General features: G+C 44.8%; 3 protein-coding genes across 9 annotated transcripts in view; 2 read left to right on the forward strand and 1 right to left on the reverse strand.

Moving 5' to 3' along the window:
• Positions 1-3,542: 3,542 nt before the first annotated feature.
• fam193a (family with sequence similarity 193 member A) lies at positions 3,543-27,457 on the reverse strand. 2 transcript variants are annotated; one of them, XM_086157507.1, is made up of 23 exons: positions 27,100-27,457; positions 25,656-25,730; positions 24,078-24,320; positions 20,677-20,849; positions 20,395-20,562; positions 19,638-19,884; positions 18,169-18,293; positions 17,938-18,085; positions 17,772-17,846; positions 17,619-17,693; positions 16,699-16,811; positions 16,377-16,619; positions 14,856-15,012; positions 14,603-14,749; positions 13,270-13,548; positions 11,913-12,135; positions 11,517-11,813; positions 9,064-9,346; positions 8,763-8,949; positions 7,007-7,246; positions 6,014-6,929; positions 4,860-4,941; positions 3,543-4,676 (listed from the first exon to the last, which is right to left on the reverse strand). In XM_086157507.1, exons 1-23 carry the CDS (start codon positions 27,319-27,321, stop codon positions 4,583-4,585), a joined length of 4,812 nt encoding a protein of 1,603 aa, XP_086013633.1. In that variant the 5' UTR covers positions 27,322-27,457; the 3' UTR covers positions 3,543-4,582. The 2 variants fall into 2 exon arrangements, with proteins under 2 accessions (XP_086013633.1, XP_086013632.1); XM_086157506.1 differs by having other exon boundaries at positions 20,662-20,849.
• A 142-nt stretch (positions 27,458-27,599) lies between these two features.
• Positions 27,600-43,546, forward strand: arfip1 (ADP-ribosylation factor interacting protein 1 (arfaptin 1)). 6 transcript variants are annotated; one of them, XM_086157501.1, is made up of 10 exons: positions 27,600-27,659; positions 29,122-29,507; positions 32,695-32,796; positions 34,783-34,891; positions 35,313-35,414; positions 37,458-37,570; positions 37,798-38,019; positions 39,912-40,069; positions 40,166-40,340; positions 41,390-43,546. In XM_086157501.1, exons 2-10 carry the CDS (start codon positions 29,124-29,126, stop codon positions 41,543-41,545), a joined length of 1,521 nt encoding a protein of 506 aa, XP_086013627.1. In that variant the 5' UTR covers positions 27,600-27,659; positions 29,122-29,123; the 3' UTR covers positions 41,546-43,546. The 6 variants fall into 6 exon arrangements, with proteins under 6 accessions (XP_086013627.1, XP_086013631.1, XP_086013626.1 ...); XM_086157500.1 differs by lacking the exon at positions 27,600-27,659 and adding an exon at positions 27,716-28,044; XM_086157505.1 differs by lacking the exon at positions 29,122-29,507 and having other exon boundaries at positions 27,607-27,659.
• A 2,017-nt stretch (positions 43,547-45,563) lies between these two features.
• The window catches only part of fhdc1 (FH2 domain containing 1), a 35,464-nt gene continuing 10,119 nt past the window's right edge, over positions 45,564-70,908 (forward strand). The window contains exons 1-3 of the mRNA XM_086157513.1: positions 45,564-45,692; positions 67,186-67,972; positions 69,978-70,039. Coding sequence (XP_086013639.1) covers positions 67,472-67,972; positions 69,978-70,039 — 563 coding nt within the window. The 5' untranslated portion in view covers positions 45,564-45,692; positions 67,186-67,471. The remainder of the gene's footprint in view (positions 45,693-67,185; positions 67,973-69,977; positions 70,040-70,908) is intronic.

Consider the following 70,908-nt stretch of genomic DNA (forward strand, 5'->3'; position numbering starts at 1 on the left):
GGGGTGCAGGACATGTATGACTAAGATGGTTTGGACATGAGCACTCCTGCTCATGTCTAAACCATGGTGAAGATCTGGGTAGAAGATTGTTGAAGGTGGAGCTGCCAGACAGGAGGCCTAGAGGAAGACCAAATAGGAGATTTACGGACGTCATGAGAGAGGATATGAAGTTAGTTGGCGTGACAGAGGAAGATCCAGAGAATAGGGTTAGATTGAAAAGGTAGAATCACTCTGGCAACCCCCGAAGGGAAAAGCCCAAAGGAAAAGAAGAATTTGTCACAGGGGTGCAGGACATGTATGACTAAGATGGTTTGGACATGAGCACTCCTGCTCATGTCTAAACCATGGTGAAGATCTGGGTAGAAGGTTGTTGAAGGTGGAGCTGCCAGACAGGAGGCCTAGAGGAAGACCAAATAGGAGATTTACGGACGTCATGAGAGAGGATATGAAGTTAGTTGGCGTGACAGAGGAGGATCCAGAGAATAGGGTTAGATGGAAAAGGTAGAATCACTCTGGCAACCCCCGAAGGGAAAAGCCCAAAGAAAAAGAAGAATTTGTCACAGGGGTGCAGGACATGTATGACTGAGGCAAAGGTATGACTGAGTTGGTTTGGACATGAACACTCCTGCTCATGTCTAAACCATGGTGAAGATCTGGGTAGAAGGTTGTTGAAGGTGGAGCTGCCAGACAGGAGGCCTAGAGGAAAACCAAATAGGAGTTTTACGGACGTCATGAGAGAGGATATGAAGTTAGTTGGCGTGACAGAGGAGGATCCAGAGAATAGGGTTAGATGGAAAAGGTAGAATCACTCTGGCAACTCCCGAAGGGAAAAGCCCAAAGGAAAAGAAGAATTTGTCACAGGGGTGCAGGACATGTATGACTAAGTTGGTTTGGACATGAACACTCCTGCTCATGTCTAAACCATGGTGAAGATCTGGGTAGAAGGTTGTTGAAGGTGGAGCTGCCAGACAGGAGGCCTAGAGGAAGACCAAAAAGGAGATTTACGGACGTCATGAGAGAGGATATGAAGTTAGTTGGCGTGACAGAGGAGGATCCAGAGAATAGGGTTAGATGGAAAATGTGGAATCACTCTGGCGACCCCCGAAGGGAAAAGCCCAAAGGAGAAGAAGAAGATATACATATATTGATATCAATTCATTAATTAGTTAAGTATACCAGTTATCCTGCACTCAGGATTTGTAAGGGTGCCGCATCCTTTCCCAGCTTTGATTGGCCGAGACCTGTCAATCACAGGAACGTAAATACACTCACCCTCTCATTCACAAGACATACAGCCATTCACGCACTCATTCGCATTTTGCAGACTTCCTTTTCACCCTCTCATTCACAAATCACATGGAGACATACGACCTTTCACCCTTACGGCCATTCACCCGCTCATCATATAGATAAAACAACCATTCACTCCAGAAAATGGAGACGCCACATATATGTAAATAAAGAGCACATGGGATTTTAAAGGAACTATCTTGCCAAAGTTGGGTCTCTCGTGGCGATAAGTGTGTTTTCCGGGAGCCGAAACTTGCAAGGCTGACCTTCAAACCGTCATCGCTGTTGGGTTTTTTGCCGCGGGGAAAATATTTGAATACATTCTACCGACATAGCGATGACACACCGGTGGGCAACGGCCAGACGCGTGGAAGCGCGGCGCCGATGCTGCATTCAGATGAAGGCCCACGTCCTCCTCACCTGACATTTACCGGCGTCCGACCTGCCCGCATTTGCATACGCTTTGTGAGCGACGCCTCCAAAAAAACGACCTAATTCAGAGCAGAAGTAAAATGAGTCACATTTGCGAGTGGTAGCTGTCAATCAACACTGTGATTGACAGCTACTACTCCCATCCGAATCTACAATAAAGTATACAAACACTACACATCCAACTAACATCATGGATTTAAATGAACAAAAAAAAAAAAAAAAGATGAATATTAGTTTATGTAGCGGGACCGCCGGCAGTCATTACGTGACACGTGAAGCTCATCTGTATCTCTTTCACATCACGTCAGCTTCTCTGACGAGAAGCCAAGACGGATTCTTTTCTCCAAGCGTCTCGGTGAACACATGAACGGGTCGAGAGCAGACGCAAGCCTCGGGATCGGCATGAGTCAATTTGCTCGAGCGTCCGAGAACTCCGATGACTGTGGCGGTTTCCCATAACGAGGTCGCCACCCAGCCCCGCCCCCGCCACGGCGTGCCCGAACCCTGCTGAAATTCCATTGACTGCTCAGCGCCGGTTAATTCGGAGCGGCCTAGAGGTGGGGGGGCCCGCGAGAAGGCTGAACTTTAAGATAGGGGTTTCACACACACACACACACACACAGGCTTCGAAAGGAAATTGTTTTACAAAAAAAAAAAAAAAAAAAATACATGGTTTTTCTTCAAAGAGGAGACGGTTTCACTATAAATCGTGAAGCGCTCGAAAGACTTCTGCTTTCAGAATGTCTGTGGCACTTTTACATTATTACTTGTTAATTTGCAGGGACAAAAATAACTTTTTCTTTAAATTAATTTTTTTTTTTTTTTACAAATAATACAACAAAACTCCTTTTTGATCTCCCTTTCACATCTTGCTGAATTTTGCTGATTTCAGTTGCTATTGTCACTGTTCATGTCGCTATCGATGGCTGGAATACAAAACCTCCTATCTGGAAAAAAAAACACTTTTTTCAGGAAATTTAAAAAAACATTTCATTTGATTATAGTACGGTCTTTGTTAAAGATATTCAAGAACATTCTATTGTTCAGACTTTATTTCTATGTTGTAATTTAAAAATACATAGCCTGTATTTTTACCACAAAGCAGATAAGTGTTTTTTACTAATATTTTCTGCTTCATTGTGCACATCAGTTTTTTCCAAAAAAAAAAAAAAAAAGGCAGGATTATCTTGCAGATAGACTGAAAATGTGGAGACGTCCCGTTTCTCACCATTCAATGCAAAAACCCCAAATTGAAAAATTTGCAGATAGGAGGTTTTGCATTCCAGCCATCGCTATCCTTGTTGTCGTTTTGGTTGCTGTTTTTTTTTTCCCCCCAATTCTGTTATCCATTCTTATCCTTGATGTTGTTATTGTTGTTTTCTCTGCTGTGTATTTATTGGTGGATGTCCTTTGTTAATTGTCTCTATTTATATTCATATTTATTGATATTATAGGGGGGCTGGACACCCTCCCTGGCTTCAAATCAATGTTTTTGACAAAGCTAATGGTTAGCGCTAGCCTAGCCACTCGCTATGCTGCTCTGCTGACTGTTATTATCCCGACGCACCTCCGTCCTTCCTATCCTTTATCAGCGCATGATGGGTGTCTTCTCCCGAATTCCCGGGCTTGAATTATTTCAATTATGTGAAAATTAAACCGTTATCGTACCACTCAAGTTGTTAGCGTATGAGTGTTAGCGCTACTGGTATTAGCCTCTGAAACCCCCCCTCCTGTTTGAACGTCGCCTTCCCCGTGGCCTTTTTTTCTCGACGGCTTGTCGGGAAATAAGATGTGACACAAGACACATAATCCTGCCATACTACTGTATTCCATCTTTCAAAAAGAAAGACAAGATTTTAATATTACTTAACAATATGTTAAAAGTAGCCAGTTTGGCTTCAGTGTTAATACAATATACACTCTATGACAGACTGATAGTGTGAGTATTGTTCTTTTTCAGTTTCCGTCCTGAAAGAATTCTGATACAAGCTGGCTACAGGTCAAAAGGAAAGAAAACAAAAAAAACTGTAACTGGTACACTTTTTACTCAACAGTTTGTTAAACAGAACCTAAAACCCCAAAAAAGAACATTTGTCAAGTATTTTGCCTTCCTTCTTGTCCGTGAAATGGGGAGGTGTGTGTGTGTGTGCGTATGTGTGTGTGTGTGTGTGTGTGTGTGTGTGTGTGTGGAGGGGAGTAGGGGGAGGTGGGGTGCGGTGTGAAGAGGTGGTGGGGAAGCAGGGAGTGGAGACCAGCTGACCAAGCCCCGTGGATGCCGTGCTAGGAGGACGGGAAACGATGGGATAGTAAGCCACAATATCTCAAATACATCTTTTAATTCCATAACAGTTTTTTTTTTTTGTTTCCATTGTGTCTTTTTTTTTCTGTGTGTGTGTGTGTGTGTGTGTGCGCGCGTGAAGGTAACCATCCAGACATTAGAAGCATCTTTTGACCACAGGTGAGCCAATAGGAGAAAGTAATTCCAGACCATGGCTTTTGGTTTCAGTCAAGAGAAATGCCCAACTCAGACTAAAAAGCACACAAGCACGCCAGGAGAACTAATCAGAAGAAACAGAGATTCATTTTTTCCTTTTTTTTTTTTTTCGTTTTGTTTTCCTTTTTTTTTCTCCCCCTCTCTCTATCTCTTTTTCTCTTTCTTGCTATTTTTCGAGTTCTGCGGGTCCGGATGGGTTTGTGTCGGAAACCGCGCGGCGACGAGAACAAAGCAAGGCAGCGTGGGTGTGATTTGGGCACGGCGGGTCGGGGACGGGGCGGAGGTGACGGGGAAGGGAGGGCGGTGTGGGTGTCGGGTGTAGCTGTTAAGGTACTGATTTGTGTCCTGACGGTCTCGCTAACGGCTTCAATGTGCAGCGAACGTAGCTTTCTTCAAGCTAAAGTTTGACCAGTTGATAGAAAGCCGCTGACGCGTCTGCCGGGCGGAATCCAAGCAGAACCTGCGCGGAGAAAAAAACAAAACAAAACACAACGCCGTTAGAAGAAAGCCTTCATTTGAAGCCGTTTCTATTTAACAGGTGGAAATGTAATCCCCGGATTTAGCTCTTCCACGGATTACTTGGGAACTCGTGCTCGATGATAGCGAATAAAAATGTGTGGAAAAGGTGATAAAATACTCTGACCTTTTGAAATATTCCACCTCCCGCTCGGTCTCGTCCATTTCAGTGCTATCCAGGTCGATGTCTTTGGGCAGGAATACGTCATCTGGGGAGGAACGAGGCCGACATGTGTTGATGCGGTTTCTCACAAAGGCGCCGAGCCGTGAAAATGAGGGGAGACGTTTCAAAATATAAAAATTCGGACCAGCGGAGCTGCAGTTTTAGCGCGACGTGAAGTCAAATGAGTCAGTCAGAAAATGTGTAACTGATATTTTGATATCTGGAGATAGAGCAACGAATGTCTACGACAGGGGCGTCCAAAGTACGGCCCACGGGCCGGTACTGGCCCGCCAGGGGGTCCAATCCGGGCCATTGCATAAATCTACAATTTGAAAAAAAAAAAAAAAAAAAATCATACACTACTTTTAAAAAAAAAAAAAAATGCAGTTCCTATATTGTCAGTGTTAGCAAAACGGCACAACATTATATGACTCCGAACTTACAGCAGATGGCAGCCATGCGGCTTCCGGGTCTGTAAATAACATTTTTACTTATTGTTAGAAATATAGCTGCTATTCCGTTGACCCCGACACCCTCATCAGCAAGATGGCGTTGTCAAAAAAAACAAGAGAAACGTGGACATGGAGTGTAGGGTTTTCCAAGAAAAATGAACTACTTAATAAGAAACTCGTATGCTTGACGTGGACGCAGCAAGTTTCGGTGCCACGATGAGACTCGTGATGGTCTAAAATACAACAAAATGCACAGAGAACTGAGAAGACAGAAGTGGAGCAAAGTGTTGTTGAAATTGCACTGAAGGAACGGTTTACTACATATAAAGATTTTTATCATTTACCCGTTCTCCTTTACACTAAAACAGAGGGAAATTTTGGAGTCAAGTTTTACTTCGTAATTATGATTTTACAGGTGCAACTCCCTTGACATCAAATTAGACCAATTGTGGCCAAAGTGAGTTTGACACCCCTGAATTAGGATGCTTGGAAAACCTGACCTGTCTAAGTACCCTAAGTAGTACCTAAGTTGTAGTAGCTAAGTAGACGTTGCAAGCGTTTATTTCTTTATTTTGTTAATTATACGCCGCCTCCCTGCCCGGGGGGTCTCAGACACCGCGACCGGCACATTTTCGTCGATGCGTTTTTACGTCAGAGGATACCAACCTATAGAGCAGTTCGTCTTGTCGCCCTTCTTCTTCTTGCTCTTCTTAGTTTTGCCTTTGGGCTGCGGGGACTCGGCGCTCGGAGGTTTGCCGTTCTGCTCCGTCTGCTCGGTCTGAGCGCTCGGAGGCGGGGACGGGGACGGGTTGGAGAGAGGCGGACTCCTCCTGTCTTCCTTCGTCTGAGTCGCCGTCGGCTGCTGCTGCTGCTGCTGCTGCCTTTTCCCGCTGGCGCTCCTGTTGTTGTTCCTCTCCTCCCTCCTGGGTTCGGCGGTCGGGGGAGGAGCCGGGGCCTCGGCGGGCCTGAGCCGCGTCGCTTTGGTCTCTGCGGCGTTGGCGGCGGAATTGGGGGCGACGCCGTTCGCTAGCTTCGCCGCGGCCTCCGAGCTCTTGGGCGACTCCAGGTCTTTCTTTACGGGAGCTTCGGGCACTTTGGCGGGCTGCCTGGCCTTGGCTTTGCCGCCGCCGCCGCCCTCGGGCGGGGGTGTGGAGCTGTGCCGCAGAGCCGCTGGAGTGTTGGGGACGTTGACGTCGGGAGAAAAGCCCTTTTCGCCCGTGCGTTTGGGGCTGTGCTGCGCGTCGGGCCGGGGTACGGGGTCAAACTTGGGTTCCTTCTGATCCGGGAGGCAGATGAGGGTTTGAAGCAGCTGCGACTTTCCGTTCTGCAGGTGATCTAGGACGTTCTGAGCTGTCTGTTTGAGGGGCTGCGGGTTGTTCTGGGTGGGAGCCGTGTTTTCCTTTGCTTTCTCTTTCTTTTTCTTCTTGGCGGCGCGGTGCTGCTGCAGCTCCTGCAGCCTCAGCAGTTCCTTTTGAAGCGCGGCTTCTTCCTCTTCCTGCCGCTGTCGCCGCTGCTGCTCCTCCAACAGGTGCTGCGCCTCTCGATAGCGAGCCTCCGCCTCCAAACGGGCCTTCTCCTCCATCTGAGCGACAAAAACAAGCTTTCAATACCGTCTCCGGTGCGATGTGCTGCGCTCCGAGCCGCGCCGAGGACGGTTACCTTCTTCTGTTTATGCCTCGCCCGTTTGGCCGCTTTGGAACTGGAAGTAGGTTTGCTGTCGGCGCTGTTGATGAACTGCAGAAGGTCCTCCACGCGCCGGTGGTCCTCCACCCCTCCGTCCCGCTCTATCACCGGCTGCTGCTCCTCGCGCTTCGGCTGCTCCTCCTTGCGCTTCGTCAGACGCAGGCGCAGCTTCTCCCGCATCTCTGCATAGTTTCGACTGGTCGGAGCTGCGGGCGGCTGGGAAGACAGCGCGCCGTGCGGACCTCAGTACAGCAGACCCAGTTTTGACCAAAACACAGAATATAGACATTTTCTAATGCAAGCCGGGATACGTATTGTTGCAGCCAATGTGCAGATAGTGATTATTACTGCGCGGCTACTTTGCTTTTTGCCGATGCTTCTTTACAGAGACTTTGGAACACCTGGTCTACGGATGGAGATCAGCGGGCAGGTTCTGAACCCTCCGCACAACATAACATAGCGGACATCTTTTGAGTTTCATTTCGATTCCCCCCCCCTGTAAATGAAACAATTTGTGTTTAATATAAGACCTTATGCTCCCGGCAGAGAGCTGCGTTCCTCTAATACAAACCTACCAGCAGTACCTTTTGCTCGCTCTAAGCGATCTCAGGCAAAACTGTTCTCAGTTCTACTACCTCAGCGGAGGAACAAACTTCCAGAAGCAACAAGACTAGCATCATCTATCTCTACCTTCAAGAAACAGGTAAAAACTGTTCTCTTTCAGGACTTTTTACTGCGCTGATGCCCCAGATCAGGTTAGGCAGCAAGTTAGGCTATGCAGTGTGTGTGTGTGTATGTTTGTGCATGTCTTTGTATAAAAAAAAAAAATAAAAATAAAAAAAAAAACTCACTAACCCAAGCTTACTGTTCTGTATATTTCCTGTGCATCGTATATTTGCAGTCCCTATGTCCTCTATTGTAAGTCGCTTTGGATAAAAGCATCTGCCAAATGCAATGTAATGTAATATTTCAACAAGGTTTACAGGGCTATTTCTGCCTATTCATTTTATTCATCGCTATTGATTTTGGTCGCTCTATTGATATTGTTGGTTGGATGGAGAAGGTTGATTCCCTGTGGCGACCCCTGAAGGGAAAAGTCGAAAGGGGAAGAAGACTCTATTTATATTGTTGTTTAGTTATAATTGTGTATTTTTCACCCTCACTGTTCCTTGATGTTGCCCATTGTCATTCCTGATGTTGTTGTTGTTGTTGTTGTCTGCTGTCTATTTATTCTTTAATTTATTCTTTTTTTTTTGTCTTATCTATTTACCGTAATTTTCTGCCGTTGCGGAGCGACTTTTTCACTAAAACAATGATGTGGCTAATATATGAATTTTTTTTGGGGATGAATTCTAAAATATTCTTTATTATATATTTAAATATTAAATATATTGATATATGTAATATTAAATATTTTTATTTTTATTTTTATGAATTCTAAAATATTCATCCTCGTCACGTCAGACCGATGAAATGACCGGAAAATTCTGAGTCCGTTCAACTCCGACACCAAATAAGACGACTTTGACGGTTTTATTGCGCAGGAGGAAGCCCGAGATAGCGATCGGCCAGCCGGTGCGGCTTATATTGACCTACGTTCAATAGTCTGGAAATTACGGTATATTTATTATCATATTTATTTCCTTTTTTTTGACATAACGGTTATGCTGCATTGACAGGGGATCAATAAAGTTTATCTGATCTCATCCCGTTCAGAGTGTGTGTCTCTTACGCCGCCGTGGCCGAAGAACTCGCAGTAGCAGCAGTCACAGTACTTTCCCTCTTTCTGGTTGGTGGACGTGGAGGTGGAGGAGCTGTGTTCGGAGCAGCTGTCCTCGTCCTGGCTCTCCTCGCCGTCGTACGGCTGGTGCTCGTAGGTCCCGTTCCCCTCGCAGCGATGGCCTTCGCAGTCGGGGTCACTGAGAAAAGGGCGGTGGGTGTGGGAAAAAAAAAAAAAAAAAAAAAAAAATGCACGTTTTTTTTTTTTTTTTTTAACCTCGTGTTTTATTTCTACTGTCTGCTGGTTGCGTTACCTGCAGACGCTGGGCGGGGCGCTGATGGGACCGTCTGCGGAGGAGGCCGGGGGCTCGGCGGGCGGCAGGCAGAGACTCTGGTGGGCCTCCGCGAAGTCCGGGGCCGGGGCGGCCATCTTTGGAAAGGGCTGCGATGCCATCGTGGGGAGGTGCGCCGTGGGCGCCGGGGGAAGGGAGGGGCCGGAGAGCGGAGGGAGGGAGGTCAGGCCCGCGGAGCTGCCTCGCGGGGCGGCCGCAGCCGGCTGCCGGTGGTCCTCTTTACCCAGACTGTGGAACACCTCATCTATGGAAAGAGATGATTAGCTCGGAGGTTCTGAACCAGCCGTACAACACAACATCGCGGACATCTTGAGTTTTATTTATCCCCCCCCCCCATGTAAATGAGACTATATGTTTTACGGGGCAAGCCGCCCCTGGAGGGGGAGGGGACGACCCTCCCCCTCCAGGGTGAAATGGCGGCGCAGTGATGTCACACAGGGGAAGCTCGCCGTCTGTCACACAAGCTTGAACGGCGGCCGTTTTTACTCTTGTGACATCACAGCTTCCCCCATAGGGGCTTCCCCTAGTGATGTCATACACACACACACACACACACACACACATACACACACACACACCGGTCCAGACGAATTGTGCAACTTATGCCATGTGTTTATAGGTAACCATAGTTACAGCAATTACTCTGATAGTAACTTTATGACTGGGATGAATTATTTTGTTTACTCTTGCGGTCACTAGTAAAGTATAGCAACAAAAATAGTAGTTGCTAATCTTGGGGGAAATGTTTTATGAATCAGCGTTTGATTTGAGTTTATTTTCACTAAATGATGTGTAAATGAGTTTTTTGAATAGACGTCTCTTTTAAGACACTGCAGTGAATATAGTAGCTCATGGAGTCGTGCACGGCGTTCCCTTCTAGATATTTAAAAGAACAGCCCGCTCTGGCTTTGCGACGTCGTCGACTTACGCCGTTCTGTGCTTACGTCACCATCTGCCATAAATCCATGAAGAAAGTCTCGTTCTGCGTTTGTTACATTTAAACAAATTTCGCGTTGGGAACTGGTTGTCGAGCGCAGCGGATGAAAATGTCGCCACGCGGCGCTTTGCGAGGAAGACAGCCTTGCTTACATTTGTAATACATTCGCTCTCGTTTGTGTTGTGGTTCATTAGAGTCTTCATTAATGCTCCAGAGCGTAAGTGTACTTTTTATTTTTACCGTCTATTGTTTATTATGTCCTGAATCAGGGGTGTCAAACGTACGGCCCGTGGGCTGGTACCGGCCTGCCAGAGGGTCCAATCCAGCCCACTGAATGCGTTTAAAATTTGAAAAAATGCATAAAAATCTGTAAATAAAAATTTTTTTTTTTTTATATAAAAAAATAAAAATAAAAAATAAAAATGCAGTTTCTATATTGTCTATATTGTGACGTAAGGGGCATCAGTTTTAGTCAGTGTTAGCAACATGGCTAAACACTATGTAACACAGACCTTAGCGCAGATGTTAGCAATGTAGCTTCTGGGTCTGTAAATAGCAGTTTTACTCATTGTGAGAAATGGACCTGCTTTCTGTCAGACCCGACACTCTCATCAGCAAGATGGCGTTGTCAAAAAGAGAAGAGTAGACGTGGAGTGTGGGGTTTTCCAAGAAAAATGAACCACTTCTAATTTGATGGTTAAGGTTAATACACTGCTCAAAAAAATAAAGGGAACACTTAAAAAACACATCCTGGATCTAAATGAATGAAATATTCTTATGAAATATTTTGCTCTTTACACAGTTGAATGTGCTGACAACAAAATCACACAAAAATGATCCATGGAAATCAATTGTATCAACCCATGGAGGTCTGGATTAGGAATCCCACTCAAAATTAAAGTGTAAAAACAAACTCCAGGCTGATCCAACTTTGATGTAATGTCCTTCAAACAAGTCAAAATGAATCTGTGTTGCTTCCTGAGTGGACACTATGATTTCACACAAGTGTGATTGACTTGGAGTTACATTGTGTTGTTCAAGTGTTCCCTTTATTTTTTTGAGCAGTATATAAAACTTGTATCCTTGGTGTGGATGCGGAAAGTTTTGTTGCCATTATGAGACTCGCCGTGGCGGAAAATACAACAAAATGCACGGAGAAGTGAGAAGACAGAACTGAGGCATTGTGTTGTTGAAATAGCACTAATTTTTCTTCACGAATCTCGGGTTGTTCGTCATGTATTTTTTAAAGGAACAGATCATTACATATAAAGATTTTTATCATTTCCCTGTTCTGAAAAATTTGGACTAAGTGTTACTTCTAGGTAATTACGTTATGATTTTACCGCTCCGACCAAAAATGCCCCGGACCAAAATGAGTTTGACACCCCTGGTCTAGATGATGTTTTGCTCATACTAGTATTTTCTAAATACTGTTGTGACGTGGAGATGCTCGGACGGCGGGGAACGGGATATTTACTAGACTGGACAGTGGTGGCGGTGCAGGACATGGAGGACATGGAGGCGGACGTCGCCATCACCACCCGGTTGGTCTCCATGAAGGCATCCTGGAAATTGTAGAGACACTTCTTCTTGGCGCTGCTCTTCTTCTGCTCTTTGGCTTCCGAAGAGGAGCACGAAGACGAGGAGGAGGAGGAGCACAGCGACGAGGAAGATGAGGGGGGTACGGAGGGGGGTAGCGTGGGGTGTTCCCCTTGGGGCCCAACGGACGACGGGGGGAGCGAGACGTCAGCCATGGGTGGTCCGAGCATGTCGCCTGCCGGTCATTTGAAAGGAGATGTGAGATTTTCCTTCGTTTTTCTTTTTTTTTTTTTTTAACGTCGTAAGATTCTCATCTTGCTTTCGGCCGTCTCACCTGACAGCGAATCGGGCAGCAGCACCGAGGAGTTCCAGCTCTTCATCACTGCCGCGTCCCACAGGTTCTCAAACTTGAGCGACAGGCACTGCAGTGAGCTGTTCCAGTCTCCGGTGCTGCCGGCGCCGCCGAAGCAGTTCTGGTAGACGTGCTCCGGCAGCGACGGGCTGAACGCCAGCTGCTTGGCCACCGAGTGGTTGGATGCTGGATTCGGGGGCAGGGGCTTGACGACAAACACCACGGAAACGGGTTATTATGTTGTTTTCAAGGTTCGAGCAACACCCGGGAGACTTTGCGTCCCCGGTGAATGAATTCATTCGGGGAAATTACCGTTATAGAAAAAATAAAGACCGAGATTAGTTTGACGATTAGCGACATCTTTGCGTTGTTCGATTGACTGGTTTGTAAATAAACAACAAAGAACTAGATGTTGATGATAGCCAAGTCTTGATCGTGTTGTCACCAGACATTTTGCACATCTATGATGTACCGTAATTTTCCGGACTATAAGCCGCTACTTTTTTCCCCACTATTTGAACACTGCGGCTTAAACAACGATGCGGCTAATTTATGGATTTTTCGGGAGCTAACGGGCTTTCCATTTTTTGTGTGGCCCCTTGGGGAAAGAGATTTGGCATGAAGCGGACTATGGATTTATACCCGCACACGATGACCCCGTGCGTTGGCACAACATGCTTCAGGCAACGAGGCTTACAAAACTCATGAATAAAAACAAACAATATTTCTTCTTTTGAATCACCCTAATTTCCGGACTACAAGCCGCTGCTTTTTTCCCACGCTTTGAACACTGCGGCTTAAACAACCATGCGGCTAATTTACGGATTTTTTTTTTTTTTGTGCTAATGATCTTCACGCCGCCAAAACATTTCGCCTTGTCACATCGGACCGATTAAATTACAGTGAAATGCAGACATTGAAGAAGACGACTTTAGTGGTTTTAGTGCGCAGGAGGAAGACCAAGATAGCGATCGGCTGGAGTGGGACGAAGCGGGGATAGAAAACGGATGGACTTTTGGCTTATTCATTATTAATCTTTACCTTACTGGTATGTATTTAATTTGAAGTAAAACGTGGAATGTGTGTATGTATATGTACACATAGATTCATTTGGGTATTTTTCACCGGTGCGGCTTATATTCAGGTGCGCTCAATAGTCCGGAAATGGCGGTGGATCCCTTCTGAAAGAACATCCTGATAGCGTACAACTCGGTTGCAGTTTCCCCCCGTTCCAAACGTTAACGCTGAAGCCGAGCACGACTTGAGAAAACGAAATCGACCCCCCCACCCCGCGGTGAAGGAGCTTCACATTAGCGCTCGGCTGGAGGACGGTCCTCACCTTGTTGTGTGTGAGCGGAGGGCTGGGAGGGTAGAGCGTGGGGTGCAGTAAGGGCCGGGAGAAGTTGTGCAGGGGTAGGTGGCCGTGGATGTGGGGGTAGGGGTGCGGGGTGGGCTGGGCGGGGGAGGTCTTGCTGTCGGTGAAGAACTGGTGTCCAACAGCGGAGGGGGGCGCGGCGTGGAGTCGACTAGGGGGGAGGCATGTGGCGGGGCCCAGGGTGGAGGAGCCGGGGTCCTGGTTGCACACGTGGCACTCGCAGGCATGCTGGGCTTGTTCTACCTTCAGTGGTAACACAAAGGTCAAATTACGGCGCCCGCTTTCATTTTTGCAAATTTCTCTGTGTTTCTTCTTTTTTTTCGTCGATATCACAGGATATGAACGAACGATCAGCCTTCACGATATTTGTTAAGTACAGAGGAGCCCCGACTTAGGAGTGAAACCGGTTCCGTGTCCGAGCTCGTAACTCAATTTGCCGGAATATCAAATTAAATTTCCACGTTGAGCTGAAACGCATCAATCCTTTTCCAGTCCCCTGGTTTTGTTACGTATTTCTAAAAATAAAAATGATTCTTTAAGAATAACAAATAATGTGAGAAAGTGTGTATGGATGTATTCGCTTTGCAGGCGGTTTGGGTTGAGTTTTTCATTTGGTGCTCTATCGCTTCACTCACTGGCTACACACTTTATGCTACATCGTGCTGCTAAATGTAACGTGCACACTTTGCTGCTCTTCATGTCTAAACTTCATGAACGCCGCTCCTATTTTCCAAACCGTCCCAAATCGGCTTTCAACGACTCTTCCGATGCCTCTACCATTGACGCTCCCGCCACCCGCCGCACCAAATCCCCGAAAATGTCTCCTGACAACACCTTCTCCATCTCCTCATGGACGAGTCCACGACACGCTTCCTCTGGGAAACCTACTGGCAGGCAGCATGTCTGACCCAGCACTTCATGGACAGCGACGGCCACGTGGGTGTCAAACATCCATCCCAATTGCTCTTAACTCAAAAAAAATAAAAGCAAAAAAATACCATTGAGCGACGGCTGGGATCTCGGAAAACTCCTCAGTCGATGCACAACTAAGTCAAGGCTCCACTCTACGTTCGTCGGTGAAAAGACGCGATCGTCTTTTCTCCTTCTGGTAGGAGATGTTTGGAAAAATGTACTTGTGCACGTTATAGAAACCTGACCGGCTGTTACTTATTTGACGTTCGTCAGGATTCGAATGAAAGACCTGATTTCATTGAACAAGACCGGCTGGACGTTCAAATACCGACAGGATCGGCGCTCGCATTCTCAGGCATTCCTGACACGGCCTTCTTCCTCATACCTGCTGGTGGTTGTAGGAAGGTGGGGGGCTGTTGGTCTTTCCCGCCGAGAGCTTTTCCTGGGTCTCCTGAGGATCTCCGCCGGCCTCGCCGTCGGCTTCCTCTTCATCACCCTCCGATGAGCTGCTGCTGCTGGTGATGTGAGGAGACTGGGGCCGGAAACAGAGCGGGGCGAGAGCCGAGTTAAGAAGCGGGAAAAGGGGCGGGAAGTGACGCTTCAGGAATCCTCCTGGAGGGAGAAAGGGAGGGACTCACCCCTGCTTTCAGAGCCACGTTTTCTCCTTCCCTATTCATTTCCCCGTGGAGGCCGTTGACAGCGGCGCTGACGACACCGCTGTCGTCGTAGCCGCTCATCGGGTAGATGTCACCGAACTTACTGGACAGCGGAGGCACTTCGTCGTCATCGCTGATACTGGAAGGAGAGAAAAAAGGAGCGGCTGTTTCGGGGGGAAACTCAAGAGAGGGGAACCGGCCGCTGCGGGGAAGAGGCGTGTACCGTCATTTCCCGACAATAAGCCGCTGCTTTTTTTCCCACACGCTTTGAAAACTGCGGCTTTAACAATTTATGGATTTTTTTTCTGGGTTAACGAGCCTCGTGTCGCCGAAACATTTGGCTTCGTCACATCGGACCGATGAATTTCCCGAAGATTTTAATGGATGTAGCGATCATGTGGAGTAGGGCAAAGCGACGGATGGACTTTTCCTTGTGTTTTTCATTATTTATCTTTTTCATCAGCCGTGTGACCGGTACTGTTTGGGGAAAAAAGGCCTATCCAGAACAAATTTGTGGATTTTGTATTTGATTAAAAGTACAAAAAAATAAAAAAATAAAAAAAAAATTCAGCGTAAGATCTTTCAGCGTAAATATCTTTTTAATAATTAACAAAGAAAACGTTTCTGTGTAAATATCTCGTGGACACCTGCAGCTTATGGACATGTGCGCCTATATATGTACAGTACTCACTTTTCACAGGAAAGTGAATTCCCGTGATAATTTTGAATGTTTTTACAGATATATTAACCCTCAACCCTCCCGAACACCGAGAAGTTTTATCTTTTCGGCAAAAGTCAGGAGGAGACATGGTCGAGCGTGGGGGTAATCGCAAAAAAACAGACACTTTCACAAACTAAATAGCACAACGTAGACAGCATTTACGCTTATGCAATAGTGGCGAAGTGGACCAGGACATTGTATGCTGGGTACAACCAAGAAGATCGTCCGCTTCTCTCCATGAACCAATCAGCACGAGGAACAGAACAACATGCTCAATCAGCCAATAGCATGCCGGGTGCGGATCTACTTAGCCAATGGTGTTCCATATGAGGTCTCACATGGGTACAATGGAGTTCGCAATGCCGGGTATCTTTGTTTACCAAAGGAGATGTCGCATTTGATTTAGTTTATAAAATTAATTTTAGTTTTCATTTACTATATTTTTTACCATTTTTTTTTCTCCTTAGGCTAGAACATGGTTATTTCATCCTGAAAAAAAAAAAAAAAAAAAAAAAAAAGAAAGAAACGGATATTGAAAATAACAACTTAAGAATGATAAATCTCAAAAACCAAATTACGAAACAAGTCTGCAAAGTAGCGAGGGTCCACTGTACACATATTTAGGTATTTCTAGCCGGTACGGCTAATATGCAGGTGCACTAAATAGTCCAGAAATGATGGTAATCACAACCAGGACAAACAACCTCACACTTCGTTTCGGTTCGCTTGAGGTTTTAACTTTTCATTTCAGAATAAGAACGCGTATGTTCGGCCTCACTTACAAGGTGTTGGTTTCCCCCTCGGGCAGAATGAGCCTCGGATGCTGCTGGATGGTGATGGGAGAGCTGGAGTTGGAGCCGGACGCCGAGCTGCCTGAGGAGAGGCTGGGCGGGTGGACCTCGGCCAGGTAGTCCCGAGAGGGCTCGCCCTGCAGAGGCAGCTTGATGTGAAGGTCCTCGGCGATGGGCGAGTCCATGATGCCGCATGTGAGGATGTGCGAGAGGCTGCAGTCGTCGCAGTTGCACCTGACGTTGGCAGAAAACGTCAGTCGCGTCGGGAGAGACACGTCGCTTTAGCCGCACGCAAACAGTCACACGGACTCACCTTCTCCGGTAATTACAGTTGGGACAGTCTGGAATACTGAGGCGAGATGAGAGCATCCTCATCGTGTCTGTAAAGTTGTTATCGCCGCCGGGAAGCTTCTTGCTGTTCGGTAACTGCGAGGAGAGTGCGGCCGATGTGAGCGAGGGAGCTATTTGAGGCTATCTGAGTCAAAAGCAGCTTTCTGGTCAATGTCTCCACATGGAGCAGGCACAAGGTGGAAATGAGAAAACTTTTTCAAACAGGAAAGTTAAGATAAGAACATCCACTGACACTAGAAGGAAAAATACGTTTATACACGCAGGAAGTCCTCATTTATGTGAACTGTGAATGCATTTAATTAGAAAGTCTCATCATTCTGACGCACGGCGTTTACGTTACAGCAAATATGGAGCTAGTTGGCGAGGAATACTAGGAAAACAGCTTTGTTTACATTCACTGGTTGTTCTTTTGTTTTTGTGTCATTCCAACTTCCGAAAAATCACGTTACATCCCTAGTTGCAGACCTGCTGTAATAGCATATCACATATGCTACATGCGTACATGTAGAGCAGGGCAAGCGGGCCACTATTCTCATTTAATTTTTATGCGCGGGCCAACTAGGTATCATGAAAATCGAACAAAATGAAAACCGCAATTTCAATCTTTAATTTCTTTGACATTTTATTTTAACTTTTATATCATTGATGATCATATAAATGTACCAACGTTATTTTGTTTGTAAAGACCCGAACAATAATAAAAATTAAACAAAATGAAAAAAGAAGCCGTTTCGAAGTTCAATATTGATTGAAAATACTTGTTAAAATATTTAAAGAAAAAAGTTTTGGCGGGCCGGATAAAAAAGCAAAATGCCAAAGTCTGATGTAGAGAAAGAGGTTTCTGTATTGTCTATCTCTCATCACAACGCCGCGATCCCTTACCTGTTCCTCTATGTATCTCCTCTGCTTGAAGAACTCCCAGTCCTCCTTCAGCATTCGCTGCTTGGACTTTAAAGTCTGGAAGCAGTCGAAAGGGACGGACGTCAACATCCGCCGACGAACGGCGCTTTGGGACGAACGGCTGAGAACACTCACATTTTTGCTGATCAAGGACTTGTGTGGCTCTGGTCTTTGGTTGGCGAGGGTCTGACCCTCCACCTTAAAAAGTAGCTACGAAAAAAAAAGACGACATCCCGTGTCAGTTGAATCCGTTGCCGGCTTTTAGGGTTTTCGATGAAATCCGCCTTTTGCGGGCGCGTACCTGTTCGTCCACGTAATCGTCGATCCTCTTCTCGCACTCCTGCCACTCAGCGGCCACCGAGGCCATCTCCTGCTGCAGCTGCTGGTAGCTCTCTAACAAGGTCCTGTACATGTCTTCATTGTAGGAATCATGGGAGGCTGTGCCGTGCCTGCAACGGGAGAATTTAAATAGAGCGTGTGTGAGGAGACCGTATGTAAAGCTGGTAGCTTTTCTGAAACTGATAAGTCTTACTTCAGCTGTGCAACCAGTGCAGGCAAACTGCTGTGCAAGATGGGTTCAGAGAACACCAAATTCTCAAAAAGGTGCTTGTTATGCAGCTCCCACGTCACCTGGAATTTCTGGAGGTGCTCATTCTCCTGATGGAAGAACACGAGGTGAGTGTTGACCCACTAGCGCTCAGACGGTGAGAGTATGCATTGGTTGTTTAGCATCGCGTGCTATCCGCTCACTCCCTGTGCATTTATCGCAATTTCCGCACTATAAGGCGCACTTTAAATCCTCACATTCTCTCAAAAATCAACCATTCACCTTATAATCTGATGTGTCTTAAGTGTGAATTCTTTTTACATTACATTACATTGCATTTGGCAGACGCTTTTATCCAAAGCGACTTACAATAGAGGACATAGGGACTGCAAATACACTTGTAAATACACGATGCACAGGAAATATACAGAACAGAATTCTTATTGTGCTTACTGACCTCCAACCAATTTTATGTGGCACACTGCGCTCAAACATCTGTCAAAATGTTTTAGTGCGACTTTGGTAAGCGACCAAGCCGCTCCGCTTGATTTATTGACTGTCGGCCCGTTCCCACCTGACACGGGGACGTCGTATTAAAGCGGATCCTCGGTTGAATATGGGTTGGAAGGTCAGACAACATTAAATAACAAATCATGTCGCGCTGGAATACAACGTTATCCCAACCTCGCATTAACTTCAGGTGTCCGCAATCGCTGGCAACCATAAACCGGTGAACAGTATGACGTACGCTTACCTCCACCACTTTTTGTAAAAGCGCTACGTACTGTGCTTCAACAGAATATTACTGTACATCTGTGTGTATGAGGAGCCTCAAAACACCTGGTCAGGGAGATGCTCACGAAGCGGAATTCAAACTAAATTTGTCTCGCAGTTGACGATGGAAAATAGAGCGGCGGCCAAAGAATTCAACATGAATGAATCAATGGTACGGAAGTGGAGGAAGCGAGCAGATGAACTGCTGCCAAGTAAAAGAAGACCAAACCGTCTCAGAGCGAACAAAGCGAGAGGAATAAGATGAATAAAATTGGACTAAACTGTTTTGTTTCACTTCATATACTGTATACTGTTAAGCACCAAGTTAGGCTATGCAGTGTGTGTGGGTGTGTACGTTTTTGTCTTAAAAAAACAAAACAAAACAAAAAAAAAACGAACCCCAGCTTACTGTTCTGTATATTTCCTGTGCATCTTGTATTTGCAAGTGTTATTTGCTGTGCTTATGTCCTCTATTGTAAGTCACTTTGGATAAAAGCGTCTGCCAAATGTAATGTAATGTATGTTTTAACGTGCGCCTTATGTATGAAAATAGACCCGTTCATCGATATGCGCCTTCTAATGCGGTGCGCCTTATTTTGCAGTCCGCAAAATACTGTATCCCGGCATCTTTTTCTTTGTTTTGCTATGCAAATATTACACATGTGAAAAGGAGCACCCACCAGGGTGAGCAGGAAGCTGCTGATGGTGCGTGCAGCTTGACAGAGGGCGTTGTACTCCTCCAGCAGCAGCGAGATGAACTGGTGGGCTTGAGGGGGACCCTGAGCCGCGGCCACGGTCCCCGCTGGTCCTGCGCTCTTGGAGCCCGCCGAGAGATGCTTCAGTAGCCGCACCTTCATTTCCAGGACGTACTCACGCGCCTGCTGCTCCAGCCTCTGGTACAGCTGGTAGGGATCCTTCTCGCAGAGTCTGAAAGTGGCAAAGTTGATGGTTAGCGTGAAAGGAGCCTGGGCTCTCGCAGGTCTTACACGGTGCAACAGTGACGCCTAGTGAACAAATAGAGAAATCACATCCGTGGAGATTCTCCGTCATCTTGTCAAAATCTTCTCGCCTCGGCAGCTGGACTTGAATTTCTTCACTCGTAGACGTTTCATCACCTCATCCGAGAGGCTTCATCAGTTCTAATAATCTATTTACACAACAAGCCACCAAATCTAGATCGTCCCAAACACCGGACAGTTATAATCGTAACTCCGCGTAGGTCATTGGAACTGAAGAAGCCTCTCGGACGAAGGGGGGAAACATCTTCACGTGAAGATATTTAAGTGCGGTTGCCAGACGAGAAGACTTCGAGAAGAAATAACTGCAGTGCTGAGGAGCCGTCAGGGTTCTGGAGATCATTTTCAGGACGTCTCCTGTCACGATTTAAGCAATAATCCATCCGGTGTGACCGACATCGAGGTGTTCCTCCGAGCGTACCGATCAACCAGCTCCTTCATTCCCTCCTTGTCTCGCTCCAGGGGCTGGTCGTGGTCGTCCGCCAGCGGCGTTCCCGTCTGACGGTAGATGCAGCGCACCAGGTAGCGGACCTCGGACCAGTGGTTCTGAAGCTGCTGGGATTCCCTCTCTGACTCGGCGGAGATCTCTCTGTGATTGCGGGCGGGAATGCATGAAAAGGTCACATCATTCGTTTGGAAAAACAAACAAACAAACAAACGGTGAATCTTAAAAGTCACGCAGGTGCACCTGCTGTGGACTGACCGCCTCTCGCTGCAGGCCTCGCAGCTGCAGCCTGTGTCTGCAGACATGGGCGCGGTGAGGTCAGGGGGAGGGAGCATGGGTAGTGTAGGCGCGGCGGTCAGTCGGTCCCCTGCCGCCGCTTCCTGGCTCAGGTTTCCATTACTAACAGGCATGTGCAAAAGGAAGTCCTGGCTCTGTGAGGAAAAGACAGAAAATCTTCCTCAGTGACAGCGGTAAATCTGCAAATGCTGCAGCGCCGCGTCCTTTTACGAGTGCGCCTCCAGACTTTTTCGACAATAGGCCTAAAACAGAAGTCCATAACGTTAACGAGAAGCCGCTCTCCGTATCACCGGGTGCTTCAACAGAATAACTGCATACAGAAGCCGTCGCTTGAGCCGAGAATATAAATGAAGCTACGGCTTGCCAGGAAATATATTTTTGAAGCCAGCGCTGTGGGTTTTAGAGGTCTGGACTTTGTTACATCTCAACAATAAATTACGCCTCTCTCAACCACCGTGGCATCCAGAAGGTCAGAGAGGAAGACGTGATGGGAGTCGACAACAAATAAAAGGTAGAAAAAAAAAAAAAAGGAAGGCGGTCGATGAGAGCGACGAGGGAATGAAATGAGTCAAATTAGAATTTTAATCAGATAGCAGGTGGAATGGCTTACAGATAATAATGGCCGTAGTTGCGAGCTACTGTTTTCATTCACGTGCGAAATTGAAGAAATTCCAGTCTATTTCAAACCAACAAGACAACGCACGCTTTCGTTCCGGAGCGAGGAATCCGATGCTACCGGATAACGGCGGCGTTTACGCCTCGCCGTCTGCTGGAAAGACAGGTCGGCGCGGCGGCGAGAGGTCGCCACGGCGTTGAATCATCCGAATAAAAGGGAGAGCTGCCCGCAGCGCAGAGATCTATTTTATCCATTCTTTTCTGAAGACGGCTTCCTTCCATGGAAATGAGGTTGCTGCTTAATATCTACTTGCTTGTGGCCAGAAAGAGACATCGTCTGTATTATAACCGTAAGTCAGCTCATCTGCGAATGAATTTCCTGCTCAATCGGGCCAGAAACGCACAATGTGTCATTATTTTTCAATAAAGCGATCAGATTAAAAGACGCTCATGTTTATCTTAGAGGCCGCGATCTGAGAGGAAATTGCAAATTCGCAGCTTTCCTCAATATGAATGAAAAACACATCTCTCACAGGGCTACTATTTCCTGAATCCCACGTGTCTGATGCAAGTTTTCCCCGGCCATACATTCCTAGATATCAGAGTTTATTAACAAATGTCTGTGTCTGTGAGAAGACCAGAACCATATAAAAGCAGGAGACCTCTTTTTTTTTTCTAAATGCATGGTAAATTTATGACTTGCAAATGTTAATCTTGAAAATCTGCTGACAACACGCAAAGGCTTCACAGAAGCCAATGAAGGCTGCTAACGCGGCTAACCTGCGAGGCTAGGCTAGGCTTCCCAATACCGTCTGATCCTGTCTGACCCGAGCTGATGGATGTGCATCCTCGTCAAATTTCTGCGCACGCAGACCTAACTGTTTCTGCAGCTGCTTCCTACCAAGAGCTTCGCAGCGGTTTGGCGTTGCTCGGGAGCGAGCCCGGAGCGATGCGGAGCGGCAACGTGAGCTCCGGCAGAGAAACTGCAATGGAACAATGCATCTATAAAAGAAATCGACGGGCAGCAATGAAAAAAAAAAGGGACTTTGCGGCAAAATCTGAAGCTTTCCCAAAAATATTAAAATACTCTCTAAAAAGAACGTGTGCACAGAGGTACTTTTAAAACTTTATTTCTGTATCAGGGAGCGTTCACGCTGTCGGCTCCACAACTCGTGTCTTCTGACATCTGCGAAAGGTGGGGAAAGCTGCGCGAGAAGCGCATCTGAGCGTTGAACGTCTGGGGGCTCACATCAACATCAAATCGTGATTTTTGAACAAAAAAAAAAAAAAGAACCAAAGCCAGACGGGTGGAGCTGCACGTCATGCCTCTGATTACAGAGCGGCCGTGCAATAAATAAAAAAAAAAATTTAAAAAACTCCATCAGGGCTTTCGATGCGGACGGGAACGTCAGCGATGGGGTGGTGTCGGTTTTATCCGAATGTGAGTTTCTGTGATAAAAAGCTACTTTTCTCAGTGTGAAATCCAGCCCGGTGGGTTCACCCATGCACACCTGTGGAATCCCTGCCGCTGCTCTTTTTTATTCTAGCTCCTGCACACGGCGTGAACCTCGCGTAAAGCAGAAAAACATGAAAGCGAGGCAACTTTGTGCTGGAAAACCTCAATTATTCCCACATGGAAACAGACTACTCTGCTCCTTGAGCCAAAGGTTGGACAACTTTTGCAGCGACGCGTCGTCCTTAAAGAAATTAAAGACGTGTTTATAATTAAAAGCCGCTTACAGATAATCGCCACTGCGACGTATAAGACTCACAGCCTCTTAATGGCAACCCAAGGGAAAAGGAGTGACATTGTGTTCCAGAGAGAAAAGAAAAAAAAAAATAAAAATGTGGGTATTGAATCACAAGATTGTTTCCACTCCTGAATTATTTTTATCCTTAAAAGACACAGGCTGAGCACATAGCATGAGACGCGTAGCATAAGGAGTCTTTATACAGAGACGTGCCGGACATGGACGTCAGGGTGGAGATACTACAAAAGCCCCGGGGTCTGTCTTCAGGCCCGAGGAAATTCCATTTGGTGTCATTTTCACAACCTTGGTTAAGTGGAAATATACAACTAATACTACGACAGTGAGATTACCCATTAAAATAAAAAATAAAAAAGTGCAAAGCAGAAATACCCAATCACAGCTGAATGCAAAATAAGGCGAAAACGCCGTGTCAGTGCTCTTCGAAACGCCGCATTTAAGCGATGATCATTCGCACCTCTACAGCCGTTCAGGCATAGAGATACGAGGGTGCTTCATAAACACAGATGGGCTGCATTGAAATTAAAATGAAATACAAAACTGTGTCGGTGAAACAGCTTGTGCCCGGTGTCACTTCTGAAAGGTATTCGGGAAGGGAGCTGCAGAATTTTGCATCGGATACAGTCTTTTCAAGTTTCTTTTTTTTTTTTTTATCATTAGTAACTAAACCTTGAAAACCCTGACTGTGTCACAGAGCTGAGTGACTGGATGGATGTAAACTCTGTCGGCAGTTCAGTGCTCAACCGACTCGGTAAATAAACCGAAGTTAAAAGAGTGCGCATTTACGCATGTTCCCGAGGCATCGGATGAGTCGTTCCCATAACAGGTCGGTTATTAAACAACAATTAAACGGGGGCTGTCAGATCCGATCGATCGGTGCTGAAAATAGCGGCGGACAGCTGTTCGCCTGCCCCGAGAAACCACCCGCGAGTAGGACAGCGTTTTCCCGAGCGGGGACGCGGCGGCCACCTTACTTACCCCCAACGTCTGCTCCAGAGCAGTGTGCCGGTCCTCCTTCTCCACCGTGCGCCGGCAGTCGGAGCAGACCCAGAGCGGAAGCTGGAGGGCGCTGGGCGTCTTGGCGGGCTGCGCCGTACCGTTGGGATCAGAGATACCAGCCTCTGAGGGCAGCGTGCTGTCCTTGCGCTCGCATCGACACAGAAGGCAGCGGTCGCCCGGCGTGTAGGGAGCCCGCTGGTTCAGGCCGAACGTGAACGGGGTCTGCGGTTTGTATTTTAGTGCGTGGTGGAGAGAGAAAGGGAAACGGGCGGTCAGTTTGGCACAGCGAGTGTCACATAACTGCCATGTAAAAACTCGGGATGTTTTTTTCATCTCCGAGAAAATAAGACTGCTGACGTGTTTGTGAAATGTAACGTTTTCAGGGACGGCGACGCTTGACGATAATACGCGGGATAAACGTGACAAGCAGACGGGGGAAATCTGACGTTTGATTTTCCCAGCCCCGAGCAGATATGGAGACTCACAAATTCGGGAGTATGGTGTTATCTTTTCTACTACGTATATCAATATCGAGCTTAATCATACGCTATCTGCCGTAATTCCAGCGGACACAAGCTTGACAGTGAACAACAACGGCAGCGGTGAAAACACATCTAGCGCCTAATAACAGTTAAACGTATCGAAACCTTGCAACGAGTTCCAACGTGAAACGAAGGGATGAAAATCAAACATATACAAATATGACTCTGCCTCATATATTCCCGGGATTTTGCAACAAATTGTGTTACACACAGAGACATAAACTCAGTTTAACAGCCACATAACCCGTTATGACAAAGGCCAGGGTGGTTCGTTTTATTCACCATTTGGACTGAGTTATGTTGTGTTGTCAAATGATAATAAAGGACAATGTTGCAGCCATATTGATTATATAGCAAGGTACCCATATTTCATGATCTGAAAATGTGTGCAAGTTTACGCTCCGGTGGGAGTAATTAAATGTGTTGCAATTATTGAAGGAAAAAAAAAAACTGCAATGGCACTAAAAATGAGGCTTTATATAGCAATCCATTCTGCATTTTAAGGGATATTGGAGAGTTTTTCTTTTAAAGAGCACTTTGTCGGGGTCAAGCAACGTCAGACGATGCTGTAATTTTTAACTACGGTGTTTATCGATGCGACATCGCTGTCCAAAATCAGTTGCACGGTATTTTAATATTCCCTGGGGATTCTTCCCCTTCATTATATCCCCTTGAAAAATGGGTGAATGCCAGGAGTAACTTCCGAGGTGTAAGCATTGTGAACCTGGTGTAAAGAAAAAAAAATAGTATCAAATTTTAGAAAAAATTGCTTCAAAATAGTATCTAAGTGTGTTAACTGTGTTCTGAACGAGGGGGGGGACTGCAAAGATATTATTCAACTGGCTGCCATCCCGCTTCTGGTGTATTTTCTGAACGTTATCCCGTCCATTGAGTCATCGAGTTTTAATTTCATGCTACGAGGGCGTAGCGACTGTAAATGAAGCCATCCTGAGATGTGGCTTCTATTGTCTTGTGTTCCAGTCGAAGGTGCAGTGGACGGCTGACGTGAATGTACCTGAAGGACTCCGGAGAAGTCAGCATTCACTGGTCCTTCTGTAAACTGTGGTGTAACGCTGTTGCTCACCTTAACCTGAGGGATTAAATCAATGCAGAGTTACATTCAGCTGACCGCTTGTCACTTCGCTCAGATCACAATACGCACTTGAAAAATCACAATCGGTTTCCCACAGAAAGTTTTGCGACGAGAGCTGAAAGGAGTCCGAGTCGCACTCATTGCAGTTTATAATTATCTCTGGCAACCGTGGCCGACGGACTTACTAAGTGCAGCATCACATTTCAAAACATTGCTTAGTGGAGTAGGGAGTCCGCTCTTTGTCAATATTCGGATGAAATACAGTGAAGTCCAGCAGCAGACGCGCCCGGTGGCTTTTGAATTGCAACATGGGACCGATGACTCAAATCTTTTTATGTTAATTATGCAATTGAGATTATAGATGATTGTTCAATATGCCAGAAAAATCATTAACGACCAGAGCATTTGCCACCAGCTGTAAGTGGTTGTTGCTCTTACAAACACTGAAGCTAAGTAGGTTCACCCTGATGGAGTGGAGGCAAATATGAGGCGATGCAATGTGAACTTTGTAGGATGAGGTGCAAAAACTAAACATTACAATTGAGAGAAATCGAGTGTTGGGGAAACCACATGCACCTCCAAAGCGAATTTTAAACGGATATTTATGAATCGGAAACACGATAAATAGAAGTCAAGTGCACCGTCAAAGCAATCTCCTTATGTAAACACGGAATTGTTTATTGTCAACTCAAGGTGTAACGTTGTCAAAGTGATGCTTTTACGGCACAATAAATACTATAGTGGTCATTAATTGGTCGGATCTTGCAAAGACTATCCACAATGTGCACGGACAAAACTTTACGAGGCAGTTTAGTTGGGATGTTAGCTTAATAAAAACACATCAAAGGCCCGATGGCAGGGAAGTTCCCCAACCTGTTAGCATTAGCTAGCACTAATGTTTATCTTTTTTTAGCGGCACGGCAACTATTTTGCCCGCTATTCCCTTGAATAATTGTGGTTTTGCCAGTGTGATCCAAGCGACGGATTGGCGTTTTGGTTCAAATAATGCTTAGTGGTGACTTAAGTTGCTGTCGACCACCGAAGCTAACGATGATAGTCTCATCGTTCGGACAGGACACAAGTAGCTTCATTTTTCGCCAGCTTATAACACCAAAATAAAAGCACTCCGACCTCAACCGTCCGGCTACTTTGTGCTGCTAGTCGTTCATCTGGGTTCGGAAAACATAAGAAAGAGCATGAGCCGAGCGTAGTGTCATTTATTTCAAAATAAGTTTCATAGTTTAGCTAGCTAGCTGCCTTCCTTCCTCCAGTTTCGGGCCCAGATAAGATTTGTGTCGATGATAACACTGCTAGCTGGTGCTTCTCGTTTTGACATCCACTGGCGGACGCCTTGAGTTGCTCTTACCTCTCCGTTAATGCCCGCGATGGACCCAATATTCCCGTTCCCTGAGCTACCAGGTGTTAAAAAGCTCACGACAGAGGCAGGTGTTGATGTTCCCGCACAGCCCAGGGCCGAAGCAACCCCGGCCTTGCCACCGCTGGTGTTGCAGACAGCACTGCAGCTACTGCCACCGCCCCGCTTGTTCTTCCTGCGTTTAGCCCCTCGTTTAGCATCGGTTGGACTCATTTTATCCACAACAGGAGCGAGACAACGTGCCGTCCACACTTGGCAGAGTCTCGAGTGGAATGCCAGGCGCGATCACTGAAGTATCACTACGGGATAGCGATTTAGAGACTCGCAAAACGACAGAACCTCAGTTCCATGAAAGTGCAAGCCGACTTCATAGATTCCAATATGGCCACTGACTGTACTGCCTCAGCCTGGCTTCGGTTTGCGTTGAAACGTAACTATGCGTTTCGTCTCCCGGGGGCTTCTGGGAAACCGAGTTCTTATTTTAAGGTGCAATCAAAGTGAAGGCTAGTTGTCGACCTGAGCATGAAACAGCGTGGGTGACAAACAAGAGGGTAACATTTGCCGAGATTACATGTAAAACACGTCTTCGAGTGTATATTCGTTTATATTAAAATTAGACATTAACTGCAGGCAGCGGATGCTAACAGCAGGGGGAGAGCGAAGCCAACAAATGATGCGGTACGCTCCGGATGACAAGCGAAGGGCCAGCGCTGTGAATCTGTCTTTCCGGGATTCAATGTGCAGGTCCTTTGGACTTGTCGGGAGTTCGGAGACGCCGATGACAATTTGATAGCCGATTTACTTACACTAACAGCGAGTGCAAGGACTTTTTGGGGAGACGCTTGGCGCGGAAGGATACGAAGAACTCCAGCTAACCTTAACTACCGCCACGGCTAACAGCTCACTAGCTAAAGAGTTAGCCTTAGCAGCGGACAGGTAATGTAATAGTCCGAATTCCCCGTGGTGTTTGGTTACACTCGTGGATAAGTACTAAATGTGTGCCGTTTGTCATGCCCCCACTCGAGTTTTCAAGTATTAGTGGCGTTTTGCCGCTTGTGGTCGTCCCTGGTTAGCTACGTTTAGCTAATAACACGTCAACGACTGGTGCGTTCAGGTTACCTCAAATTAGTGGACAGCTGAAAGCTAACTAAATGCAAGCTTCAGTAAAAGGCCCTTGACGTGTCCAAAACTTAACGTCCCCGCTGCCTTTTCGGCAAGTTAAATGTTTTTAAAGTTACAAATATAGCCTCGGGACGTTTTTGATAACTTTTGATTTGTGACTGCGGGTGTTGTTGATGCAACAGGTAACTTTGTTTGAACATAAGCAGCAGCTTCGTGTAAGGCGTTATGGAGACCGTGCGTTCAGTGCAAATTAGGGAAGCTATAACCTTTGAAAAAAATAGGAAAATGATATTTATATAAATCTGAAAACCTGGAAAGAAAATACATCACGTTTTTATCCAAGGCCACGATTGCTGTAATGTTTAAAATGATCAACAGTTGTCTATTTTTTCATGTCTTGTTAAACTTGCAAACTTTGACTAGGTTATTTAATTAGTATGTAGTGTGCAATATGTACCTTAACAATCGAAATTATTTTATATTTTTTTAAAGGTTTCAATTTTGTGCTGTCTTGAGCATTAGTTTCTTTTTTTTCTATGGTTTATTAAATAGTAAACTGAATTTCTTTGGGCACTTGTAGCTGCAGAAGTTTTTCAGGGTTTTATGAGTAAGTGGAGCCTTGTTTTTTAATAATTGACAGTATTTTATAGATCGAAAGATTCATGATGAGTATCAGTGGAATAGCACAGCTCTGGCTAAGTTGAGTGGGGATATTTTTTCTGTACGAGAAGCAGACATCGTCATAAACAGATTTAAGGAGTTTTTCTTTTTTTTTTTAATCTCTATATATATATGACACTGAGTTTCACATGATGCACAATATGATGCAAGGCGTGCAGTACAACATGTGCTGCATTAGGACCATTTCATAACCTCCTGTCTGTCTTTCAGGTATGTCTCAAGGTAGTCTTGAGACTGAATCGGGGAAGACCTCCCCCGAGGACCCTCAGATGGATCTTAAGGCATCTGACAAAGCAGAGGAGAGATTCAGTGAGGGCGTGGAACAGCAGGACATAGACAGTTACACGGAGGCGGATGACACGCTGTATGACATTGATATTGACAGTGCTGACGACAATTCAGAGAACAATACGAAGCATGTTCAGGAGGAAGATGAGGGCATTCAGAGGGAGAGTGTGCTAATGTGTAGGGATAATGCTGCTGCTGCTGCTGCTGCTGCTGCCCACATGGCTGCCAGCGTAGACAATGGGGGACAGGAGACAAGTCGCCATGTTGAGATACTCGAGGAAAGTGGAGAGGCTCCCAGTCAACCAGAGGTGATATTTACCTTCACTTTGAGCAATCAGTTTCCTTTCTAGCGCCTCCTTACTGTGCTCCTTTCATGCCGGTGCTTCGACCCGCTTTCAGGCTGGTGGTGGCGGTCGTAGGGGTCTCTTTCCTACGGGTTAAATGATTAGTCTGATTTGAATTGAAACGTTCTAGCTGTCGGAATCAAAAGCGCGAAACTGGGAAGAAGCCATTCGCTGATCGTGGTTCCCCTTTTCTTGCTTTAGCTGTGTTTTCTGCTTAGCAAGTGGCTTCTGAAATTTGTAGAGCCGGCGAACGTGTCGCTCTCAGTTTGCATCATTCTCGCTCATGTCAGTTATATGCTTTGTGGTAAAGCTGCCCAATTGTGTGATGGATGGAAGACACTTTGAAACAGTTGTGTAGCAAAAAAAAAAACGTATAGCAAAAGTGCAGGAAGGACTTGTGCATTGAGGCAACACAACAAGACCCCAGGAACCTCCATTCTTTATTCATTGTTTTGTCACTTGCCTCATTGTAGGATTTGGCAAAGGTCTGAAGACAAGGAGGAAATAACTGAATGAAGTAGCTCGGTGTATTTTAGTGTATACTCTTAGTAATAAAACATCCGTCTTGGTGGTAATGTTTATATATTCAGTTGTTTAGATGTTAAATATGTAGAAAACATGAGGCTTTTTTCAGTATCGAGATACCAAAATTATCAGATATGGTCACACTGCATTGAATTTAGTTCATTTGAAACCCCCTTTTCGTATCAATACGTGCTACAATGCGATATACGTAGATCAAGTTGTCCTTATTTTTGTCTCACAATATTTCCATGCAAAGTAAGTCAACGGAGTTTCGAATTCTACAGGCTGTCAGTCACGTGCCTGGATTAATGAATTGGATTTTGGACTCCTGGACGCACATTCGCAGGCATTTCCCCAACTTTTCATTGCCGCCGGGATATATGGCTCTCTTGGCACTTGATTTGCATTCAGAATTGCGTGGCAGATTCCGAGAATTGTAAACCAAATGTCTTTCCCTTCTTGAAACCCTCTTCATCCAGCTATCCCAAACACGTAATCCAGAATTTACTGGCCTTCCTGCAGGAAATAATTTCCCATTTTGGCAGCGCAAACGCACCATTGTGCAACGTGATTATGTCACGTTCCTCTGAAGTTAAGGGCAGCACGAGTCTATCCTGTAAAGGCGAGGAAGCTAAATGAACAATTAGGTCATTGTTGTTCACATCATGCTAGCTGTCTTCTCTCTCTCCCGGTTCCATGTCGAACAGCCGCTTTACCACGTCTGCTGTGACCGCCGAACATACGGTTCGTGGGTGGGGTTTTTCCGGCCGATCTTTTTTTTCCCCCCAGAGATTTAACTCACAACTTGAATCGCCGCATACATAACTACGGAACAAGGATTCATGGTTAGCATGTTACTGGACGACTGCTGCTAAACGGAAGGCTGAAAATAGCATTTCTGGTCAGCCAGTATTGTGAGAAAATGTAATTTGTTGGTTGTCTTAATGTAAAAATTTGTCTCGGGCAGTTGAACGAGTTCTCCAAGTATCTCCACCCCTACTGCATGCAGGAGTCCTGTTTCCCTTAAATATTCATGCGTTGGTCATATGACACTCGCAGTAAAAGTACTTTATGAAATCGTTTAAAACGATGGTCTAAGGGGTCACGGTTTTGCGAAATAGAGCCAGAATTTATATATTTAGACGGACATTTTTAGCTATAATCAGAATCTAGCTTTGTCGAGCTCAACCTGTCGCGGTTTTATCCCGAGGCTTATTCAGAAAGTTCTGTGAGTAAGAAGATGTGACGTCGACGCACGATTGGTTGATTCACGTTTTCCTCATTGTCTCTCTCTGGGATCCATGTATATTTTGAGGGGACGGTCACAGGTTGCGATCCTCCACATTTTGATGTAGCTTTGCGTCTTATTTCCGAATCGCCATGCATATTATTATTTTTCAAATTGCATTAAATCACCTCTGAACTGCAGAAAGACCTAATCCACACAAAGTGATAGATGAACAAATCCGAAGATGCTAGCTTTGATATAAAGTGCATATATATATATATATATGTACATATAGCTGAGCAAACCCAGAGTCTGATCCGGGTGAAATTCAAACCTTTATTCAAAAAAAAAAAAAGACCTTGGAATAAGAATTTCAGAGAATGCATTTAATCAAAATGTTTGCGAGAGCTTGTTGTCGAGGCTTTTAAACTCTTATCAAGCAACAGCTGGCTGACAGTTTTTTTTTTTTAAAGTGTCAATATATTAAAGTGAGAGGATTTCAAATGGTTAATCTGGCTGATTTCTGCATTATGTTTATTTTTAATTAGAATCTAAAGTCGACCAATTGCAATTTACCTGCGGGGATTTCTTTGTTTGAAATCAATCAGATGCCTTCGCCGGGAGGAAAAAGTGCCCAGATTTAAATGTTAATTTAGATTTCATGTTTTGACAGTGACAAAACATGAAAATCAAAATCCACAATGGTTTGTAATTCTTCGATCATCCTGTATTTGTTGAATCCAGCCGCGTCTAGTGTTAAAATTTGTTTCCTCTCTGAGTGTGATGAAGTTAATTTTCTGCTTTGGGTTTGTTGTGGAGACACGAGTGTAACCCATGCCAGTCACTGAGTTGCATAAAAACTGAATAATAACAACATAAGAGATGTCCCGCAGTAAAAAATACCCACAATCCTTTCGCCTAAACCGGTTGTCTTTTGTGATAAAACGCCATCGGCCGTGCGAGAACGTTATGGTATGTCTGCAACCTAAATGGCTCACAGCTGGCAAAGCTTTTTTTTTTTTTTTTTTTTTCCACGCCTGCAAATGTATTGAAAGTCAAATGTGACTTGATTTTGTACTATTCTACCGGACAGTTGGGTGATTTCACATTTTCCCCTGGCGCTGGGTTCTCTGCTGCGTCCCTCCAGTGTTCGGAATCAAAATAACAAAACCGTGCTCATTTGAAACATTTCCGCACCGACGTTTCTGCCGACTACCCGAATCTTAGCATCTGTTCTTGCCGTCGAACTCTGGCTTCTCGCTGTGATTCATCTCCGCAGCGTCGTCCACAAGGTGGCAGCCCGAAGCCGCCGCGTGCCTGGAATCCTCAGCCTTCCTCCCTGCGGACGACAGGAAAAAATTTAAACGGCCTGATTTAATTCCGCCGTCGTCGTTACAGGAGCGCAGGATGTCTGAGGAGTCTCAGAGAAGCTCGGCCGCTGAGATCCCGGTCACCAGCAATGGAGATCTGGATCAGAGTCCCGAGAGTGTGTTCCAGAGGGTAAGGACTCGGACCTGTCAGACGTTCTCGAGCACTCGCTTTCACTAGCCTTTACCTTAGAATTTAGAATTCATCCTCATCCACCTTCAGCTGAAAGGTTGGGTCGGGATACCGAGGGTCCACTTGATGAATACGTCACACCTGGTCAGACTAACCACCCGTCATTTGACACTCCCAGCTTGACTTTTCATCAAAACATCAAGAAAAATAATGGGTAAAAGGTGTTTTCAGATGACATTGTGATCTGCAGTTAGAGCAGGGAACGGGTGGAGGTATGCTCTGGAAAGGAGAGGAATGAAAGTTAGTCGCAGCAAGACAGAATTTGTTGAGGAAATGAGAGGAACCCGGGTGGAACGCTGAGGCTGCAGGGAGTGGAGATCAAGAAGTTAGAGGATTTAAGTACATAGGCTCAACAGTCCAGAGCAACAGAGTGTGGAAAGAGGTGAAGAATCGGGTTCAAGCAGGTTGGAATGGGTGGAGAAAAGTGTCAGGGGTACGAAGAGATAGAAGACTGTCAGCCAGAATGAAAGGAAAGGTGGAGGAGACCGTGGTGAGACCTTCAGATGCTGTATGGTTTGGTGACAGCGGGATTGAAGAAAAGACAGGAAGCAGAGCTGGAGGTCGCAGAAATGAAGATGTCAAGGTTCTCTTTGGAAGTGAGGAGGATGATGAGGATCAGGAATGAGTCCATCAGAGGAACAGCACAGATGTTTTGGAGGGAAGCCAGACTGAGATGGTAGAGTCATGTACAGAGGAGGGATAGTGAACATATTGGTAGACGGATGCTGGAATTGGAGGTTCAGAGGAAGACCAAAGAGAAGATTGATGGACGTAGTGAGAGAGGAACTGAAGTTAGTCTGTGTGAGAGAGCAGAATCCAGAGAAGAGGGTGAGATGGAGAAGATGGATTCGCTGTGGAGACCCCTGAAGGGAAAAGCCGAAAGGAAAAGAAGATAATTTTTCACAGGGGTGCAGGACATGTATGACTAAGATGGTTTGGACATGAACACAAACCAAGGTGAAGATCTGGGTAGAAGGTTGCTGAAGGTGGATCTGCCAGGCAGGAGGTCTAGAGGAAGACCAAAGAGAAGATTTATGGATGTAGTGAGAGAGGATATGAAGTTGGCATGAGAGAGGAGGATTCAGAGAATAGCTATACATGGAGAAGGTCAATTCGCTGTGGAATCGATCTTCCCTGAAGGGAAAAGCCCAAAGGAACAGGTGAAAGAAGTATTCTTCATGCTGACCTCAGGAGGCCCTCGCTCTTTTCATCTGACACCGAACTTTCACCTGTATTTATCACATTTAACTGTGTCAAATTCCAAAATTCATATACAGTGATCCCTCGCTGTAACGCGGTTTACTTTTCACGGTTTCGCTACTTCACGGATTTGCATCTTGCATTGTGTTCTGCATTCTGTCCAAAGTCACCCTGCTTCTTCTCTACCTGTACGTCAATAACGTTGCAGTTTAATATGTACACGTACGTAAAACAGCTTGCCAAATTTACATTACGTACGTGCAAATTCTCTTGCAATTTCAAGTTTCTCTAAAACCCAAAATGTTGACAAAACGCTCTGGAGTGACAAAAGCACCCGCGGAAGATGCTATCTATCACAGATAAAGTGAAACTTCTGGACATGCTAAGGGAAGGTAAAAGCTATGCGGCTGTAGGTCGGCATTACGGAATTAATGAATCTTCCGTTCGTTCTATAAAGAAGGAAGAAAAAAACATAAGGACGACAGCAGCAATGTATAATAGAGTATTTAATTGTATAATAATTGTAAAAAAAAAAAAAAGGTTTCTACTTCACAGATTTTGCCTATCACGGGTTCTTTTTGGAACGTAACCCCCGCGAAAAACAAGGTTTTACTGTATATGTTTTTGTGTTGAGCTAAATTTAGTGTATCATTACAACTCTGGGCATCAGGAAGATGCACATTTACTGTTATCTGTTCATTCGCTGCACGATTGAATTCTCCCCAGGACTCGTACCCCGGTGGACCGGTGGCCCTGAACCTCTCCGAATCCTGCGTCAACTCCGGCAACTTTGCGACAACGACCGAGGGCATCATCGAATCGGGACCGTACAAAGGTAAACTCTCTACCGCCATAACTGTGTTATTTTCACGGCGTCGCAGAAATTTGTCAGGACTGTCTTTCTTTTTTTTTTTTTTCTTTTTAAATAAATGTCTGCCTTGCATTTTACATGGTTGCTTCATGTCCCCCAGCTTCTCCGAGGTGCAGGCGTCCATCCGGGGACGGTATTAGAATTTGTAAAGCCGGAAGTCCAATTGAATTTAATGAGGATCCTCTGATCTCCACTTCGCCCGCGTCAGAAATGCAAATTCAAACATCTCCGCCGGCCAATGTTGCTATGGCTATTTCCCCCTTTTATTCACGCTGATGGCTTTTGTTTGAGCAGAGCCACCGAAGAAACACGGGAACATAAGATCCGCGAGAAAAATCTCAGCGCACCTCTGCAGGCGCGAGTCATAATTCTGAATATCTCCCAGGGTCGACAAGCCTGCCCGCGTCCCCCGTGGCACCGGTAGCTCCCAGCTCAGCTGTCGCTTGCCGCCTGGCGCGCTCATCCAGTGCTAGTCAGGCTGAGAAAGGTACCCGCAGTGATACAAGTAACCAGATAATACAGAGCTGTCAACACTAAACCATGACCTCCTGTGCCTTTCTTGGTTTCCGTCCGCCGCCCGCCATCCAGAACCAAACCCCTCCTCTTCTATCCCGACTCACAGACCTGTTTTATCGGCTCACCGCTCTTCGCAAATCTGGGCTTATCGGAGGTCCTTCTCTGCTGCCGGGTGATTTCTCCGCCCAGGCTTAGATCTCCAGATCTCTCCGCCTCTTGATGCTTCTGCGTTTGTCTGGCTTAGGAACTCCGAGGGCTTTTCTGTTTCATGCCGGGTGTTTTTTTTTTTCCTTGCTCGCAACATTTGTCATCATCCATAGACTCTTGACGGAGCTCTGAAACTGAAAGAGGGTTTCGGACGAGTTGGAAATGAAAGTCCGTCCATCGGCGCGTTTGTTGACGGTGAATCAAATCTGAAGGTCAGAAATAAGAGATACGTAAAACAGAAATGTCTACGCACATGACGGGCGTGGTCCTGTTGTGAGACCCCCATCGAATTAAAATAATAGAAAAGTATCTGATATCCTTCCCTCTGTTATTCTTCTGCTAATCGAAAATTGAGCCAAGATGTGAAAGTGACACAAACCTGGTTCTGGTTTTGTTGCCGTAACTCAAATTTGTATAAAAGAACTGCAAAATGGTAACCGCACCCTTAAATGAATTAATCAATGTGAATTAATTAAAAATTCATTTCGTTCCTTTAGTTACATTTTTAACTAAAATTAAAAAAAGGGAGATAGTTTTTAGTGTAGTAACAGCAGAAACATAGCAGTAGAATTTGCATTTAGAGAAACGCAATTTAGTAAACTAAAAGAATGAACTGAAGCCATTAGATGCAAGAGCTGTAATTTCCAGACTATTGAGCGCACCTGAATATAAGCCGCACCAGCAAAAAATAAATATACATATGTTTACATATATAGGCCACATTTGTCAATAAGCCTCAGGTGTCCACGTTGTCACATGAGATATTTACACAGAAATTTTTTTTAATGTGTTTTTTTTTTTTTTTTTTTTTTTTCCAAACAGTGCCTGTAACACGGTTGATGAAAAAGATTAATCATAAATAACACAAGGTAGAGTCCATCCATCCTTTTTCTCCGGCTGATCTCTATCTTGGTCTTCCTCCTGCGAATTTCACCGTCATTTCATTGGTCCAATATGACGAGACTAAATGTTTATTGGCGTGAAGTTCGTTGGACCCCAAAAAAATCCATAAATCAGCCGCTTAAACAATTCACAGCTTATAGTCAGGTAATTACGGCGATCAAAAGAAGAGATTTATTGTTTTTTTAATTTATGTATTTTGCAGGCCTCATTGCCTGAAGCTTGTTGTGCCAAAGCACAGGGTGATGGTGCACGATGGAGGGGCGGGTATGAATCCATAGTCTGCTTCACGCCAAACTGCTTTCCCAAAGGGGCCACACAAAAATGGAAAATCAAACAGGACCTACAAAGGAGCCTTGCGGCACACCAGGGCTAACGTGCGCTACGGTGACTGTAAATTGTCTTTTTGCGGGTAACAACAGAATCGGCGTCGGTCGAGCTAAAAGGACATGATCTGTAATTTTGTCTCAAATGACTTAAACTGCACCGTCAAGGATCCATTTTCTTTTAACAGCTAGTAAACTTGCTAAAATCTCTCCTTTCCAGCTCGATCTGGGTCGACTCGTCCTGTAACCTTCAACCGATCGCCGTCGGTTTCTTTCGCCTCGGTGGAGCGGTTCAAAAAGCATCTTTTCTGCATTTCCCCTCCATTCCACTTGGAGCTCCTTCCATCTCTTTGAATGTGACCGCTAGGAAATGACTAATGGTATTTTAATGTTGGTTTTTTTTTTTTTTCTTTCCTTAGCTTAGCTTAGCGTTTGTCCTGTACTGAAGCTTTTGTGTCGAGAATCTCATCGCACCTCTTGCTAACCATTACCCTTGGATTGTCCCTCCCTAATTATCGAGCCAGCCTTCCTGTCAATCGAAAATAACTCAATCGCTAAGTGAATGACTTTTAATTGTCCAGGCGCTATGAAAGCACAGCCAAAGAGCGGAGCGTTGGTCCTTTCAGACGACTTAAAGAACCCTGCCATGGAAAAACTGGACCTAGTGAGAAAGTGGAGCATCAACACTTATAAAGTAATCCTCTCTGTCCTTGATTTATTTTTATGTCCCTCCTCTACTTTGCTACCTCTGAGCCTTCAGTTTCACCCTCACCTCCTCCCCAAACCACCCACAATAACATTTTCTGTCTTGATTTTCACAATCATGCTCTTGTGCAGCTAAACTCAGCCTCGGTATTTGAAAAGAAAAAAAATAATTCACGTAAATCCCAGCATTGTTTTTAAGTGCGCCGTCGTCCGCAGTGCACCAGGCAGATTCTGTCGGAGAAGCTGGGTCGGGGCTCCAGAACCGTGGACTTGGAGCTGGAGGCCCAGATCGAGGTCCTCCGCGACAACAAGAGGAAGTACCAGAACGTGATCCGGCTGGCCCAGACGCTGGCCGCCCAGCTGTCGCAGATGATGCAGACGCAGAGGCAGCTGGGCGACGCCTTCGCCGACCTCAGCCTCAAATCTCCCGAGCTTCACGTGAGTCCTCCACTGAATCCGTGACAAGATAGAAATTGGAATTTTTAGAAAATTGCGGGCGTAGCGGTCAGCATTTCTGTCTCGCAGCAAGGATTTGCATGTGGAGCCTCTACGTTCTCCCCGTGTCTGCCGGGGGGTTCCTCCAGGTTCCTCCCACGGTCCAAAAACATGCAGGAGGTTCATCTGAGACCCCGAAGCAGGGCTACACACACTTTTTCAGCATGTGAGCTACTTATGAAATGTCCGAGTCATAATGATCTACCTACTGTAAAAACGCAAAACACATTTATTGAGAATTCTTTATATGTATAATATAGGTTGGTGTACCTTGCATAACTGCATGAATCCATTTTTCACGATACAATTTATTTGTCATGATGACGTGCACTGAATGGAATCAGCCAGGGAGGCACAGTGCGGACAGCAGCTGCTGCTAGCCAGCTTCAAGCACACTTCCAAATGATAAGAATAAAAATAAGAACAACTTTATTTAACCCGAAGGAAGGAAATGGTTGTGTCAGAGTTACAAGAAAAATATAACAATGATAAATAGTAGTAGAAAATTGTATTTAAAAGATAATTATAATAATAATGATAAGAACAAGAACAACTTTATTTATCCCAAACGAAGGAAATTGTTGTGCCAGAGTTACAAGAAAAATATAACAATAATAATTAATAGTAGAAAATTTTATTAATTTTTTTTTACCGTAATAATAATAAGAATACGAATAAAAACAACTTTATTTGAAGCAATTGTTATGCCAGAGTTTCAAGTAAAGCATAACAATAATAAATAATAGTGGGAAATTGTATAAACAGCATATAAAAAAAAAAGGGGGGGAGCGGAGAATAAGAAATTCAAATATAACTACGAAGTGTCAAAGTAACAAGTCAAGGCTATAAAGTGTCTTAAGGTCTTAAGTACAAAGATTTTGAGATTCCCTGCGGCTGAAGGGAGAGGAATTAAAAAGTAAAAAAAAATTAAAAGAAATACAAATTAACTATAAAAGTGTGGTAGTTTTGTATGAACAGTCCGAAAATGCCGCTCCACGTTTCCCTTCTTGGGTAAAGTGATGGCGGAGTGGCTGATGAGGCAAACAAATTCGACAATGACAGTAAAATTTAAGTTATCCCACTACTTGCAGAAGTTTTTGGCTTCTCACTTGGTCCTGCTCCCCCACTCATTTTAATACCATTTCTTAAGTTTAAAAGGAATAAGTGGGAGGATAACCAGGTAACTCAACAGCTTGCTAGAGCTTTGCAGCTGATGTACACGCATGCGTGGTGTTTGTTGATTCATTTTTATTCTTGTTATTGCTGTCGTCACTCTATTTATATTGTCGTTTAGCTCTGGTTGTCTATTTTTCACCCTTCCTGTTACATTAAGTTGTCTGTTGTCGCTGTTGATGCTCTCCCTGCTGCCTATAATATTTATATTCATTTTTATTTTATATTATTTTCTGTTCTATTTTATTTTTTCTTTTATTTCTGACATTATAACTGTTACGCTGCAGTGACAAAGGATCGTCCCCTGTGGGGATCAATAAAGTTCATCTTATCTTAACCATGTGTCAGGAAAAGGTCAGGGGTCAGACTGGGCTGCCCTGTACGTCAATTAAGTGACAAATCACGCGATCTACCCGCGCTACCTTTTGCTATCGAGCGGCAGATCGCAATCAACTGCCAGTGAAAGCGAGGATAGCTGGATAAGCGGTGTCAAAGTTACAGAGAGTGCATGTACAACCGTGCATTTGGTTTGTGTTGGTTAATTAAAACAACCCGTTGTTGGCGTGACGTCCAAGAATCTGCTGCTTAACCTTCTGAAAATGATGTGATTTGTGCCACGAATGCAACGTTTCTCTGACACCATGCGAAACTTTGCTCCCCAGGAGGAGTTTGGCTACAACGCTGACACCCAAAAACTTTTGTCCAAAAATGGGGAGACGCTGTTGGGCGCCATCAACTTCTTCATCTCCAGCGTGAACACGCTGGTGGAGAAAACCATCGAGGACACCATGATTAACATCAAACAGTATGAAATCGCCAGGTAACCCGCGAAGAAGATTCAATCCCGTCATGTTTGGTCCCGGTTATCTCCACGTGCGCCGCCCTGATCGCGTGTCGTTGCGTGCAACCCGGCCAGGGTGGAATACGATGCCTACCGCACGGATTTGGAGGAGCTGAATTTGGGGCCGCGCGACGCTACAACCATGCCGAAGATCGAGCAATCCCAGCAGCAGTTCCAGCTCCACCGCGAGAAGTACGAGCAGATGCGAAACGACGTCTCCGTCAAGCTGAAGTTCCTGGAGGAGAACAAGGTTTGTTGGACGCTGGTTTTCTGGGTTGCCGTGCTGGATGAGCTTTTAGAATTTCATTTAAATAATCAGGGGGTGAAAAGGAGGTAAACAGGAAAATTATAAAAATCTTTATGTGGAATGAAATGTTCCTCTGAAAAAAAAATACATGATGAATTAATATTAAAAAAAAAAAAAAAATGATGAAATTACATCCTAAAAATATTGTTGAGTTAAAAGAGAAAATCTTGTCACTGTGGTAAAATTAGCCTGTAGAATATATTAGAAAATTGATAGGTAGCATGTACAGGACGGACTCAGAAAATTAGAATATTGTGATAAAGTTCTTTATCTTCTGTAATGCAGTTAAAAAAACAAAAATTACTTTTTCATGATATTCTAATATTTTGAGATAGGATTTTTGAGTTTTCTTAAAATGTAAGCCATAATCCGCAACATTAAAATAATAAAAGGCTTGAAATATTTCAGCTCATTTGTAATGAATCCAGAATGTCTGACATTTTTGTTTTTGTAAAAAGAACTTTATCACAATATTCTAATTTTCTGAGACAGTCCTGTATAATGTTTATGATGCTTTTAGCTATTCTGGTAATTAAATCTTTTTAATTTTGCCCGTTTTTTTTCTTTTTTGCTATCATTTATGTGTGTTTTATCGAAATAAGAAAAGATAGTTTCAACCATGTCATTAGAGTTTTTTTCATCAACACATTCTCTTTGGTTTCAAATTTTGAAGCAAAAAATACATCGCAAAGCTACTTTTCCGAAAAAAAATGCGTGCGCCGGCCGCACGAACACAAAGGTTTGATTTCAGTCAGGAGGCCGCAAAATATTGTTCCAAGGGCCGCGAGTCCGAGACCCCTGATTTAAATAATTCAAACCGTGTTTATTCCACCCCGTTGAGATGATCAGGGATACGTTTTTAATGAATTTCCCCAACAAACCAACAAAGAGCACGCGTTATCTTACATCTACCAGCGGCCCGGGGATCCGTGTTGGATGCGAAGAGCGACATGATGTATCTCCGGATTGAATCTCTTTGCCGTCCCGAACAGGTGAAGGTGTTGCACAACCAGCTGATCCTGTTCCACAACGCCATCGCCGCCTACTACGCCGGGAACCAACAGCAGCTGGAACAGACACTCAAGCAGTTCCACATCAAGTTGAAAATGCCAGGTGGGGACAGTCCATCCTGGCTGGAAGAGCACTAATCACTCCTCCTCCCCCCTGCAGAGCTAAGCTGGGAGCCGTTTCGGACGAGAAACGTCCAAATCATACCGAAATTTATAATTTGTCGCAATCCCTCTTCCTCTTGTCACTGCCTTTCTACCTTTGAGAATTCTTAATCCTCCATCATGAGAAAGAAAAACACACAATCTGTCTGAAATCTTTTTTTTTTTTTTTTTTTTTTCCAATTCTACACAAGTAACAGGAAATGCACTTTTTTTACGCCGTCCGGTCAATCTACCGGACAGGAGTTGCTGCGGTAAACTTATTTGGAAACTGTAAATTGCCTTTTTTTTTTTTTTTGTACTCCAGCGTATGAATGTTGTATCCCGGCGCCGTGGGATTCAAAACCACTGCCGTTTTCCTCCCGTTCTTTACAATCGCGTCCGCCGTTGATCCGGATTCCGGGAACGAGACGCCCGGTCGGCTTCCTCACCGGCGGACTTCTCTGTAACATTCCAGACGGTTCAGGATTTAAACCGAGAACCAGGAAATCATTCTCTCCCGACATTTCTGAAACTGACCGATTCACCTTTTCTATATCCCGGGTAGAAGTCGCAGATGCAAATTAGAGCGTCAGTCACAGACGATTAGCTCCAAAACATTGCCCAAATGTGTAACGGCTGTTTACGTCAGCCGCCGATATGGTCGTGGACTCTGGAGGAAGCGCGAGGCCCGACTGATGCTGCTTCAAGGGTCGACACCAGCGATGTTTGGAAACGGGATATCGGATCAGCGAGAACCCTCGTTCTCATCGTGTACGTCTCCGTCGCGATTTGCATTCACGCGGCAAGTTGCGGGTCGAGCTCTCGAACGCCGTCGGATCTTTTTTTTTCCTCCCAGAAATGCCGCCTTTCACCAAATTTTCGATTGCATTCCACAGTGGGAACGTCCCTTTCCGCACAAGGCGAACAGCGCGGCTTTTGTAAATAAGTATCCTCGCGCAACGTGCGTCATCCGAGTGTAAACAATCAAGCTAGCGCTAACGTCGGCTCAACGCGGGCTCGCCTGCAGCCACCGGTTGATGGAAATACAAACCCGGCAATCCGGGGGTTTAAATTAACACGTCTCGGTTTTGGCCGGTTAGAAAACTTAACAGCTTTTGATCGTGTTCTTAACCTGATGATTGACTCCTTGCGCCTTTTGGGACCGATCATGTAGATTTGACCAGCTCAGGTGAATCTCAAAGGCATTGATTTCAAGCGGCATCAGTCCGGCTCCGTTCAAAAACACGGTTTCTTCACGGGTTCCCCGATTTTTGCGAACGTTCACGCCGTCAAAAGTTCGATCCTCTCCCATTAAACGACTGGCCTTGTGTGATTAAATGTGCCTTGATTTATTCTTTTGTTTCTTTTTTTATTTTCCTCCCTTCCCCTCTGTCATACCTCGTCTTTCTTTTTTTTGCGACGCATTCAGACCAAAATCGTCTAAATGCACGTATGAATTAAAAAAAAAAAAAAAGAAATCACCTTCAGGCATTTTTCTTAAAGATATTTATGCAAACTTGTGCGTTTCCACAGACAAAACACAGCAGGCAGATTCGCACGGACCAAAATACGATGAACTTGAAAAAAAAATTTTTTTTTGTAAATTTTGAGAGACCAGCATCTTCTGATCGAGCTGCTAACAGATTCCTCCGTCGGGCTTTGAGAAGTATATTTTATCAAATGGGGCGTTTGAGACACTGGTATTTATATCCAGTACTGGAGTCGCAGCCGGTAGTTTCTTAATGCTAAATATAGTATGTATGAATCTTGAGCAACCTCCAGTTTTTTCTTGGGATAGATGGATATATATTTGTAATTCCCCCTGTTTTACCTGTAGTTTTCTGAATACCCGCGGAATGACCTGCAGCGGCGGATCCACTACTTTGTAAAAATGCAACCCTAAACAGACTTCGTGTCGAGAAAAAAAAAAAGATCCTGAATGTTCTGGAACTTCTTTTCTTTTTTTTCGGGCGGGGGAATAAATGTCTTTCCTTTCCAGCGAGTTTCCTGGATTTTTTTTTTTTTTTCACGGCGGTATGAACAGTCACCAGCAGGGGCCAACAAACAAAAGGGAGGCAGTTTGATTTAGGAGTGTGTGTGTGTGTGTGTGTTACCAAGGGTTACTGAGAGAACATCAATGATGAGGCAAAAACAAAGCAGCCATGTGTGTTTTCAGGCCACAACCTAGACTTTAGTCATGGCAGAAATACTATAGTGGGAAAATACTGACTTGAAAATGATATTCAAGATGGATGAACTAAGAATAATCGTGAGATAGAGTACATTTATTTGAATAAAAGGTGAATAAAAAGAAGATTATATACATGCATTATAATACTGGACTGAGAATTCAAATAATCACTGCAAATATTTTTCTTCTAGAATCAAGTAATCAATGACATAATTTGATATTTATCGTTATACAGGTGCAAGAGGGATCTTTTTATATATGAATAAAAGAAACAACCATTCACTCTGTCATTTAACGAGTCATATAGAAAAATAAAACCTTTCACCCTCTCATTAGGTCATATAGAGACATACAACCGTTCACTATCGCCTGTTTTATAAATATTCACTCCATGTAGACATACAACCATTCACTCATTCATTCAGATGTCACCTGGAGACAACCAGACATTCATCCTCTCATTCACGAGCCCCAGTGCAGCCCTGAAAAGAATCACACTTTTACAAAACCAGAAGTACTGAGAAACACCAAAAGGAACAGTTTTATGTACTTCTGATGATGATGCTGTTTGGTTTGGAGACACTGGTGTTGAGAGAAAAGACAGGAAGCAGAGCAGGAGATTGCTGAGATGAAGATGCTTTGGTTCTCTTTTGGAGTGACCAGGACGGATAGGATTAGGAATGACTCTATCAGAGGGACGGCACATGTCAGATGTTTTGGAGAGACGGCCAGAGAAGCCAGACTGAGGATGGAGAGGGTGGATTTGCTGTGGAAACTCCTGAAGGGAAAAGCCCAAAGGTAAAGAAGAATTTGTCCCAGGGGTGCAGGACTTGTATGACCGAGACAAAGTGATGACTGAGATGTTTTGGACATGAACACTCCTCTGTTCCCGTCCAAACCATGGAGAAGATCTGGGTAGAAGGTTGCTGAAGTTGCAGCTGCCAGGCAGGAGGTCTAGAGGAAGACCAAAGAGAAGATTTATGAAGATTTAGTTAGAGATGAGGATAAAGAGAATAGGGTTAGATGGAGAAGGTTGATTTGCTGTGGCGACCCCTGAAGTGAAACGCCCAAAGTACTTGCAGCACTTTATATTCAAGATTCAACGCTTTAAAAACGTGAAATTCCTACTTTGCTGTCCGCAGTGCATTTGGATATGCATTGATGAGGAATAATGCTAGTAAACATTTTATAAATATTATAAATATGAACAGCGGCAGTGCAATAAGAAATATGAGCACGGCTTGACGTGCAACTCACAAAGTGCAAACAGAAGGATGGGTGTAGTTTGAATGAGCAGTGTTTACATCTGCAGATGTGTAGTGCAAAAAGATAAGATAAGATAAGATAAACCTTATTTTTCTCTATAGGGGAAATTCTTTCGCCTCAGCAGCGCAACAGTTATAGTGTCAAAATAAATATGAATATAAGTATAATTAGACAGTTAGAAGACAGAAAATAGCAAATACATCCACGAATGAATAAACAGCAGTGAAAATAACAACAGCAACAACATCAGGGTGAAAAATAGACAACTAGAATTAAATGAATATATAAATAGAATGACAATAGAAATGACAAGAATAAAAATAAATTAACAAAAAATAGGCAGAATGCGTTAGAATATATCCCATTTTAGGAGATTCTATAATCCCATTCATTACAGACGAGATTATTGAAGTTGCGCCACATTGCCTCGTCAACGCGCAATCGCGCACATGGAACGGGAGCGCGCCTCCCCCTGCGACGGGAGCGCGCTTCCTCCCCACCTGGACCAATCGTGTGGGAGGGCGCTCCCGCCTCTCCCGCCTCTCCCGCCGCTCCCGCAGCTCCCGCAGCTCCCGCCCGCCTCAGAGTGCGCGTCTGCCCGCTGCGGCTCGGCCACGGCTCCCCTGCCCAGCGGACCCTCCGGGGACGGAGCGGATTACGCGCCCCGGCCAGCCTCCTCATCCCCCGGTAAGTCAGCACCGGACGGGACGCCGCATCACGCCGCCTGTGTGTGTGCATATGTGTGTGTGACGTGCAATGCGTTAACGAAGCACCGGAACTCAGCTGTGCGGAGTCACCAGGAGTTTGCGTGATATTTCCCCATGTTTCCCTTCCACCGGGCCCTCCTTCCCGTCCCTTCCTCCCCCCCGCCGCGGAGCTCCGGCTCCGGCTGCGGGTCGGTTACATCACCGGGACGGGGCCGGGGCGGCCGGAGGCCCGGCGCCGTTGCCCAGAGACACGCCGGCGGTGTAAACACAGGCCTGGGGGGGGGGGGGCGGAACAACGCGGGGTGTCAAGGAGCCTAAACGCACCAGCAGTCCGTATTGATCAGTCATATCGATCGATGATTGGAAGTTTACATTGAAAATTCATGGAGACTTTGCATAGAAAAGTGCAAAGTGGAAAAATAAAGAAATATGGTAAATAATCCTCTCACATCCCATGATTATAGCACTTCCTTTGCACGTTTCCCTTATATTATTTCCACTTTCATGATGCTTCCATTCATCCTCCTGGTGATGTTCACCCATCCACTCGTTGCCACGCCAACCTGGGGTCATGTTTTGCTCAAGGGCACTTCGGCGCGGCACCTCCTCCAATACCGTCCCCTCGGAGCCCCCTCATTTGGATTTAACAGAACTCTAATGATGATATTTAGTCAAAGAATCGGCTGATATTCTTCAGTTGGGGATGTTGGCAATGTATCACACACGATCTATGACGTCGCGTGAAAATCCATTTCTTAATCCCCTTAAATATGAGATTATTTGTCAAGAGAGCACACATGAATGATGCCAGCACACAAAACTATTTACAAGATAATGCAATATATAAAGGGGGGGTGCCGGACAGTGGCCGCGTAAATAACGCTTTAGGAGTAGGAGTTGTGTACCGGGGAAAACATGGTTGAAATAGAAATAATTATTCACTCCCTCATTCTAATGAGGAGACGTGCAGCCGTTCACCCTCTCATTCACGTCATAGAAACATACGACCATTTAATCTCCTGTTCAAATGTCATATCGACACACAAGCCTTCACCCTTTCATTCATTTCCCATATAGAGACTAATGGAGAAATTTATACCATTCATTCCCTCATTTTAATATAGAGACATACAAGCATTCACATCTTATACACTGCTCAAAAAAATAAAGGGAACACTTAAAAAACACATCCTAGATCTAAATGAATGAAATATTCTTATGAAATACTTTGCTCTTTACACAGTTGAATGTGCTGACAACAAAATCACACAAAAATGATCCATGGAAATCAATTGTATCAACCCATGGAGGTCTGGATTAGGAATCACACTCCAAATTAAAGTGTAAAAACAAACTCCAGGCTGATCCAACTTTGATGTAATGTCCTTAAAACAAGTCCAAATGAATCTGTGTTGCTTCCTGAGTGTACACTATGATTTCACACAAGTGTGATTGACTTGGAGTTACATTGTGTTGTTCAAGTGTTCCCTTTATTTTTTTGAGCAGTATATAAAGACACAACTCACCCTCTCATTCACTCCTTAAATAGACGTAAATTTAAAGACATACAAACCTTCGCCCTCTCATTCACACCTCATCGAGAAATCCCTTCCATCGGAGCCTCGATGGAAGGGATTCCTCGTCTGGTTTCTTTACGACCGTCAGAGAATCTCCCGAATTATTTGCGAAAGGCAAATATCGGAACAGCGGTAGCTTAAAATACCCGCCTTTCACCATGCTAAGCGGCTAAACTGGGAGCGATAGCGCAGCAGACCAGTGCCTGGCTGCAGTGCGGGACCCCGAGCCGCCGCCGCTCGCCGCCCGCCGCCCTTCGGCCTTTTTTGTCCCCGGCTCCTTGGCCCCCGGGGGCCTTTGTACGCTCCTCTCCTCCCCGAGATGAATTAGAGGGCAATCCATTCAAGTGTTGGGAACAATGTCCCACGGCGGAGGGGAAAAAAAAAAGGAGATTCTTCCCCGGGTCGGGTCAAGGGAGAGGGAAGTGTCGCTCCCTCCTCCCCGGTTGCTGTGGAGGCTGAGAGTTACATGGAAAACTCAATTCTCTGACGTCATCCCGTGGAGGAAGACATCGGGGGGGGGGGGGTTGATTTATTGGTGCTGCCAGCTCCGGGCAGCCGGGCGTCCGATGGCCCGAGCGGAGGTAAAAGGTCCAGGAAAGAAAGGCCAGAATGGTGGAAGCGTCTTCCGAAGCGTGTTTTGCTCTTCTATCGGTTTTACCCTCCTCCTCGATCTGTTGTGGAAAGGCACTTTCTGAAGTTGATGCTGTGATCCGTCGGGGTTTAATCCCTCTCTAGATCAGGAGTGTCAAACATCAGCATCGTGGATGCATAAACAGTATAAACGTAATGTAAAATAAATGTAACTACTCCTTAATGTTGAATAACTCATTCAAATCCAATCCCATTTCTGTGACTTGGCCAATATTTCTTTTATTTCGGTTGTGGGACCTCATAATAATTTTAAATGTTGATTTTCTCACTCCGTTTTTTGTATCGTGATTTTTTTTTTTTTTTAGATTTCAAGGATAAAATTTGCTCGAATCGCATTTTGTATCTTAAAAAATGCGTATATAAGGTGATTCGTATCTTGAATGGCCACTCCGTTTCTCTATATGACTTGTGTAAGAGGCAGTGAATGGTTGAATGTCTCCAAATGATATGTTAATGAGCGGGACATTTAGGGATAATTTGTATTTCTCAAGTCCACTTGTTGAAAATGGCATTGATGTGGATTCACTGCGATCTAATGGCGGGACGCCGTCACTTGGTGGGTAACGTGACCGACATGAATTGTGGGAAATGTAGTTTCTGGTCCACGCAATCAGACCTTTTAAGATGTTTTTGAAGGCCACAGAAAATCAGGACTCCCTTGAAAAAGAGGATTTTAATCTCAATGGGACTTTCCTGGTTAAATAAAGGAGAAATAAAAATGACGTGGCGGGCCACATTTGGCCCGCGGGCCTTGAGTTTGACTCTAGATCATGATCACACACATACCTGCACTGTGGACTCTCACAGGACTCACGGTGGGTCGCTAAAGCTACATAAAGCTACAGAAGGGCAATAGAAGGTCTTGATAATGAACTAAGTCTTGTACATTGTCTTCAATCCTTATCAACACTGTGCAACATAAACTGTAACTTGCTAGCGTGCTAACATTAGCCCCTTCGGCACTGTCTGAAATTTTCAGGTACGAGGCTGTTTTTCCGTGAACCTCAGTTGCTAGAAGCATTTTATCTCCTACCCCTTACATGCTTCACCTATGTCACCAAACATGCTAACATTAGCCCCTTTGGGCACTGTTGGAACTTTTTCAAATTCCTATAACTTTTTTTGCATGCATTTGGACAGCAGTGGGAACCAGGGAGCATGGACCTCAGTTCCTGGAGCAATTGTAGCTCCGACTAGAAGGCAGGGTTTTTGACGGTTCCACAGGAAGTCGTATGAATTGAGTGCTCAGTGATTGGTGGAACTCCTAAGCCACACCCAGATACCAAATACTTTTAGCGGGGAACCATTTTTTGTCACTGCTCAGATGTTTTCTTGCATCAGAATCGACAGAACCAGCAAGAAACGGAGCTACGAAGAGGTCCAATCTCTTCTGGCCTGCTGTGTCACATACGGGTTTCCAGAGCTGGCAGAGGAACATCTACATTTTGGCCACAATAAGTCCAGAGTTAGCTAAAGGCTAACGGGCTTCTTTACACGGCGAAGCATTTCAGGGAGAAGATCATACATGTTTCTTGTTCCCGCCATGCAGAACATGAATCCATGATGACCATGTCAACTTCATCTTCTTCTTCACTGGTTTGTTTTCAATTGTGGAGCTTGAGGTCCCTGATGCTTGTGTGGCTCCTACCTGCCTGTAAGAATGCTAAGCTAAAACGTTCCCTCGGAGGAGGCTGGTTCCTGGAACCAAATTAAAGCTGGACAATCGCTAGAACTTTTAGCAACTTTTAGCGCCGTCCAAGTCCACCTTGAATGCTGATGACGCTTCAAGATCCTCTTTCCCGTCCTTAATTCTGTGTCCAGATTCATTCCAGAGAATGACAGTCTCACTCAATTCACACAGGAAATGAAAAAGTCCCGTACAGTCGTGTGTGTGTGACACACACATACGAGCGCAGTAGCCTGACGAGTTGCCAGGAGTGCACATGGGCGCCGCCAGCACATTCTCAACTCGATACAATTACAGTGAATTAAATGAATCGTCCGTCTGGAAACGAGGAGACGGTGCCAAACGAGGCCGACGTGGATCGCTCTTCATGTCGCCCGGTGTTTAACTGCCCCTGATTGCGTTTTTTGAAATCCAATCCTTTGTGTAAGTCACTCAAGTCAATGGTGTTCTTCATGCTTGATAGCATTTGCTAACCGTGCTAACCGTTCGCTCTGACTCGTGCTTCTGTCTACTTTGGGGTTTTCAGGTTTGACCTCAGTAACAGCCCCTTTGGCACTGAAGGAACTTTTCGTGATTCCTTGAACCTTTTCAGGAATTAGGCCACTTTTCCGTGCGGCTTCGGAACCAGGAACCATGGACCTTACTTGCTAGAAGCTACATGCTTCAGTGACCTTGCTATCAGCCCCTTTGGTACTGTTGGAACTATTTCCAATTTCTCGTACCTTTTCAGGAACTAGGCCTCGTTTTTCATGCATCCGGAGAGCAGAAGAACCCGGGACTGTGGACCTTGGTAAACGGAACCATGTTCGCTCCTAGGGTCTTCTTACGGCTCTGTAGGAACTCGTATGACATTGTCGATTGGTGGAACTCTCAAGCCACGCCCATTGCAGGACATTTATAGCAGATTGCGGTATGAAGATACATGTCCTGGACTCTTGGGTCATACCGGTCCCTACTGTGATCCCTTACTAAGAACCTTCTTCTTCTTCTTCTTCTTCTTTTCCTTTGGGCTTTTCCCTTCAGTGGACGCCACAGCAAATCCAACCCTTTGGTCTTCTCTTCGGTCTTCCTCTAGACCTCCAGTTCCAGCAACCGTCTACCAGTATATTCACTATCCCTCCGCTGTACATGACCCAACCATCTCTTCTCTCCAAAACATCTAACAGGTCCCTCTGATGGACTCATTCCTGACCCTGTCCATCCTGGTCACTCCCAAAGAGAACCTCAACATCTTCATCTCAGCAACCTCCAGCTGTGCCTCCTGACTTTTCATCATTAGGTCCCTTACTGAAATTGGAGTTAGACACTTCTTGGAACTGTGCCTTCAGAACATTTCTGTCCAAAAGCGTCTCACAACTAATGATTATCTTCGAAGAGATTCTGTACATGGGTTTCGGACAAACCTGTCCATATGTTTTGTGTATTATCACCAAAACAAGCTTCGTCATTTTGCTCTTTATCAAGGGACTTCCGGCCTTTCAGCAACACGAGAAACCGGTTTTGACACCGGAGGCGACCGTACGAGCCGCCTGTCCGAACAGAGCTTTCCACTAAGTCCCGATGAAACCATGGAGGCAAAGACCCGGTCTTTATTCCCCAAGCAGCTACAAGGCATCTCTAATAACAGCTCCCTGGTAACTGATGTTTGGTGGGTTTACCGACGTTGCCGGTTGAGTCCGTAATGCGATCCTGGCTCACGTGTCGCCTGTAACTACTGTTTTGCAGGCGACGGTGCGTCTTAATCAAGGCCGGCTTTTCCCCCCGTGGGTAAACACGGCAGGAAAACATGTTTGCCTTCTCCCGTGTTTCCCTGCCGTCGTCCCCGTGGCGATCGGCGGCAAACACCTGCGACGACGGTAACGAACGAACCTACCGGCGTTTTATCCTCGCGTGCCAAACGTCGGGTTGCGGCGAGGGTTTTCGCCCCGCGGCTACTTTTGACTCGAATTGCCGAAGCGACAATTGTGCGGCCTCGGGCCAGACACCGATCGGACGCGAACAAAAGCGAGAAGCATGAGAATGTCCGGATCCCTTTTTTTTGATCCGGAGCTTCGCAGACGGTGTCGCCTGTCGCATCTGGACCCGCCGTCGTGCCGCTACCGAGCCCAGCGGCTTCGGTTTCACCCGGCCCTTATCTATCCTCGTATCGCCGTTGTATTTTTCATGCTTGCGGGTCGTCGCAGCGCCTCGTTTTTTTTTTTTTTTTTTTCGGGATCGTGTTATCAGTGAAGAAAAGAATGGCTCATTTATTCGCTCCATCTAACCCAAACAAATTCCATCTACTACAAGATCCCTGCATTCTTTCCAGAAGATTATTTCCCTGTTCAACCCTGGGTAAAACACGACGCTGATTTTATCAAACCCACACATTTGGTTTTTGGTTTTTATTTTATCAACTTGTTCAAATCGACGGCAATGCAGATCCCCCCCCCCGATTAGTTTGTTTCCCATTTTTTTCCACGCATTGATCAATTTAGTGTCACAAAAAAAAAATCCCAGTGTGCCAGAGATCAGAATGAGAATACTTTCTTGATCCCCTAAGCGGAAATTGCTTTTTCATTGAAAGCAGCTCTTGCTCACAGAATAAAGTGGAGAAGAATCAAAATAGAATTCTATATAAAAATAAAGAATAAAAATAGCAAAAAAAAAAAAAGAACAGATAAGATCAAAATGAATAAAAACAAAAGTTAAAGGCATGTAAAAATACATCAAAATATATGCAACCTATATACATGTGTATTACACGTGCTAATTTTGTGTATAAGTTGGGGTTGCTATTCAGTAAAACATTTATTGCACAGAAGACAATGGATCTATTGCATCAAAATAGAATTCTATATAAAAATAAAGAATAAAAATAGCAAAAAAAAAAAAAAAGATAAGTAAAGATTAAAATGAATAAAAACAAAAGTTAAAGGCATGTAAAAATACATCAAAATATATGTAATGTATATACATGTGTATTTTCAAGTACATGTATATGATTACACGTGCTAATTTTGTGTATAAGTTGGGGTTGCTATTCAGTAAAACATTTATTGCACAGAAGACAATGGATCTATTGCACATACGGAGAATTATTGCACATTAAGATTAAGATAAGATTAAGATTGGAGTCGGCAATGGGCGGCATTGTGTTCTAATAACAGGCTAAAAGGATTAATCTGATTATTCTGTTTGCTAAAAAAAAAAAAAAAGCAGTGGTTTCAGGGTGGCCGGGGCTCAGCCGCCGGAACGCCGACCCTCTAATTACAAGGTTGTGGGTTCGGTTCCCTGCACCCCGACCTTTGGCTCCAGATGGTCGGCTGTGATTGGGCGAGAGGCAAGGGTCAATCACAGGGCTACGAGACATACGACCTTTCACCCTCTAATGTAAACATGTTATCAAGACATACAACCATTCACCCTCTCATTCATACGTCAATGAGTGGAGACACGCAAGCATTCACAAGTCAATCGTACAATCATTAGCATGCATGGAATCTTTAATCTGTTGCGTCAAACTCAAGGCCCGCGGGCCAAATTTGGCCCGTCACGTTATTTTCCGTGGCCCGCGAAAGCGTCTTAACCCTTGTGTTGTCTTGCGGGTCAAAAGTGGCCCACTACCATGTTTAGCTGTAGAGAAAACACCTCAACCTATTTTTTTCCCAACTTGAAATTTTATGACTTTTCCTAAAGAGACTCCATAATTAGAGAAAGTGATACTTCTTTTTTTGTTTATGTTTCCATGTGGGCTGTACACCACTAGGGTACAAAGGGTCATTTTTGACCCGTAGGACAAGGGGCGTAAACACAATGTTAAGATCGCATGAGGGTTAAAAAGGTCTGATTGTCTTAATTAAAATAAATAAGTCAAATGCGTGCATTGATCAGAAACTACATTTCCCGCAATTTATGCCGGTCATGTTACCCGCCATTCGATAGGGGTGAGTCCACATCAATGCCATTTTCAACTAGTGGAATTGAGAAATACAAATTATCCCTAAATGTCCAGGAAGAGAAACGTCAATGCAGATTGAAGGCTGTTTCAAGAAAGATGGGAAGGCCGACACATGTTTGTACGTCGAGGAGAAAAACCAGTGCGTCTTTTGCGTTACACTTTATAGCCTTGAATTGTTACTTTGACACTTTATAGTTTTTTTTGTATTTCTTATTCTCCCCCTTTTTTTATACTGTTCATATAATTTCCTACTATTATTTATTATTGTTATGTTTTACTTGAAACTCTGGCATAACATTTTCCTTTGGGATAAATAACGTTATTCTTATTCTTACGAGGCAGCGTCAGTTATCACCAAGCACGGAGCTAAGTATGCTAAAGTTAGCATTCCAGAAAAACAACAAATTGATATAACAGGATATTTTTCTCAATTCACTTGGATAGTTTGATGATTGCTCGATGGAGTAATGGAGCAATTGGTAAACATCATTTTCTTACATCTATGCAAATGCATATGTAACATTTAGGATTTGAATGAGTTATTTAACATTAAGGAGTAGATACATTTATTTTACATGCCATTCCCCACAGTCCCACGAAGCCGGGACTCGAAGGGCCGAAGGGGCCGGACGGAGCGCCATCAAACAGTCATTGACGGATCAGGCGGGATCTCGTCCGCCCGCTCTGCGAACCGGCAGCGTTGATCTCTCAAATCTGACAACATAGTTTCAGACACCCTCTGTTATTAGCGGGTTTCTGCTGAGCTGCAGCTGAAGCGCGACATTCACAATCTCAGACTCGGCAGGTTTTTGCTGCGCTAAATAGACTGGACGTTTTATTTAAACGATCAATATTCATCCACGGTGCACCGTCGCCCCGGTAGCTGTGGATTTACGACCCCTCCTGAACATCTAGAGGTGGTTCTGAAACCTCGTGCCTTGAGCTTTTAATTCCAGCACGTCCGGCGCCGTCGATTAATTCTCACACCGTCAACAGAAAGCGATGCCCGGCGGGCGACTGGACGGCGAAAGGATTTCCCGTTGGCCGCTCTTTTCGCTCGATCAGGGCTTCTCGAACGTCCGAGGGCCCGACCTCGGAAACAAGGTGCCAGAAACCGGACAGACGGGTGTCGATATGGACGAATATCAGACGCACACTTACAAACAAGCCGACTGAACAAGACAGTGGTGAGACCAGCGATGATGTTTGGACTAGAAACTGTTCCAATGACCAAAAGACAGCAGGCAGAACTAGAGGTTGCAGAGATGAAGATGTTGATGTTCTCTTTGGGAGCGACCAGGATGGAGAGGATCAGGAATGAGTCTATCAGAGGGACGGCACATGATAGATGTTTTGGAGAGAAGGTCAGAGAAGCCAGACTGAGATGGTTGGGTCATGGACAGAGGAGGGATAGTGAATATATTGGTGGACGGATGCTGGAGTTGGAGGTCTAGAAGATGCACGGTCATCGTGAGAGAAGATATGGAGTTAGTTGGTGTGAGAGAGGAGGATCCAGAGAATGGGGTTAGATGGAGAAGGTGGATTGGCTGTGGAGACCCCTAAAGGGAAAAGCCCAAAGGAAAAGAAGAATTTATCACAGAGGTGCAGGACATGTATGACCGAGACAAAGTGTTGACTGAGATGGTTTGGACACGAACACTCCTCTGTTCATGTCTAAAGGTAGAATGTTGCTGAAGGTTGCCAGGCAGGAGGTCCAGAGGAAGACCAAAGAGAAGATTTATGGACGTAGTGAGAGAGGATACGAAGGTAGTTGGTGTGAGAGAGGAGGATACAGAGAATAGGGGTAGATGGAGAAAGTTAACTCGCTGTGGTGACCCCTGAAGGAGGAGGAGGAGGAGGAAGAAGAAGAGGAAGAAGAAGAAGAAGAAGAAGAAGAAGAAAAAGAAAAAGAAAAAGAAAAAGAAGAAGAAGAAGAAGAAGAAGAAGAAGAAGAAGAAGACGACAACAGTGGAGTACAATAGAGATACTTTATTGATCTGGCAGCAGACACATAATACACAATGCACATATCAAACATATTGCACACATTTGCATACATACGAACAGGCACTTAGCAGAGAAAATAAGATATATGTAAATAAAATACTAATAATCCTATGAGGTAGGAAAACTGTCCTGATAAGGTGCCTTGCAGTAAAAAAAAAGAACATTAATTCATATACATACCGCTTATCCTGCAACATGCCACCATTCACCCCGTCATTCACACGCGAGGACAGTTAAGCGTCGTAACGCTAAATAGTTCAAACTTCGTGCATAGGTTTGGACGTGGGAGGAACCCGGAGAACCCTGAGGAACCCCATGTAGACACGGGGAGAACATGGAGACTCCACACAGGAAGGCCTCCCTTTAGGAATCCAACATGGGACCCTCTGGCTGCTAGGCTAAGGTGCTAACTGCTAAATTTAAACCGGAAGATGGATCTTCACGAGTCTCGTATTATTTCATATCGTATTATAGCAGCGAGGGGCCGATGGTTGACCTGACCAGCCTGAGGTGAAGTTCAACTGAGGTGGCTTCTGGCAACCACGCTTTGGAAAGCTGCATAATTGATCTTTCATTAATTCAAATGTCAAATCTGGAGGAAAAGCAGGGATTTAGACAGAAATGTGGGTTTGTGGGTTATGTTGTTCAGTCTGAGGAAGGAAAAAAGTACAAAATGGGATTTTTGTGGTGTTCAAAGATGTGATTACAGAAAGAAATATATTTCATGAAAAAAAAAAGGGAAATGAAAAAATGCACAAAAATTCAAAATAAAATGTACTAAAATTTGCAAAAAAAAAAAAATGCACAAAAATTCAAAATAAAATGACTAAAATTGACAAACAAATGCACAGGAATTCTAAATAAAATGTACTAAAATTGACAAAAAAAATGACATAAAAAAACAGGAATCAACTGTCTAAAAGTGAGCCAGGTCATGATTTTCAATACTAATACAAAAATCGAAATAGTTCAATTGTTTTTATTCTATTCACCATAAATCTTAAAATCTTTCCCTGGTTATTAACATAATCAAACAAATACCGTGTTGCTAGGAAAACTTTGCAGAACCTCTTCTGGCGACGTGTTATAGAACTGCTGATGGGATTTAGGGAGCCTGAGGAGCGGCGCGCTGTACCCTGGCCTCATGAGGAATTCAGTCCTCGCTCGAGACAAATAACACCAGGCCATAATCTCCCCCCGGAACCCGATTGTGCAGGTTTAAGAGTGAGGAAACTGCCGAGGACTGTTTGAGCCGCGTTCATTTGGAGCGTAATTCAAGTGGATTGGATTAGAGATGGTTGAGTTGAACAGCCGGAGGGGCAGCGGCACCGGCAGCAGCATCCGGGCCGGCCTGATTGACGCTAAACCGGGTATGGGGAAAACTACGGCCCGCGGGCCACAAACGGCCCGTTTGGCTTTTTAATCCGGCCCTCTGAATGTTCAATTTTAACGCAATCGAACCTCATGTACTGTATTTTTTGCGCTTAAAATCCTTACATTTCTCAAAAATCGGCCCCGCGCCTTATAATCCGGTGCTCCTTAAGTATGAATTCTTGTTGTGCTTACTGACCTCCAACCAATTTTATGTGGTACCCTGCCATCAAACATCTGTCAAAATGTTCTAGCGCGGCTTTGGTAAGCGACCAAGCCCACCATGTCGTATTAAAGTGGTTCCTTGGTTAAACATGGGTGGGAACGCCAGAGAAACAGGACAAACCGGGACCCGTCCTGGATAATCCTTCCCACCTCCTGCACGACGAGGTGTAGCTGACGTGTTCATCCCGACCCGGTGCAGAACCGAAGGTTTCAGACGCTCCTTCGCGTCCACGGCCATCGGACTTTATAACAGCAGTCTGGACGGCATACAAGTCCGTCTGACCTGAGGTGCATCTCTGCTGCTTCTGCAACCTCACTACCCTTCGCCTTTCACGAACTCTGCTGTCTCTCTTAGCATTGCTAGTCCAAGCGCGCACACATCCTGCCTATTTTTGTTGATTTATTTTATTCAGTGCTATTTATTTTTGTTACTCTATTTATATTGTTTAGTTTTCACCCTCTCTGTTCCTTGGTGTTGTAGTTGTCTGTTGTCTCCTTATCTGCTGTATATCTATTTGTGTTTTTTTATTTTTTTTTATCTTGCTGTCTCCTGTCTTCTGCCTTTCTTTTCATATTTATATCAATATTTATTTCCTTTTTTTGGCATTATAACGTACATTGCTGTGACAAAGGAATTTCCCCTATGGGGATCAATAAAGTTGATCTTATAACTCATTATGTAGTGCTGGAAAGCAACGTTGTTCCAACGTCACATTAACTTCAGGTGTCCGCTATCGCCGGCAACCATAAACCAGAGAATAGTACATAGCACGCTTGGCACTTTTTGTAATCGAAAAAACATTTGGACCCCCCAAAATGGCACCTTACGAAGCAGAAGGTTGAAGGCTGTCGGTCTCGCAGTAGATGATGGGAACAGAGCTGCCGCCAAAGAATTCAACATGAATGAATTAATGGTACGGATGTGGAGGAAGCAAGCAGATAAACTGCGCCATGTAAACAAAACCAGTTTCCCAAACTGACTGTTTTGTTTGGCTTTATATACCATATGTTTTATTATGCGCCTTATGGATGAAAATTCACTTTGCCCTTTGAAACCTTTTGTGAAAATGAGCAGATCAAGAAAAACGGAGAGAGTACAGTGAGCGGAGAGTGTTTAAAAAAGTCAGATCGACGGCCGTGTGTCTGATACGGCCAGAAACTGTTGCGGTTTTCAATAATTACAACTATCAGCAATCGTTTGCCACGAAGCATGCTAACTATGCTAGTGAGCAGTCAACGCAAGAACGGGAGACCGCGGCTCAGAGGTTCACGGCTAATATACAGACTCAGCTACATTTTTTCACCGGCAAACCACGATTCAAGAGTCGATTACCGAGGCAAGTTTTATGCTCGCGTTCAAATTAGCCATTAGCCGTGTTTCCAAACCTCCGGAGGACGGCACAAAAGACGCTGACGTCGTTTGGCTCGACCTACATATGTGAACAGACATTCAGCATCACGGGCAAAACCCGTCAGAGATCCAAGTTAAGCGACCGACACCTCGGATCCATCATGAGAATAACCCCAACAAAACTAACCCCAGACTTGTATGCTCTGGCAAAAAACACCGTATGTGAATTTGTGTTATGAAATCAATGTATCTGGAAAACAATTTATCCAATGAGCTTTGCATATTCTTGCTTTGCTAAAAGACCAAATCCTTTCAAGTAATGGCTTTTTCATGTACTTCTGTTCATAAAAATCCATAATGCTGCCTTAATGTTATACAGAATTTTGGAGGATTCCGTGATGGTTCGTCCCACGGCGGGTTTCGTGTTGTTTGCCCTTCGAGAAAAGTTCTCAAAAGCCCCTTTTGCACTGTAGGAACTTGTTCTGGGCTGTTTCTTGCATTCGGACAGCTGAGGAACCAGGAACCGTGGAGCTCATATCCTAGGAACGTTTAGCTCCTACTCCGAGGCAGGGTCGCTTTATGGTTCCACAAGAAGTCCTAGGTGCTTGATGATAACCAGATACTTCTTGTGGACTGCGGAGCACCACTTTTAAAAAAGCGATCGGGGTCAATGGTTGGATGTTATGTTGTGTAGCTTTGCGTCAAAGGGGTTTGCGGAGCTGGCAGAGGAACAGCAACATTTTGTCCAAATGGAGTCCGGAGATAGCTAACGGCTAGTGGGGTTCTTCACAAGGCGAAGCAGTGCAGGGAGAAGATCGAAACGCCTCGACGCTCTGACAGTGCATGGTTCTTGTTCTCGCCAATCAGAACATGAATCCATGTTCCCCATGTCGTCTTCATCGTCTTCTTCACCGCTTTCCTATGTATTGTGGAGCTTGAGGTGCGCGTCCTAGACGCTTGTGTGGTCCTTCACCGCCTGTGGGAGTGCAGGAAGGAGATACAAACACCTCAACCATCTTTCAGCCCATGGTTATTATTTCATGAACGCTGTGGCGGCTTCCGCCTCCATGCTGTTCGTGTCGTCTTCCGCTTCTTCTTTTTCGGCGGTTTGTTTACCTTACTGTGGCCCCTTACTGCCTTCCAGGAGTATGCTAAGCTAAAAGGCTCCCCCCTTTGGAGGGGAAGTTCCGGACAGTTCTCAGAACTTGTCCGTTCCAAATTGGCCGTCCAGATCCCGAAGTTACAATGACGTGTGCGGCCGAGGCAGGTCGTACCGGATTTCAAATGGAATATACAGTTATACAACTCTGACGGGTTGAGTCTCAGAAAATATTTGATAAATCCCAGATTTCCCGGATAAAGGGTCTCTTTGTCCTTGGCGGTCGTTACGCAAGCGGCATTGGAGGCGTTAAAATGGCCGTCAACGGAGCGGACCTTCCGCGAAACGATTCCTAACGAGGCCTTCGGACGGTTCTGACCTGTGTTTTGAAGGTGGTAAGAGGGATGAATGGGAAGCATGTCCTGATTTTAGGTTGTTTTGTGCAGATTTTGGACCCTTCTGGTCGGATAATGTCGGCTTGTTGTCTTCTATCAGCCGGATTAAGCCCGAATCGGCGCTAGCCGGTTGGTCTCACGTCGCTGGAGGAACTCTTCATCGTCCTGACGTGTTTAGACACACCGATGGCTGACGTTGTAGCCCCCCCCTAACTTGTGGAATTTGTTTTGAATTGAGTTAAAAATGAAAAAAAAAAAAAAAAAAAAAAGCTAGGCCGGTAGAATCCCATCACGTCCTGCCCTGTCGGCCCCGTTTGGACAAGCGGAGGTCGAGGTGGTCAGAGGGATCAGAAACAAACGGGTCCGACAAGCGACGTCCCACCGAGCTTTAGGCGAAACGGCCCTCCGCTAACGAGCGTTCCCATGGCGACGACGATGGAGCGCGATCGGCTAAATCCCCTGTGAACGCGCCTCTTTGCCCCCACGGTGTGAGCGAAATGCCCCGGCCCCGCGGGAGCCCGCTGACCCTCAGGAAATTGAACCTGAAGTTAGCAACAGGGGATTATTTTAGCGGGCGGCGGTGCTTTGACCCTCAGCAGAACACGCTTGGGACTCCGGACGGGACTTTTATTTGTTTTGGACGCCGTGACTCGCCCGGATTCTTGTCGACGGCTTATAAAAAGAAGTTTTAAAAGGGGAAGAACCGCAGGATCGTAATCGTGACGCGTTAGCGTCATTTTATTTGCCCTCGGGCTGATAATGAAACCATTTTAAAGGAAAAATGTGAAATAAATCAATCAGAGCTGTTCTTTAATTGCAGTTTCCGTTATTTATTTTCAAAAGAGGCATGAAAGTATGCACCGTAATTTCCAATTGAGTGCGCCTGATAAGTATATAATAAGGCACATCGACTAAAAACATACGTGTACATGTATAGGCCGTGCTTGTCTATAAGTTGCAGGCATCCACGTTGTAACATGAGATATTTACACAGAAAGATTTTACACAGAAACTTTTTTTTAAACTCAATTCTTTTGAGGAAAAGTTTTTTTCTGTATTTTTTTTTTTGTCTTTTTTTTTTCATTTTTTTTTTTTTTTTGTAATTGTCCCTCTATTTATATTTATATTCATATTTATTGACACTTATAACCGTTACGCTGCTGTGACCAAAGAATTTCCCCTATGGGGATCAATAAAGTTTATCTTAAATATATACCGGTAACATCCACAAATATCTACTGGTTACTGTTGATGAAAAATATTAACAATAAATAAGAAAAGGAAAAGTCCATCCATCCATTTTCTATCCCAGTGTTGTCCTACTCCAGCCGATCGCCATCTTCTTTACAAAGTCGTCGTCTTTTTACGGTCTTTTTACGGCGAGAAGCTCCTTCGCCAAAAAAATTATAAATCAGTTGCATCGTTGTTCAAGCCGCAGTGAAAAAGTAGCGCCTTGTCATCTGGAAATCAGGGTAAAATAATCCCTAGATAAACTAGAATTACTAGGAAAGCACTACTAGTAATACTATATCTCCTGGATGTAGCTAATCGGAGTTTGAAGCCTGAGAATCCACCGGCGAGAGGTGGAACACTCCCTCCTTCATCTGGATAACGTACGGTCTCCAATCAACCTTTTCTTCAACCAATTTGTTTTTTTTGTTTTTGTTTTGTTTAGAAGTTTATTAGGACAGTGTACAAATACATTAAGCACAGAGGCAGAGATGTTTGTAGCGGATTATAGCTCATAGCTAATTTCCATCTGTAGTCCTGGACAATACAAATATAAAACTGTATAGAATAGACAATATATATAGAATATACAGATAGGCAATAAAATAACTATACAATATATAAACAGGCAATAAAATGTGTATTTTGCAAGTTGAACGTGCTATTGTTGTGATATTGTTACTTAGGTCATCTGATGGCAAAATACCCGTCTGGCATTGTTAGTGTGAGCATGTTTGGTGCTGCAGAATCCAATTTTTAACGGTAAAGGTGTAAAGGTGTGAAAATCAGTAATGTTCTTAATATTGTCTGGAAGCCCATTCCATTCTTTTATGGCTTTACAGGAAAAGGCAGTCAATTCTATTGATTTTTATATTTATCTGCATTTTGTGAATATGTCCGTACGGTGTCCCCGACTGTCGAGCGAAGCGCCTCAAATGAAATCCGCCGTTTTTATTTTTTACCAAACTTGTGTTTGGGAAACCATGGGAGGAACCTCACGGAGGTTCCACACCCAGCGGGAATCCAAAACGCCAGAAATCCAGAAAAAAAACCCCAATCGTTTGGATCAAACCGGCCTCAGATACAAAGATCTGCTTCTTCTGCTGCAGATCTTCGCTTGAACTTTGACCTTTGCAACCCTGACTAATAGCAGAGGGTGCGGCTGATGGGAGGGCCGCCGCCTCAGGCTGGGCGGCAGGTGGATGCAGGATCTGAAAGGGGGTCTTCCTGTTCCCTCGCCGCCCTCGGGCCTCGTCCGGATCCTGTTACCGACGGGTGGATCTCCTCAAACAACAGCTCCACCGGTGGACCTTTAGAATTCCAGAAACCCCCCGGTTGGATCGCCTTTCTGCGTGGAGTCGGAAAAAACATCCGCCGCCCAGCTGGCGATGGGTGCAGGATCAAAAAATATCCCCAAAAGTGCTCCAAAAATAAAGATTATTCTACATATATTACATTAAAACGCTTGAGGTTTTTGAGCAAACTCTTCCTCAGATGTTTACCAGAGAAATGTGGTTACAAACACGTGATCGGCTTTTAAAGGTAATGATTGTGTGATTGATTTGATTGATTCCCTCATGTTTAATATATGACGTCATATTAATATTTCAACATAATAACATTTTAGTTTCCCTATTTGTGCATATGGGGGAAAAAGTATCCATTTCGAAAAGTGGTGAAGATAATGTTATAATAAAATGTTAATGTTAACAAGGGGTGTGAAAAAAAAGGAATCAATCACTTGATCATTAGGTAAAATATTGATCCCCATAAGGGAAATTCTTTGAAAATTCCCTTTAAAAATGGTAATATATTTGTTTCTAAGCATCTGAGGAAGAGCCCATGTTTGCGTTATGACATTTTTAAAGGGAATTTTTAAAGAATTAATTATTTTAATATTAAAATATACCTGTACATGTGTGAAATATATCCATTTCTAGGGTCTGGTCTCGAAAAATGGTGAAGATAATGTTATAATGTTAATGTGATATATCAAACAAGATGTGTGGAAAAAAAAAGACAAAATAGGAGATAATCAATCAAATGATTATTAGATAATATAAGATATATTTTTTGGATTTCCATAGGGGAAATTCTTAAAAAATTCCCTTTAAAAATGTCATGACGTTCGACGTTTTAAGCAAAAATACACTCTTCCTCAGATGCTTACCAGAGACATTTGACAAATATGTTACTTTGGCGCCATTTTTAAAGGGATTTTTTTAAAGAATTTCTCTTATGGGAATCAATAAATCATATCTTATCTAATAATCATGTGATCAATATGTCATATTAACATTTTAACATCAAAACATTATCCACACCATTTTTCGAGACCAGATCCTAGAAATGGATACTTTTTCCCAGATGTACAGATATGGAAACTAATGTTATAATATTACAATGTTAATATGATATATCAAACAAGAGGTGCAAAAAAAAAGGGAGGGAATCAAATCACATGATCATTCCCTTTAAAATGGCGCCACATTAACACATATCTCTGGTTATCATCTGAGGAAAAGCGTATTTTGCTCAAAACGTCATGCAAGAATACGTTTTTTGTACTAAATGTAGAATAAATTATCTTCAAATAAATATAACTAAAAGTGATCTCATGCCACATTTGAGTTTGACACATTGGCCCTCGATCAGACCTGGGTACTAGATATTCGATCCATTTTGCTTTTTTATCCGGCCTGTTTTGTTCGAATATTTCAATAAACATTTTCAATCAATATTCATATATATATATGTATGTATTCAATTTTGTAAGTGTTTAAGTATTTAAATTTTTTGGCATTTTATTTTAACGTTAAAATAATGAATGATCATATAAATGTAGCGACATTATTTTGTATGTAATCATCCAGACAAAATTAAAAAAAAAGAATATATATATATATACATATATTCTTTTAAAAAAAATTCTTAAAAAAAAAATATATATGTAAATATATATGTATATATGTAAAATATATATATATATATTTTTTTTTAACGTTAAATTAAAATGCCAAAAAATTTAAATACTTAAATTGCAATTTTAATTTTGCTCAATTATTGTGATATGTTGTTGACACAACTGTGGGACAACAGATGCAAATTAGCCCATGGCTTCAATCTGTAAATGGTGTGTTTACATGCATGTCTCATGTGTGTTCATTAACATGCACTGTCCAAAATAAACAAATTCTAAAAAATAATTAAAAAAAAAAGATAAGAAATGTGTCCCGCTTCTGCCCTGGATGAAAAACAAACATCTTTTTCGTCTGGCAAACCGAGACGACCCGAACGCCTTGGTATCCTCCGCGGCCACGTCCCGACCCGGACGTTGACGGGGGTCGGATGTTCTCGCCGTCTTCTGAATTAGACATGAGCGTCGGCGGCGTCCTGACTAAGCAACATGAGGCCATTTGTGACGTCGGCGTTTTCAATTAGTAAAGATAGGCGGGTATCAGGTGGACAAAACTGCCGACTAATGGAAGCTCATCAGTGATGACGCGGGAAGTCTTTCCTGTGGTGAGGAGATTGTACCAAAACCCATTTATGGGATTCACATGGATAAAACACAACCTGCTGCTTCTATTTTCTTGATTTCTGCTCCACCTTCGCCATGTCGCCGATTTCTTACGCAATCCCGCCGCAACCTCAGCCGTCGTCTTTGTGGAAACGGAGGGCGTATCGGGTGGCCGCCGGCAACAAGGGATAGCCCGTCCTGAAACAGAAGCAGCTTCCCTCCCGACTCGGAGTTGACCCGGCGGCTGACGGAAGGGGACGAGGGTGTCGCCTCCTTCCCCATTGTCATTTGGCAGCCTATCACTAACCACCGCTGAGGTATTCTCTTTGCTGTTTCTGGCGTTTGTTCATTTATTTAATATGTAAAGGTCCTGCTCAGACGGGTAAATGGGTTCCTGATGCTTTTCACAAGACTTGTATGCTTCGCTATGATGGGTGAATGGCTGAGAAGTGGTCCCTTAAGATCTGAATTTATTGTCATCTTAATATTTTTTCCTTTTTTCTAATTTTATTTAATTCTTTCCAAAAGTGGGTCCGTATGTTTGAATTTAAAATTTTAATTTTCTAATTTTATCTTTAATTTTATTTTTTTTTAAATTTTAAATTAATTTTCCCCATTTAAAATAACAGAATACAGATTAATTTTGTTATGACACCCCCCAACTCACAAAATAAGGATATTAATAAAAAAAAAGCCTGGAAAAAAAGGACAAAGACGATGTAAGGAACATCCGGAATAAAAATCATGGTTATTGTAAAATATAGTGTTGTATTATGAATCCTGCAGACACTGAGCCAAAAAAGTATACTTACAATTCAAGATTCAAGACTCCAAGCATTTAGTGTCATATGTACCGTTTGGAAACGTTTTTCCCCACACAATTAGATTCTTACTTTGCTGTCAACAGCGCATTTACAATGAACTTAACATGACAGTAAACCTTTAATGAATACTTTAATGATTACTTTAAATTAACTTAATTAGCTTGAATTTTTAGTTCTGCAATTGCTCCATGCTGAAAAACTTCAGGAAGATCCAAATCCAGTTTTAGCGCAGGACTACGTCTGAACGCCAGGCTCAGCGAGGTCGTCCGAGGGAAGGAATGTGTCGGGGCGACCTTACACAAGAGTAAACAATCTGCGCTTTTACGGCATCTGGCGATTCCAGAGCGCTTGATGCCGAGGTTCACGGCTGGTGAGGCACCGGATCCTGCAGCCGAGGAGTCGCAAGAAGAATCCCTGGAAACAGCAGCGCCCCCTACCGTGAGGCAGCGGCACTGCGTGCCTCACTTAGTGGCTTAGCAGACGTTTTCTGATCGCTCAGCACAAGAAACTAGCAAAATCATCTAGCAAAGGTGTTTAAACAATTTAATAGAGACGGCATTCCGGTCTTAGTGCAGAACATGCCGGCAGTCAGCTGTCAACGCGCAATCTACGTTGAGGCTCGACAGTCGCCGGCCTCACCGCACGTCACTTCTCAGTATTTGAACAGTAAATGTGAAAATCCAGACATTTTGAATAAAAAACTCTAAAAGTGTTGAGGTTAAATTGAACAATACCTTAATATTGCAAATCACTGATAAATAGAACCATTTAATCCTTTTTTTTATTTGACATATTTTCCGATACAAGACTGCCAGGTGAGGCACGGCCTCTCCTGCCTCCCCTGCCTGCATCTCACTGACTTTTTCCTACTGGATTTAATCATCGGCATTCTGGAGCAGGAACTTCCTATTAGCCGTATTAGCTCCGGATTTGGATGGATGTGTTTCCTGGACACCGGAGACTCATCGGAGACTCTACATTGTCCAGACGTTAGCCTGCAGCACCCCATAGCCACCCTAAGTGCAAAATGAGCGGTAAAGTATTTGCGGATCTACTGACCATTTATTCAACGTCAAAATCCACATAACCAGGACTCCGTAACATGATTTTGTTCCGGTCGGGTTTTGACGGGTCTCCGGTTAATCTCATTAATCCTTCCGGTGACGATCCTTTGCTTATTTGTTCCCATCGACCCTCTAATTAGCCGGTTGAAGCCAAGGGTTGTTTGGGGTCACGTCACCTTAACGCACGCCTTTGTTACATCGACGTGTTTGGCGTCAAACGCGCCGCCGCCTGAACGTTCTGCAACTCTGTCTCCGTCCTCCCCTGTGAGAACTGTTTGAGAATGATAGTGATATCGTGTAACGGAAGCTAATCTCGGCGTGTCGTGTCTCCGACGGTTTTACACCTCACAGCCCGACTTCAAAGGCCCTCGCAAAACAGAAAAAATTGGATTTGCCATTTCCCTCATTGGACTGGGTACCCCTTCCCTTTTGATCTGTCGCACCCCTTAATTTCCCCTAATTTCTGATTGTCCATGACATCATGCATGACTACCCCGGCGTAATCCCGTCCTGTTGTTTTTTTTCTCCGCAGCTCCATGGCCGTCACCGCCCCCCGGGAGGCTACCTTTCAAAGGCTCTCCTCGGCCGGATGGACGACCGGCCGAGTGACGGAGACGGGATGCGTTTAGAGGACACGAGCGCAAGGGGCGACTGACTTCCTCCCCCTTCGGCCTTCGAAGGGACACGCTTGACAGAGCAGATCGACTCGCCCGAAAGAATCAGTTATTGGGAAATACTTTTGAAGAAGAGCGGAGTACCGATAGGATTCAGTTCAGCTGGGAGGTCGTACGCTGACGTTGACTTTCCCCCCCCCTGCGATGCTTGTTATGAGTTGTCCATCTTCGCCCAATGAGCCGGAGAGCTGCAGCAGCGAGGGGAGCGGCTGCACCTCTTCTTCCGTCCCCACCTCCGATCCGTCCTCTATGTCCGGACACACTCGCGCCGCGTCGCCGCCGTCCCGCGAAGAAACCAAACGGGACGCTCCCCCTCCTCCCCCGCTGCCGCCGCCGCCTCCCGGCGCTCCCCCGCCGCCGCCGCCCCCGGTGACCGGCAACACCACCAACCACAACGTGAGGAAGAAGCGCCGCGTGCGCAGCTTCTTCTGGAAACCCATCCCGGAGGAGAAGGTCCGGGGGAAGTCCAACATCTGGACGCTGGCGGTGCGGCAGCAGCAGTTCCAGATCGACGTGCGCTCCGTGGAGGAGCTGTTTGGGCAGCAGGAGGAGGCGGCGGCGGGCGTACGAGGGGGGACGCCGGCGACTGGAACCACCGCTCGGGTCTCCAGAACCCGGTCCTTCAAAGAGAGCGGCAAAGACGAGGTGAGTAGTTCTCGTCTGGCGGTTTGGACGCGAAGGACTATAGTAACCGCCAAATGACCTCCATATCTGGCGTAGCACCAACCGTAATCACCTGAATATCAGGTCTACATTCTGCTATCGTGCTTGCTAGCTTCATTTCTGCAAAGATACAGGACTAGCAGGCGGGGTTAAGTGCTGATGGGAATTGAAAGTCCCCGAATTAAACCTGGAACACAACCACGCGCCGCCGGCTGAATCAGGAGATCCCTGCTGGGACCAGTTAGATAACCGCGTTAAAATTACAGGTCCTCTTCGGCTTTTAGGACCACGATTGTGACTCACAACGCGAACAAAAGCAAGGTTGCATCACGATGGGCGTCTGGCAAGCATCTGAACATGCGAGGGGTAAAGTAACACCGAGGCGAGGCGTGAAACCCTTGCGTGTTTTCACCATCAGCCCGCTAAAGCTGCAGCCTTTTGATGGCGCTCAAATGTCAAAACAAAGTTGCTAAAAAGCCAGGATAAGCCAGGACTTTTTTCACGTAAACAACAATGCGGCTAACATATGGACTTTTTTGGGTGGGGGACGCTAACGAGCTTCACGCCGCTAAAACGTTTATCCTCGTCACATCGAACCGATGACATGACCGGGAAATTCTGAGTTTTTTCAACTCCAACACCGAAGAAGACGACTTTGACGGTTTTAGTGCGCAGGAGGAAGACCGAGGTAGCGATTTGCTAGCCGGTGCGGCTTATATTGAGGTGGCGCTCAATAGTCCGGAAATTATAATACCTTTTGTCCATTTTTGGTAGTTGTTTGGCAACGTGTTCATCAGAACACGTTGATTGACACGTCACCCTGCCAAGCAAACCAGAATCCACAAGTTTAATTATTTTCCAAACTGAAGGCGATAGACTCCAACAATATTTTTTATCCCCACAAAACTAGCATTTCGTCCAGAGGTCCGTGACCTTTCGGCTCGAGCCCCTAACACCATTTTCGCGCCCGCTTCGAGGCAGGATCTTCTAACGGTTCCATAGGAACTCATGGAACGTGATGATTGGTGGACCTCAGAAGCCGCACCCATTACCAGATGCTTCTTGCAGACCTTTGGGTGCCATATTTTAAAACTATTTTGATCCCTGCTCAGATGTTTTCTTGCAACAAAATGGACAGAAGCAGTGAGAAATGGAGCGAGGAAGAGGTCCAAGCTCTTCTTCTGGCCTGCAACGCCACAGAGGGGTTTCCAGGCCTCGCAGAGGAACATCTACATTTAGGCGGGAATAAGTCCGGAGTTAGCTAACGGCTAACAAGGAGGCAGCGCAAGGAGAAAATAGAAAGACTTCAACTATCTGATAGTCCGTGATTATTATTCTGGGGCAGCTTGCACCTCCAAGGTGTCATCTTTCTCATCTCCTACTTCTTCAGTGGTTCTTCTTCTAGGCTACTTCCTGGAACCAAATTTGAGTTGGACAATTTTGGTAACCCGTGATCAGAGAACTCTTCTGTCCAAAAGCTGCTCTAGTTTGGACCCCTGCCTGGAGATGGCCATCGGGACACTCTTTTTGTTACCTCACCGTTGAAGACGATGTAATCTGCAGTAGATCAGACAGGCGCTCCTCAGGAGTCGCACAGTTCCTAGACCTTTTCTGTCCAAAAAACAACTGGAGCGGCCAATCGAACCGATTCAAGCTAATAAACCTCAATGTTTCTTTATTTAACCCGCAAATCAGATGTTTAGGCGGATGTCAAACTCCTGTTGTTGAGGCTTGCAGATGTACATTCTGTACCGCTGCATTGTTAGCAACGTAGGCGTGAAGCACACGTGTAGCCGCGGTGGAATTTCAGAGTCCCAAAGGGTGAGACGGTGTAAACGGTGTCGAGGGACTTGAATATGACACAAGCAATCACCGGGAGTGTTTGAGAGAGAGCCTGAACCCGGTCCATTGTCCGTCTCCTGTTTCTGTGCCAAGCCATTAAAATGTGATGCGTCAGTGTCGGCGTTTTTCGATTTCTGTCTTCCAGATCAGCATCCTCGATTCCAAGAGGGGGATGAACGTGGGCATTTTCCTCAAGCAGTTCAAGAAGTAAGTCCCCCCCGGCCTGTTTCGCCGCCTCAGGGAAGAGCGGCTTACGTAAAGCCCTGGGGAGCACCAACAAGCATACAAGTCACGTTAAAAGACGGCCGCACACGAGGCTTTTAACTTGAGAGATTCGTCGAAGAGCCTGGGAGAAATCTAAATGTCAAGTCAGGTTTTATTTATACGGCGCCAAATCACAACCCGTCTGTCTGAAGACGCTTTCCACGCACAGCAGGTGTGGACCACGCTCTTTGAGATGATCTGGAGAAACCCAACATCCCCATGCCATCCAGCAAGATGGAGACTGAGGGGTTACTAATACCAGTTGCGCTAAAAATGACATGCTAAGAGCTGCAATGATACAATAATAGCTTTTTATCAAAAAAATATAAATGGGGGATCCATACCGAACTGCTTCGATAGCTCAAGAAACGCCTTCTGGGAAGCTGCAACAGGAGAGCCCATGGACTCTAGAGAAGATATGAGGTTCCTCTCATTCACCGATGAAGGAACGTGAGTGCAGACAGTAGGACGAGTACCAGGAAGCAAAGTGAGCCTATAGCAGCATAGCTAGGCGCTAGGCTAGTGCTAACCACGGTGATTTGAAGTTGGTTCCACAAAGAACCTCCCCTCCCTCAGATCTTTAGTTTTACAAAGACAAGGGACAGAATCTGCGTCTGTTTCCTCCGGTGTAAATTAACCAGATCTAGAAATCCCAGTACCCTTTTTTGAACCGACCGTGTGTGTCACATACGGTTGCAGAGCGAAGGACGGGAATAAAGTGTGTGAGGTGTCCGTTTACATGCCGGCTGTATTTGCATGGCTCCCCACAATTTCAATGACATTTGACTGTAAGATCTGAGCTGCACTCATCG

Source organism: Fistularia commersonii, chromosome 12, assembly GCF_037954325.1.
Source record: "Fistularia commersonii isolate RoL2024-O1a breed Wild chromosome 12, RoL_Fcom_v1.0, whole genome shotgun sequence".
Taxonomy (NCBI): Eukaryota; Metazoa; Chordata; class Actinopteri; order Syngnathiformes; family Fistulariidae; genus Fistularia; species Fistularia commersonii.

What these genes read in the sequence shown, in the direction of transcription:
- arfip1 (XM_086157501.1), top strand. Translation starts at nt 29,124, where the DNA reads ATGTCTCAAGGTAGTCTTGAGACTGAATCGGGGAAGACCTCCCCCGAG. An exon ending in AGGCTCCCAGTCAACCAGAG is followed by an intron (nt 29,508 to 32,694) that starts GTGATATTTACC and finishes TCGTCGTTACAG; the next exon opens with GAGCGCAGGATGTCTGAGGA. An exon ending in AGTTCCTGGAGGAGAACAAG is followed by an intron (nt 40,341 to 41,389) that starts GTTTGTTGGACG and finishes CGTCCCGAACAG; the next exon opens with GTGAAGGTGTTGCACAACCA.
- fam193a (XM_086157506.1), bottom strand. Translation starts at nt 27,321, where the DNA reads ATGAGTCCAACCGATGCTAAACGAGGGGCTAAACGCAGGAAGAACAAG. An exon ending in CTCTGGAGCAGACGTTGGGG is followed by an intron (nt 20,850 to 24,077) that starts GTAAGTAAGGTG and finishes TTTTCCTCACAG; the next exon opens with AGCCAGGACTTCCTTTTGCA. An exon ending in AGTCCTTGATCAGCAAAAAT is followed by an intron (nt 17,694 to 17,771) that starts GTGAGTGTTCTC and finishes GACTGCTTCCAG; the next exon opens with ACTTTAAAGTCCAAGCAGCG.